A 71,566-nucleotide genomic window follows, 5' to 3' on the forward strand; every position below is an offset into this window, starting at 1 on the left:
CAGCAATTCATCATGCACGACTCGCCATAAATTTCCCAACCTTCTCGCGGTCTTATCATCATCTATGACTGCCTGCCACAACTAATCCCCAAATATACGGCAGTCTGATAACCTATGCACTGCGTGAGGATTCCGAAAAAGTCCTTGAGCATACCCATGAGCTAACAACCCATGAAGCTCTTTCTGCAAATCTATATCCTTAACCTTACGCTTTTATAAAAAGCTAGGAAATAAATCATATGATGCTTGCCTTTCTTTATCCATGTTGAAGATAACAGCGCGCTTCTTGCAGCCCTTGCAGGCTTCCGGCAGCACGTATCAGCCGGGGTCTCTGACGAGGTCCCCAGGGCACGGCACCTTCCCTTTTTCAGCGGTGCTTTTGCCGTCCTCAGCTGCGATAGGACCCGACTCCGTTACGCCACTCGACCGTGGCTACTGTCGAAGAAGAACGTCCAGGGTTGCCATTTGTCGGAAACGGTGGAAGAAATGCCTCACACAATATGCGTGGATGGCAAATCCCAAAGTTTATTGAAAGCTCACACATATTTATATTGGTGTTAATGAAGCTTATACATATTGCAAAAGCTGAGCTCATTATTGGTTAAAGCACACTTAGATCAACCACACCTACTTCTATGCTCTAATGATTATTTTGTTTTTATGTTTGCATTCTTCTAGCTTCTCTACCTAGGATATCTACATTTTCTGGCAAGCAATTTTCTCCCCCATCTCCCGTTTCAGCGAAGGTCACTATGACCTTTGTCAGTGATTGGACACTGGTTACATAATTCCCAGCTTGTTTCCCCTATCCTTATCCAACGGTATCACATCGAAGTGGCCGTTCTCAGCTAGCCAATTATCCAAAAAGCTCTCTACAATTCTCTACGTTTTTGTTGTTTGTAGACTCAGGAATAGCGATGAATCGTGCTATTCCACTCGTCAGGCCTCACTTGCCACCCGAGAGGAACATGGATTCCCTTCTTACACAAGGTAGTTAATATGACTGTCTGGTTTTGGCGTGTGATCCTATGCAATTGGTGTTGGAATTCCCATGCCAGGGCCCAATCTCTTCTCTGTTCTAGATTTTCAACTAGTGACGCTGCTTCTCTGTCAGGGATCTCCCCCTCTCCAGGGATCCTTATAAATTCTTCTAGGGCTCTTAATGGATTTGCTCTTCTCCAATCCCAATCACAAGTAAGACATCATGCACTCCCCACCAAATGTGACTGGAGAATCCACCATTTGTCTTTACAGCCCCCGCAAAAGATTTTTACCCACGCCCAACAAGAAGATTCCCGACATTTAAGACACTCGGTGTAATTCTCACCTCACTTCAGCCACTACTGAAAGTGCAAGTGTCATTTCAGTCCAGGTTTTCCACGGCAGAGGGCACTTGAACTCCTGTTCCAGTTCCTGTAGGGGTTTTCTTACCAAGAGTCTCAATGGGTATAGTTCTCTGTCCCCTAATTCAGTCATTCACGTTACCAGCTGGTGCAGGTTCCTGTGCCTTCCGAAGGGTTAGCCGTAGATCTCCAGGGCGACTGGTCACCTCCCAAGGGGTGTCTGCAGTGATGGGTCCTTTCGCTCGACTGGCATGCGTCCAGCCTTTTTCAGCAGTTCGGATGGCTGTTTCTGTGGTAAACAGGACAACATAGGGACCTTCCCATTGGGGTGTTAGGGATGTCTCTTTCCAAGTCTTAATTAGGACCCTATCTCTGGGTTTAAGCTTATGCGTTATTATATCCAAAGGGGGTCTTTGTACCAATAGCCCTTTTCATTTTAATTCCTCCCTCCATTTCATTAACTGTGGTATGTAACCCTGAATTTGACTGTCTTGGATGCAAGGATGGTTCCCCGGGAGTTCTAAGTCGTAAGGCATTCCATAAAGCATTTCAAAGGGAATGCATTTCTAATGTTTAGCAATGCTATGGGTAAACATCTGACCCAAGACATTTTAGTTTCTACCATGAGCTTGGTGAGTTGCTTCTTGATTTCTCCATTTGCCCTTTCCACCCTCCCAGAGCTTTGAGGGTGCCAAGGGGTGTGATATTGCCATTTAGTGCCTAAGGCCATGGTTACCTCTCTCAGTACTTTGTTTGCAAAATGGGGACCTCTATCAGAGTCTAATATTTCTACTAGTCCATACCTAGGGATTATTTCTTCCAGCAGGGTTTTAATCACCACATTTGCAGTAGCCCGCGATGTAGGATATGCTTCTACAAAGTGGGTTAGATGATCTACCAGTACCAATAAGTACTTGTATCTCCCTACTTTCGGCAGCTCAGTGAAATCTATTTGTACATGTGAAAAAGGTCGGTGTGCTAATTCCCTTCCTCCTGGAATCCTTTCTGGAGCCTGATGTCTGTTAACTCTTTGGCATGTTATACATCCCCTAACTACTTGTTTTGCTATATCGTAAATTCCTATACACATGTACTTAATAGTAAACTGATCTACTAAGGCTTGGGTTCCCCAATGAGTCTGGTCATGCAGCTGCTGCACTATTCTTTGGGCCATAGATTTTGGCAGTACCTCCCTATCGTCTGGCAATTTTCGAATACCCCCATTCTCTTTTATTCCCATTTTTCTAATTTCTCCTTTTCCTGGGCTGTAAAGCTCAGGACTTGAACTTTCTGATCATCTCGTGTTCTCCTTATCCCCTGATCCTGGAATTTTCTGAGAGCAGCTTCCTTTGCCTCTCTGTCTGCTGTGTTGTTTCCTCTGATCAAATGGGAGAGACCCTTTTGATGTCCTTTAACATGTGCTATTGCTGTTTTCTTTGGGCCTCTTAAAGCTTGTAATACCTGAGTAATTAGTTCCTGATGTATTAATTCTCTTCCTCAGGAGTTTATTAACCTTCTTTCTTCCCCAATTTTCCCAAAAGTATGCACCACTCCAAAGGCGTATTTTGAGTCCGTGTAGATGGTCCCAACATTAGCTTCCAAGAATTTTAGAGCCTGCAATACTCATACAGCTCACAGGCCTGGGCTGACCAACTAGGACTCAAAGGTCCAGATTCTATTATTTCCAAATTTTCACCTCCTACAATCGCATATCCAGAGATTCGCTTTCCCTCAACAACTCTAGGGGACCCATCCACAAATAACCTTTCTCCCTCTTCTAGTTCTTCCTCTTCAAGGTCCGGCCTAATTTTTGTTTGTTTTTCTATGCTATGTAAGCAGTCATGAGTTAAATTCTCCTGTGGATCTCCAAACAAGAATTCAGCGAGGTTTTGCAGAGAGATGGTTTCAAGTATCAACCGAGGGGATGACAGTAAAATGCCCTCGTATTTCAAAAGTCTTGAGTCTGTTATCCATTTTTCTGCCTTTTGTTGCAATACTGCCCGTATGTTATGAGGGGTAAAGACTTTCAGTTCTCCTCCATAGGTAATTTTGAGAGCTTCTTCCACTAAGAGGGCTGTTGCCACCATAATCTGCAAACATGTTGGCCATCCTCTACTTACGGGGTCTAGTATTTTAGAAATAAATGCTACTGGTTTTCGACTGCCGGCCCAGTCCTGAGCCAGTACCCCAAATGCTACTCCTGCCTCAGTGTTAACAAACAAATAAAAGGGTCTCCTAACGTCCAGGAGGCTTAGCACCGGGGCATTAGCCAATTCCTCTTTTAATTGTTCTAATGATTCATCATCCTTCTCAGTCCATTTCATCAAAACTTCAGCAGTTAGTTTTTCATACAAAAATTTTACTTTACCACTAAAGTTTTCAATCCATTGTCTGCAGTATCCTACAAGACCCAATAGCTGCCTAATTTGTCTCTTATTTCTTGGGGGAGGAAGGGAGAGGATTCCCTTAACCCTCCCTGGGTCTAGTGTTTTAGTTCTTTACTAAGTCGGTGTCCTAGGTACTTCACTTCTTCTTCTACGAATTGCAATTTACTTTTGGACACCTTCAGCCCCTGGATGCTAAAAAGTTCAGAAGCCTAATGCTTTCTTCTCTAACTGATTCCTCGCTTTTTCCAGCAATTAAAAGGTCATCTACATATTGAACAATGGTTATTCCTTGGTTCGGGGTATAGGATTTCATTATTTGCTCTAGTGCCTGCCCAAACAAATTTGGGGATTCTGTGAATCCCTGTGGGAGCACTGTCCACCTTAGTTGTTGCTTTCGGTGGGTATTGGGATCTTCCCATTCAAATGCAAAATAATGTCTACATTCTTCTTTCAAGGGGCACGCCCAAAAGGCGTCTTTCAAATCTATAACACTATACCAGTGATCATCTGGTTTCAATTGACTGAGCAATGTATGGGGGTTTGCTACTACAGGGAACCGGGCAATGGTTCTCTTATTTATTTCCCTTAGATCATGTACTAATCGGTATTTTCCGTCTGGTTTCTTTACAGGTAAGATGGGGGTGTTGAAGGGAGACATGCAAGGTTCCAAGAGCCCTTGTTGTATTAACCATTCTACCTCTGGTTTTAGTCCCCTTCGCCCCTCATCTGACATCGGATATTGTTTTGTCCTTACTGGGATTTCTGGGTTTTGAATGTTTACTGTGAAGGGCTCTATATTCAATCTTCCTGCTGTATCAGGGGTATGCCAGACTTCTGGGTTGATTTTCTCTTCGTCAGTGACCTGTAAGGGGCATAACCTGACTTTCATCTGTTTTTCTTCAATATTTATATTTATCCCTAATTCCACCATTAAATCTCTTCCTAATAAATTGTAATCAGCTTCAGGGACCAGTAGCAGTGATCCTACCCCTATTTTCTTCTCTGATTCTATTAAGACATCTTTAATTACAGGAACCTTGAAGGGTTCTCCTTTTGCCCCAATAACCTGTACTGTGGAAGGTGAAATCTTACATCCCGGGAGCAAAGACTGAACTGCTATCTCTCAGCCCCTGTATCTACAAGGAAGGTTATGGGGATTTGCTGGGGACCCACCTTAAGTTTTGCTAAGGGCTCCGATTACATTTGGGTCCCCAAGAGATAGAGCCCTTGACCCCCCTAATCCTCTTTGAACATTTTCTCATCCCTAAGCCTCTTTCGACATTCCCTCTTCATGCGTCCTTTTCCACCACAATAGTAGCACACTGTTCCTTCTCTCCCTCCAGTTGGGGCTCCTCCTAAATCCCGGGGACCTCTCCTCATGCCATTTCTTTCTCGTGGTGGAGGGTTGTTTTGCTGTCCCTCCCTGACTGCCGCCACCATCATCTGAACTTGTCTTTTGTGTGCCTCATCCTCCTGTCTAACATATACCTTCTGAGCCTCCCTGAGCAATTCATCAAGTCCTCTGTCCTGCCAATCCTCTAATTTTTCTAATTTCTTTTGAACATCCTCCCATGATTTGGCTACAAACTGTGTTTGAAGGAGTGCTTGCCCCATTGGCGTCTCTGGGTCCACCCCTGAGTATAACTGAAAACTCTTCCTTCATCTTTCCAACCATTCAGTGGGGGTCTCATCTTTTCCTTGGCACTCTTTGAACGCCTTGCTTATATTTTGTCCCCGGGGCACAGCCTCTCGTATACCCTGGATTATGATGGTTCTTAAGTCCTGCATATGACCACGATGGTTGGGGTCCTGATTGTTCCAGTTGGGACTTTGCAAGGGCCATTTCACATCAGCCACAGGACCTTGAACATGTTGGGTGTCCCAAATCCTCATTCCTGCCCTTCTAATCATCCCTCTCTCCTCTGTTGTAAATAGGATGCCTAGAATGGATTGCATCTCTACCCAAGTATATATGTTTGGCCCTAGGAACTGATCCACTCTTTCTGCTACTCCTATAGGGTCTCCTAATAATTTTCCCATCTCTTTCTTAAACTCGTGGACATCTCCCGAGTTCAAGGGGACAGTGACAAACCCCATCCCAGCTTGAGGTCCTCCTAATGCTATTTCCCTGAGACGGAACAACCCACTGCTCTCTCCTTCCTCAATTACTGTCCTCATCTGACTCCAGGTACGCCTTCTGCAATCCGGGGAGTCCATGACCTGCTGTCTATTAGGGGCTGATGCCGGGGGTGCGTTTGGGGGGGGTTCAGGGGGAGCTGGTGGTATATATGGGGGAGGATAAATAGGAACATATTCCTCCAGTCTTTTGAGACTTTTTCTTTTTTTCCTCCTCCCCTTGACTTCCCTTAAGGGGGAACAGCCTAGCTGTTTGCTCATTACTTTCTACCAACCATAATTTAGCATATGCACTCTCCTGCGGGTTCACTGTCTCTTTAGAATTCACATAAATGTTCAGGGCTTGACAGACCCAATCCTTGAAAGATCCGAAAATGGGCCAGTATATACTTCCTGAATCCAGATTCTTGCCTCCGCACACTACCATGCAATAATTTATCATTTTTGCCTTATCCTTCCCCTTTCTGGAGGGAAAGCCATCCCAATACTTAATCATTAATCCTAATGGACTGTCCTTAGGTATTGGGGGTAACTGGGGACCCTCCCCCATGGGATCAGAAGGCTTGCTTTTCTTCTGCCCCATCTTCCAAGGCACCTCCACAGACACACACACACAAAACCCCTCGGTCGTGGCTCGCTCCCTCGTGGGCTACGAGAACTGCACTACTAGAGGGTCCCTCTCACGTCGTCCGCAGGTGGACGTCTCCTTCACCGTGCCCTGGGATCCCAACCCCAACCGAGTGGTTCATCTCGTATACTCACGCGTCCTGCGTCGTCGCTTGGATCTTCGTGCACAAAGTTTACAGGGTTACCAGTGTTTTCCTTGCTTATTCCCGAATTTAGGTTCATCAGTCCAGATGAGGGGTCGGGTGAGAAGGCCAGGGCCACCAGGTGGTGGGGCGCCCCCCCAGGATTCTCTGAACCAACCCCATTTTCTGGATCCGAGTCATGGAACCAAATTGTGATAAACTAATTCACTGGATTTAAGGATCATACAATTTTTTTTGATTATTATTATGCAAGCAAGAATAAGCAAAGTTCAGCGCTGGGCGGCCAGGAGTCTCCGCTCCTCTAGGCTCGCACTGTTCCTATCCCCAAAGTTCGCCTTTTATTGCCTTCTTCTCCCGGGTCCAGGCATGACGGGGTCTGTCTTTTGCGCTTGCTCGTTCAGTTGCTAGCGGGGTCTTTTTCTGCCTTCTGGTGGTGGTGGGATGAAGGCTCCAAGTCTTCCCCTTTTAACCGCTGAGTGAACTGTCCCTTATAAGGCATACCTATACAGTGGAATTTTCAGAACATTATGCGATTCCTGCAAGCCTAAGCTATTCTTGCGAGTTTAGGGATTGTTATTACAACCTTCCTCTGTGACCGCTGGGTGAATTTTTCCTTATAACGTATGTCTTTACCATGGAATTCCCAAAACACTATAGGATTCCTGCAAGCCAAGCAACCATACGTGGCTGCACATTTAAGAATCAAGCTGTTTTAGCTATTTAGTTATTGCTTTTATATTGTATAATTATTTAGCTATTGATTTAATTAATGAACAAAGGTATTGCTACTTGTTACACTGCCGAGCAGCCCAGCTCCCTGCCCCGGTGCCCAGAGTGCTGCACACACTGCTGACCTTGGCCAGGAGTTGCAGGGCAGCCGGCAGAAGAGGAGGAATCCTCAGCCAGCCCAGCGGCCCTCAGCTGCCCTTTGCCTTTCTCTGCTCCTGGGCACACTCCAGACGGCCAATGCCTCCAGGCCGGGCTGTGCCCAGCACGGCTGCGCTTCCCCTTGGCAGCAGCCAGCTGCCACCTGGGCTCTGAGAGCGCAGGATTCGCCCGCTCCCAGGAACAGGCACGCAGGGCCCGGCTGCTGCCTCGCAGCTCCAAGGGCCTCCTTCCAGCCTGCCTCTGCTGGGGCTCAGCCTGCTCCCGCCTCTGCCTGGGCTCTGCTGGGGCTCCAGCCCAGGCAAGGCCGGGCCCGCTCTCGCCTCACAGGCACTCACAGCTCTGCACCACAGGAGACCTTGTCGAGCACCCTCTCTGATCTTTCTGCTTTCTCACTTGAGCAAGGCTCTCCTTCCGCCAAAGACATTGCATTTAGGGATCCAAATGCAAGTGGCAGGAGCCCAAATGCTCTCCAGTCACAGCTGAAGGCATGAATCGTCACAGGATGTTTGGGCTGCCCCATTCTTCCTTTGCTTTTGCCTGCAAATGCCATTGTCCTTTCTGCCTCACCTGGAAGTGTCACAAATGTGCCAAAATGGGACAGTGGGCCGTATTCCAAAAGCAGTGTGGTCTGGAGATGATGAATGAAGAAGAGTCTTCCCCACTTTCAAGGCACACCAAAGAAGCCATAAATGTCACTTTGCAGCTTTAAGAGACAACTGACAGCTCAGAAGGAAGTGCTGAGCTTATTCACAGGGTGAGAAAGAATGGAATCTTCCAGATGAGTTAAAATTTCAGAAACTTTATTGATTTACAATCCTACTCTATAATCCTGCAGGGTCATATTTACAGAAAAAATGGACAGCTACTGAACAAACTAGCCTAACCTACTGGAACTAAAGAACTAGGTCTTGTTTTTAATAAAGCTTAATATCCATCTTTGTGGATAAAAATTCAATGCTGCGAGCAGAAAGAAGCAGCAGAAGAGTTGCTGACAGACAAAGGGGTAGCAAGCCAAATCAAATGACCTTTACAGCATTTACCAATTAGATTAAGAAAAAAAGATGCGTGCTTGCCTCAGGATAAAATAGAGCTACCAATCAAGAGATGCATGGACAAAGCGCAGCAGCCAACCAAACAATGCATTACTCTATAGACCTATAAGATAGGAAGTAAATAGAAACAATGTTTAGAAGCACAATAAATGGCTTCTCCTTGATTCACATTCAATTGTGCAGAGTCCTTTGTCTTTTCTTCACATAATCCTACTCTAAATCCTACACTACAATCCTACTCTACAATCCCACTCTAAGATGCCTATGGAGTAAATAGTGCTGATGTGATGATCACAGTTTTCGCATGTCTATCCTCCTCTTCACTGAGCTGATGAGTGGTGCCAGGGTGTATGCTGGCTTGGCTGATGTTACAAATGGATGCTGTCCACAGGGAAAAAAAATAACAAAAAACAATCATTACTTTCCCAGATCAGTGCTTCACAGGCTCAATCAGGATTGCTCTGGTTCTCAGACAGACCCAGAAAGAGGAGCAATGGGATCATCTCCCAGACGTCATGTGCAGGAGCTTGCCATCACAGGCAAACCTGGCCCAGAATCCCATTCATCCATTTATTCTGGTTTTTTGATCTTGTTGGGATTTTTGCCCTGCCAGTGCTCTAGAAATGGTGCTTTCTGTCCCTGGCGTTTCTCCCTTGCAGGAAACTCCAATGACTCACATAGGTCCCTGCCTTTGCAAGACAGGCACTGTGCTGATTCCCACAGGGAGACAGAGCAGTGTCTGCCTTTCCATGCCCTGCCCCTCGTGTGCTGGATGGCACCTTCCTTCCCAGCAGGGCCAGCCCAGTGGCACTGGGCCCTGCAGTTCCCTCTCTGCCACACAACCTGGCAGTAACCCTGGCACAGTTCCCATCTGCTTGGGCGTGCCAGGCAGCAGATGGGGCTGGGACAAGTCCCTCCCAGCTGTCCCTGTTTGTGTGGCAGAAACCTCTAAGGGTGGGCTGGGGGGCACAAACCAGGGCCCCTCCGAGGCTCCCAGTGAGCCCCCCACAGCCCCTCCTGCCCACAGCCAAATCTCTGACTGCTCAGCTGGGACTGGCTTCCTTGGGTTCCACCACCACCATTTCATGTCTCTGTACGCTGCATTGCTCTGCTTCAATTCTTTTGCTGTTAGATAAAACTGAACACCCACCAAATTACAAAAGAGGGTGACAGAAACGGTCAGAGGACAGAGCAGCTCTCCCCTCAGGAAATGCGGAGGGAGGTGGAGTTATTCAGTTTTGTGAAGGACAGGCCCCAGGGAGACTTTCAAGACTTCAGAGTGGTTTTGAAGAAACTGGGGACATCTTTTTTAACAGGGCCAGTTACAATAGGATGTGGGTGAATATTTTTAAACACAAAGGAGATCTAATCAGAGTAGGTCTAAGGAAGAACTTGTTTACTCGGAGCATGGTGCAACCCTGGCACAGGTCGCCCCAAGAGCTTGTAGGTGCCCCATCCCTGTAACCCTTCCGGCTCCAGTGGGAAAAGATTCTGAGCAACCTGATCTCTTTAAAGATGTCCCTGCTCATTGCAGCACACTTGCACCACAGGACATTTACAGGACCCTGCCAATCCAGCCCAGTCTAGGATTCCTCACCTTTTCATTTGAAGAGCACCAAGAGTGGAGGTGAGGAGGAAGGGGGCTCATCTGATGCCTTGGACTTGAGTGGAGGAGGAGCCCATCCCTCAGAGCCTGTTTCACCTGCAGCCCCTTCACATTTTACCTGCAGGAGCTCCTTGGCAGACCAGCGCTGCTCCTCGTCTCTCTGCAGGCAGCAGCCCAAGAAGTGACGCAGGCAAGGCGAGAATCGGTTGGGCTGCCGCAGCCGTGGGGTCCTTTTTATGGCTATCATGAGTTTAGCCTGGGGAAAAAGGAAACACCAGGTTCCACCAGGTCCTTTCACATCTCTAAGTGCTCTCCCACATCCCTTTGTTTAACCTCTGTTCTTCAGTGGTAGTTTCTGCCCTGGCAGAGACCCAGAGATGATTTTCCTTTTCCAACCAAAAACCCAAACCCCGATGCAGCCACAGCTTTTCCACCATCCCGCAGATCTTGCCTTGGCAGCTGATTTCATTGACTGACCTAGTTAGTGGGAGCTACATCAGCAAAGGCACATTTGCTTCTCTGAGGATTCACACCAGCTTGAGAGGCTTTTTGGAAGAGGGTCTTTGCTATACTAACCAATTCTAAGGATTAGTACATGAAAGGCATCTCTGCAGTGCTTGTTGGTCCCTTAAGCACAGATGCCTGTGGCGGTTTCAGTTCAAAACTGGGCAGAAACACTAATTTTGTCTAGTGGTTTTGGTTCCCCAATTTAAGATTTCCCCAGTTCTTAGTTTTTCCCGGCTAATGTATTCAAGAGTGTGGTGGGTTTGGTGTTGGTCAATTATTAATATACTTACTTCCTGTTGTGAGCTAGGAAGATAGGATTAGGAGAAGGTAAAACAGGCTTAAAACTTTCAAAGAGTAAAAAGAAAATGTTATTAATAGCAACTAAAAGAAAGAGTAATAAGGATCAGAATAAAGCCTTCAGAACATTTCTCCTCTTCCCAGAACCTTTTCTTTCTCACTGATAATGTAAAGAAACAAAACCTAAACTTTCCAGTCCATTGACTACTTTGAAAATAGTCTTTCTTCAGTTTACTTAGGGAGAGAAGTCCCTCTTGTTACCTCTTGTTAATCTTATGGGGACTTCTCTACAAGAAGAAAAAACCAGTTTTCTTGTGGTTCTTAATTTCTTCATCAATAACAGCTGCCTGGGGAACCCTGTTATCATAAAGTTTCTCCCATTTTCTAAAAGCTTTCCCCCAACTTGTTTATGGGCCATGTTGGTCTATGGGGTATTGTTTTAAAGATGAGTTGTTCAAAAGTAAAAGTTTTCATTATCTATTTTTAAAATCATTTTTATCCCTAGGAACAGACAATCTTCTCCTGGCACTACAGGACTATTCTTCTCTCTTTCTCTTGTTTCAACTTCTCATATGATTATAGTTACTTTAATAGCTGCTTACTTTAACGTGGAGGCCTTTGTTCACTATCAATTTGAACTCTTCATCTCCCCATAGTTTCATGTGTTATAAGAAAAAAACCTTTTTCTTCATCATTTCTAAGAGAATTTTAGCTCTAAAATTATTTCCTCATCCCTCCCATCTAGGACTTCTTGCTCACTGATGATAATGTTTTCATATTTATTCCTTCACGTACTTATATCTTGTTCTTTTCTCTCATTCGAGGGAGGATCGAAGCACTAAAAGGATTCGTATTTTACCTCGAGCCTATAAATGGTCAGCCTAACACCAGTCGGACTAGGGGTTGCAAACAGGAGAAACTGGGGCTAGGGGTGCAGCTCAGATCTAATCAACCAGCCCAGGACTCAACAGTGACACCCAGGATAATAGAGAGGAAGTTCCTCCTTCCTTCTGCCCGATGGTTGTGAGTAACTTCTGCGGAGGTCAAATCCCAGCCTGGAGCCGGGGCTACTCCCGGGGCCGGCGAGCACAGCTGGGCCCCGGGCTGGGCGCAGTGTAACAAGTAACCAAATATTACCAAGGCCGGCTCCATCTGGCTGCGCAGCACCCCCCTCTCCCTGCCCAGAAATCGATGTTAGGGGGCCGGCAGGCAGCCTGGGAGAAGCGGGGGCCTAACCCCGCGACAAGACCCGCCGGCCTGGCCCCGTAGCAGGGGCCACCTGGCCGTGTTACCTCCCTCCCAGCCGGAAGGGAAAGAAAACGTTTCTTTCCTCTTTTAACATCTGTTTTTCACAGAGGTGTGTCCCGCTTTCCAGTGGTTAAAAGTTTTATGTCACTTCCCTAAATGTCCCTCATGTAAAACCATAACAATGCCATAGAACAAAACTCATTAAGCTTTTTGTGCTGTTCTTGAAAACAATGGCAATTGGAAGAAAAGAAAGGAAATCCATCAGTTAATCCCCAGAGAAGGAAACAAACATTTACAATCTCATCTTCAACACAGACACATTAAGATGCCTGCACAAATGTACTGGGATGAAAATGCCTGCTTGGCCACACAGGAGCCACCTGCAGCTCTGTCTCTCAGCAGTCTGAAAATTTCAGCTTCTCATTTTTCAGCAAAAGAAAATTGTCATGGTCAGAAGAAGGAGAGGTGGCATCCCTGTGGTCACCCTCTGCTCATTTGGCTACTCAAGTCAATGCATCAATGGTAGGCCCCTCCCCAAAAGTGCCAGGTTTTGGCAGGCTCTCCACATCACCAGGCTCTGGCTTGGTGACGTGGACAACGTGGCTTGGGCTATGAAAGAAACACGGTTACTAAATGTTACTGCGGCCATCTCCACAGAGAAAAGAACTGGAACCACTTATAACCCAAAGGAAAGTGTTGCCTGAGAATGGAGTTTGTTTGCATGTGGTGAGGCTTGAGTTCCCCCACTGATGCAACCAGAACTAGAGCAGATGCTGGTGTATTGCAGGGACATTTTGAGGAGGGGACCTTGGTGGAAGTAGTTCCAGCAGATGGCAATGGGATTTTGTCCAATGGCATGCAGGACATGGGACAGGTGAGAAAGACAGTGGGATCAGTGAGTATTTGCTCCTTACCGTGCCAGAACTTTCGCTCCAGTAAGGAGGTTCTTGTTCTACCATTTCAATCCCCACAATTCCAAAAGACCATACATCCACTTTGGGGCCATATGGTTGATGCATCACCACTTCAGGCGCCATCCACCAAGTAGTCCCGACTACCGAGCACCGTCTGCTCTGCTCAGGGGTGAGCTGAGCAGAGAGGCCAAAATCAGCTGAGGAGAAAGCAAAATACTGGTTTTATTTCAATTCTGTGCAATTAGGAAAGCAAGCAAAAGAATTCCCCAGTAGAAGTTGGAAAATGTGCTGTTGAATCTCCTGGCATTGGCAACTTAAAAAATCCCCCCATTTTTTACACTGCCTCCAGCAGTGGCTTTTGTTCCTTGGAAACTTTAGACTTGTAACTCCCTCCCTCTGGAAGGGACACACACAGAGCAAGGCCACCCTTGACTGCTTGTTCCTTGTCCTACCTCTGTGCACGTTGCAACTGTGCCCTCAGCTCACAGCGGGTGTCCCTGCACTGCCAGCAGCACCATTTTTGGGGAGCTGGCAGTCACTCAAAGCAGCCCCACAGCCACATCCCTGGAATGCTGCACCTGACCAAGAATATACTGACCCAGCTTGACAGAACCGTCGGTTCTGAGAAGGATGTTGTCGCTCTTCACATCTCGATGGATCACATCGTTTGAATGAAGAAAATAAAGTCCTTGCAGGCACTGAGAAAGAAAACAGAAACAGGACGGCAAAAATGAGTGATGGGATTTCATCACACCAGAAAGGAAACAAAGAATCTAAAAGATTCCCTCTCCAGGGGAATGGGGAGTAATGGCAGAACACAGTGCCACTGAGAGGAAGAGCTTGCTGCTCCAACACTTGCAGAGCAGGTCCTTTCTGAGGAAAGGCACGTCAGCTTTTGAAAGAGCAACAGCACCTGCTGTTGTAGGCTGTCCCCTGCAAACCAGCCAGAATGACTGCTGCTGCAGTGCATGTGCTCAGAAGCAAAGAGCATTTGGGCTGCACTCCTGTCCTTTTTAGCTGAGGACTGAGAGAAACAAGTCTCTCTTTTTTCTTTGCTGCTTGTTTCAAATCCTGCCACCAGCACCTTTGCTCTCACAGGCAAGGAATGCAGTGAAGACAGGCAAAAGTTTAGCGAGGCAAGATGGAGAACAGCAAATACAAGAGGCAGAGCGAGAGTACAACAGCAGGAGATAAGAGTACTGGCACTGAATACAGGGAGTGCAGGGGCACTGGCAGGCCTCTCACTTGAGGTGCTTTTACTTGCCCATAGCATAGCAGCCACACAGAAACAAAGCCTGGCACAGGAAATCCCTCCTGATCTGAACCCCCGTTTCTCAGACAATCTTGCCCAAGCCCTCGGAAGCACATCTCTGACCTCCCGACTGATGGCTGCAATGTGGCCTTCAAAGATGTTAGACTCATTGATGACATCTCTCAGAGTGCCTCCGTCCATGTACTCCATAACCAGCCAGAGTTCCTCGCCCAGAAGGTAGCTGAAAGAAGGAAACAAGGGCATGGAGATAAACATGCATGGCTACCTTGATTTTTTGCTTCCAGGTTTCTTGTTTCAGGTCCCTTTGTGACAAGGGCAGAATAAAAGGAATAGAGATCCCCTCTTGGCTGTGCATTGTGCATTTGCAATCTGTGCAGTCCCAAGGAGAAAGGCACAGCTGTGAAAAAGAAGATGTCTTAGATGGCCAGCAAGTGAAAAATGCAGTTTAGTAACAGCCCAGATAAAAAACCTGTCAGGCATGGTGTTTCTGGAAATAAGCACCTCGTCTTCCTGGCATGTACAGCAATGGCAAAGGGGCGACCATCCAAGGGAAATCATCTTTGGAATAATATTCAAATTTGGTGTGCCAGAGAAGACTCATGCAGAAAAAATGCAATCTCTTCTCATCCATTGGAGATGAGTAGAGAAATATGAATAAATAATAATTTACAGCTCTACTTTCTGCCAGTGACCAAGTGGGTTTTTAACCTCTCACGTTTGCTGTGTATAAATGCGCATTCATGGGATAAGACCATGACCACTCACCTGTCTAAATAATTCACAACATTGGGACTCCTGTAGCACTTCATGACTTTGATTTCATTGACAGTTACTTGCTTCCTCTTCAGTCCTTGAAGATTTATTTTCTTTATGGCCACCTAAAATGACATTGAAAATCAGTAACTCGAGAAGTTGGTGGCATGAGACCGAACACACATGGAGCGTGTGATTTTGCAATGACACAGCTGAGCTGTGCCAAACTGCCTTGTGATGAGGCACTGCAGTAATGAGGAACTGACATCCCAACAGCCCATTTCTCTGCTCCCTTGGGGGCCAGTTACAGCACACGTGGGGCCACTGACATTTTGCCTTGACCACTTGGTAACAGTGGTGTCTCAGCTATCACCCACAAACCTCTGACCACACTCTCTGCTGCTTTGGATGGGATTCAGAAGAAGTAATCCATGCCTTAATACTCTGTGGATACATCTTGGCCTATGGGCAGGGCTTCTAGGGACACCTTGCAGATCTCTCCCTCCATGCAGTTCCCAAGTGCAGCACTGCAGCTGGCTAAGGAACTACCAGGAACTTTCAGATGTATTTGCTGGCAGCCAGAAATGAGAATTCAGGACTCTGAAGCTGTAGCCCCAAAGAGCAGTGAGGTGCTCAAAGGCACCACCTTTGTTTTAGCAATGGAGAGCGAGTGAGCGCGTCCTTCTCGGAAAGGAACCGTTGCCCTCCGTGCCTTCCTTCCGGCAGCTGAGGAGGACAAAGTCCCAAATGTATTTTGCAGGCTGGCACCAGTCTGTGCTTCTTGTGCCTTTTCAGCACAGCTCTGCCCAAAGCTCCAGCCCCAGCTCACACCAGAGGGGAAAGCCCCTCAAGAGCAGCAGAGTTTGCAGGGCCTGTTGACATCTACCTCTCTCCCTGTGGCATTGTTGAGTGCTCGGCAAACATCTCCAAAACTCCTAGAAACAAAACAGAAGCAGAGAAAGGAGAAGCCATTTAGATCTTGCAGTGAAAGCCAGCCCACACAGGAGATCTGTGCTGTAAATGTCTAAAACCTGCAGGATGCAGGAGGGCTCTGCCAGAAGGCAGATGATGCATTTTCCTCCCAAGTGCATGGGCACTGGGCCTGTCTCTGAAGTGTTGGGCTTTACTGTCTCAGCTCCTAAAGACAGCTTCTTCTTTCCTCTTGGGTTTCAGTTTCTAAACTGTGCAGTTTCTATCCTGACCACAGAGTATTTCCTTCAGCAAACTCTTGGAATGAAATGTTCCTGAGAACTGTTAGCTCACAGCTTTGATAGGGGGTAGGCTGCTCTTTCAGGCAAGCAAGACTACTTTTTCATTAGTGGGCCAGTATGATTTAGAGACATCCAAAAATGATAAATTGAAACAGAACTGTTCCATACTTGTGTGACAAGGAGACCTTCAAGGTCCTGTTCCTTGATGCAGGCAAGACCTTGGCAGCATGGACCTGTCGCTGACAATGCCTTCTGAGCCCACTCACAAATTCTGCGCAGCACTGAGAGATGGGACAATCTATCCCCAGTGTGTGAACATCTTTGCAGCTGGCCTGACTTCACGCTGGATAGACATTCCACCAGAAAAACACCTGGCCCATGGTTGTGCAGGAGTAACTGCGGTTGGACTCACCCGCTGCCAATATATTCCAGATCAGTGTATTTCTTCACAGGATTTTCAATGGGGTTCACCATTCTCCCTGAGGGAAACAAAATGCAGGATGCTGACTTGAAAGCACAGATCCCAGCTTCCAGGAGGTACAAAAGGAGGTACAGCCCCACTCTCTGGAGCTCTGAGCCCTTTGGAGTTTGCTGGGTAACAACAACAATCACAACAGCAACAGGACAGGCAGCCCTGCAGTACAGATGGCTGGCACAGAGACTGATTTTGTACAGTCCTTTGAAGAGTTCTCTTGACAGGAAAGAAAGCACAGGGAGATGCATTTCCAGGAGAGGAGGACATCTTCTCCACCTTTCAGCAATTTGCCAAAAGAATGCCTTCCCATTTGTAAATCAGAGCAGCTCATGCTAGAGCTAATCCCAACGGGCCTTTCAGCATCAGGACCCTCACCTGTTTATGAGCAGGCTGAGCTCAAAGATGCCCCTCTCCCAGCTAAGGAAGGCTCCAGCCTCTGCAGTCCCTCCAGCCCAGCCCTCAGGGGCAGGGCAGTGACTACAACAAGGCTGGCAAAGCCCAAGCATGAGCACTGACAGGCACTGATGGGAAGAAGCCAGAGTGAGCCTGAGCCCCTTACAAGCTGTTGCCCCATTCAGGACACAACAGGATGGGCTTTGAGATCAGCCCCACCGAGGCACAGATCAGTGCCCTTTTTGTCCCAGCAGGTGATGGTAGACACAGAATCCACCGGGCTCTGGTCTCAGCCCCACCAGGTCTTATCTGAGAGCACAGCACTGGCAGCTGTTCCGGGCAAGAAGCAGATTCATTGGGTGGTGCTGCAGAATCACAAAGGACTTGATGTGTTTTCCTAGGGACTGATCTGAGCAGGGCTTGGGCCAATGGCTAGGATTCTAACAGTCATGGGAAAGAGTGGGAATCAGGTATGGAAAAATACCCATGGATCTAAAGAATATACCATGGCTGGGCTGGAGGCTCTCTCCTGAGAAATTCCTGCATTACACTTTTATCTGATCACACCACTTGGATGTGTCTCTTGGACACATCTTGACAAGCATAAAACTAGAAGATTAAATAAAAGTTGTTCTCAAAGTATTGCTTTTTTCTTTGGGGGCACATGGAAAACACCTCGTGCTCTCTATTTGTCCTGTAACGTGATGTTCTTTCAAAGTAGTTCTCTTTGACAAAAAGATAGCATTCTCATGAAAATAAACTGCAGATGTAGTAATAGTAACATTAAAAGTCATAAAAATGACATCACCAGGACATGTGAGGCAGATGGGCTCCTTCAGGATAGAGAAAAACAAACGCCACCAAAAAAAACCCCACAAACAAAATAAACAAATAAAACCCCACACACAAAAAAAAATAAACCCACAAACAAAAAAAAAAAAGCAACAAGAAAACTGAAAACAAACACCCACAAAAACAAAACCAAACCAAACCAAAACAAAAAAAAAAGCCCAATAAAAAATCCCCAGCCAAAAAGATAATACTCCAAAGCCAGTCCAATTCACCCAGAGGGCTCTCTCGCTGCCTCGGAGCACAGCACTTCCTCTGGGGAGTCCTAAATGGCCCTGTGACACCAAACTCAGGAGGAGCATTTGGTACAGCTCTGCTGACACCTGCACACAACACACTGTCCCTCAGACAAGAAACCCCCCAGACGTACCCAGCATCTCCAGGTACTTCTCCTCAGTCTCCTGGTTTGGAGCAGCCATGCTGCTCTCAGCACTGGAGATGAACAAACTGCCCGAGCTCGAGATCCCAGGTTTGACAACAGAGGTTCCTCGAGGTGATGCTGCTGCGGCAGCAGCTTTAGTGCCAGAGCCCGTGTAGATGTGCTCAACCTGGAGCACTTCTGGTGGGCATTGTTCCTGTGCCTCATGCCGACCTTGGGGCTCTTCATTGCCAGACATTCGCTGGAAGTCTTCGCAGGCTGCCCAGTGAGATGTCAACACTCGCACCTCAAGTCAAACAGAACAAAGCAGTCAGACACTACAGCTTGTCCCTGTCAGCCAGGAGTCATCCACTGTGAGAAAAGGGAAAGAACAGATTGACAGAGGATACAGACAGCTTGTTCCAATCCTCCATCTGGGTCACCACATTCCACTGTAAAAACACCTCAAGAAACAAGGAGAGCAGGAACAGGCCAGCAGGTATCAATTTGGATGACTGCTGGCCAGAAGGCCAAAGGACGAGTTTCACTGTCAAGGGCAGCAGTGGAGATTCAGCACACCAGGAAATGTCCTTCAGAGTGACTGTGATACACACTACAGCAGGACAGCACTCAGAGGCATGGCCCCACTCCCTGCTGCTCTGAGTGGAAAGGCAAGAAGGGCAGAAACCACCAGCTTGGTGACTGCAGTGACTGCATCCCTCTTTCACTCACTTGCTTTTGCAGAGCCTGAGGGAGGGGATTAGCTTTCTCTCTGATGATTTTCATGTCTTCCTCAAGCCTCTTCTCCAATGCCCTGATCCTAGCATCAGTTTTCTGCAGCTCTGCCTGCAGGTAATCCTTGATGTTCTGTAAACAAGGAGGGAGAGGACGCCTTATGACTGGAGTGGCTGCCACTCTTTCCCTCACCTGGTTTTGTTGATCGCCCCTCTGTTGATGGAGATTCTCCTCTTGAATTCTTCCTATGTCTTCCTTGTTCCTCCTCTTCACTGCCATGATGGCACTCTGAGCTTCGGGCAGCTCTGCTTGTGGCTCTGCCTTCATCTTCTGTACACACAAATGCAGAGCAAGTGACTGGGAGCTGCCATCAGGCTCAGCATTTTCCTCTTGCAGCGTTGAAATCACATCTATTCAGCCCCTTCTTTCTGCTTCCCTCCCCACATCTGCTTCCAGTGTAAGCCTCCTGTCCCAGGGCTGATCTCTGCAGATTCCAAGGCTCTGTGCTTCCAGTGCCTGTGGGACTCCTGGCCTCCTCAGTCCCAAGAGCTCTGGTTTATGCCCCTCTTCCTGCCCTTCCCTCTGTCCCCTGGCCAGTCAGGCTTACCTGGCCATTCTCCTGTGGCTCTTCCACCTGCTGCCTGAGCTGCTCTTCCTGCTCTCGCGCTGGGAACAGCTCTCCCTGAGTCTGCCATGGCATCTCTGATGAAGCAATCTGCTCCTGCTCTTTCTCTAGAAGCACCTGAACAGAAAGCAAGAGAAGATGGGTTTCAACTTCCCATATAACCTTTGTGGGCCAAGACTCAAAGACTGCTGGGCTCACACGTTCCCAAAGCACTGTGCTGCTGCTCTGCTGGGTCATTCTCTGTTCGAGGGGAGGCACAGATTCCAAAGTGACCCTGGCCCTACAATCAGGGGCCATCTGGGACTGAAGCTCCAACAGCCTCTCAGGCAGCTGACAGGGAAGGTGTGGCATTTCTCAAGGGTCTGCTGAGGGCCTCCCTCTGCTTCTGCCATGTCCTGTTTGTCTTTCAATAGTGACTGACACCCCACCCTGTCCCACAGCTCCATCCTGGCTCTGCAGGTGGCTTCCTGGGTGAGCTCAGCCCTTGTGAGAGACACTTCTGGAGTTCAAGTTCATTTCAGGCCTGCACCAGCATTCCTGCATACCTGACATCTATACTCTTGTAAGAAATCCTGGTCATTCAGGAGATAAGAATGTGTGCAAGGATCCTCTGATAGATGTCAGAGAAACTCTATGGCCACCTCAGTATATGGAGGAGGACCAAGGTGTTTCTTCTCCCTCTTTTGTCAACTGAGAATTCTGACCAGCATTTTGACCCACGCAGCTCCCCAGCCACAAAGGTGCCAATTTCACTTCAGATACAGCAGGCACCATTGTACGATGGCCTTCCTGTTCTGAGCAACACAAGACAGCAGTCAAGGACTTGCAGCTTCACCCCCACTCCAGGCTCCAAGGCACTTGCCAAAGCTGCAGACTGCACCACAATATGCATCAACAGAAACTGGCCGCTTCTGCTTTTGGCCTCACAAGAAAGCTTCGCAACTCCGCACTTTGTTTCTTTGGCCACATGGGACAAGAATGGCCCCCTACAGCTGCATGGACCACACAATCCTCCCCTTGCAGCTTATCAAAAGCCAAAAGACAGCTGGCCCAAAAGAGACTGTACAAGTGAAGAACTACTCAAGGAAAGTGCCAACCGCTTTCACAAGCCAAACACGCCTTTCCAGAAAGGAAAAACAAACAAACCAAGGCCTGGCACCTCCAGCACTCCCTCCTTTGCCCTTGGCCATAGCACTGCAGAAGCCAAGAGATAGAGCTTCCCTGAGCCAAGCAGCCAGATGCTCTCCCAGAGGCACCAGCCCTTTGCTGCCTCAACATGACAGCTCAAAGGCCAAGTTGTGCGGTCGCTAGCGGGAGGAAATCCCCAGCTCCTGGCAGGACTCCAGCACCCAGCATCCTCAGCCAGCAACAGCAAAGTGCTGCCTGCTCCAAACCTTGCAGCTCTGCCTTGCACTAAAGACAGCACCACACACAACTGGCACTTACAGCTTCAGAATATCCAGGCTCTGGTCTGACCACTGATGGAGGCTGGTGGTCATTCACCTCAGTTTGCTCCTCTTTGGCTTCTTCTCCAGGAGCAGTGGGAGCCAGGGGAGAGACGGCTCTTGCTTCTGTCATCTGTCGCAAGACAGAAGCACGAGGGACAGGCTGTTACCTATCATTTAGAACCTCATGTCTTTTCAGATCTACCACAACATCTTCTAAGGAGAAATCATACATTTTTTTGGCAATGGGATTCTAAGTCACACCAACCTCACCAACCAAATTCAAATGGGCTAATTCAATGGAATTCTATATAGCTATGAATTCAATATTCCTCCCTGTCTGCTATCAGCAAGCAAGGTTGTCTTGGCAAAAGGGAGCTTTTAGTTCTTGAAAGCACTGAAATGGAAAACTAGGAAAGCGACAGCAATGCCTTTGCTACTGCTGCTGCAGACGTGGAAAACTCAGGCTGGATCAGAATGCCATCCAGGGCTGCAAAAGGGCTGGAAACATTGTACAGAAGCATCTTTACTTGCTGCAAAAACAGGAGAATGAACAGGCCTTCTCTTCCTAACAAAACTATGAGCCAACAAACCACCAGATGGAAGTGTCACCCACTCCAGTGTCTAGAGCCCTTGGATGCAGTGAGGGGATGTTTGGCCGTGAACCAGCCCTTGTGCTGAGCACTGTCATGCAGGGAATGATGGAATTTTTCTGAAAGGTCCCTCAAGAGCCTCCCATTGTCCAGGCTAAAGCTCCCTCAGCACCTCCTCACTGGCCTTGTGCTGCACCCCGTTGCCCAGCTCCCCTGTCCTTCTGTGCACGCGCTGCAGCCCCTCAAGGACTTTCTGCTGCCCAGGGGCCCACAAGTGCACCCAGCACTGCAGCTGTGGCCGCAGCGCTGCCCAGCACAGGGCCACGCTCACTGCCCTGCTCCTGCTGCCCCACTGCTGCTGACACAGGCCACCATGCCCTGGGCCTTCTTGGCCACCTGGCCACATGCTGCCTCATCTTCAGTGGCTCAAGGCCAGCAGCAACCCTGGCTCCTTTTGGCCCACGCAGCTCCCCAGCCACAAAGGTGCCCATTTCACTTCAGATACAGCAGGCACCATTGCAAAATAGCCTTCCTGTTCTATAATGACATCTTCTAAATAGATATCATAAATTTTGATAGGAACAGTATTCTAAGGCATTCTGACTAAATTAAAATGGTCTAATTCTACTGTAAAGGAAAGTGATCCTAAGTAAATATTCCACCCTATCTGTTATCAGCAAGCAAGGTTCTCGCTGCAAAAGTAGGTTTCTAGTTCTTCAAAGCTCCGAGATGGAAATTTAAAAATATCCATCTCTGGCTTTGTTATTTTTGTTGCAGGCATGAAAATGGATTTTCATTCAGCCTTCCTAGCTCTACCTTCTATTGCTACTGGCCAAGCTCTCAGCTTGCTCTACAATTCTTAATCACCAGGAACATGAAATGTTCCTTTCTCACTCACCTCAGGATCAGCACCTCTGAATACATGCCTCAGGTGACCTGTAGTGGGCAGGGGAAATGAACCAGATGCTGTCAGAAAACTGCCTGGGCTGCTGAATCCCACAGAACAAGTCAACCCAAACAGAGGTGATTTCCCATTTCATAACATCCCTCCCAGAGACACATTTCATTCACACAGCCAGCAAGAGACCAGGTCAATGTTCTTGGTTGTGCCTACACTTTGGCCTGTTGAACCAGTAAATGGCTACAAACATGACCAAGAGAATGCAATTGTTCTTTAACACTCAATGCTCCTCTTCTAGAAAACACATTAAACTGCTTTTTAAATCCTCTTCTTCGGGTCTTTTTTTTTTTTTAATCAGTTGCATGCACTAATTCTCATTTACTTGCTGGAAACAGTTGCTCAGAAAAGCTTCCCCAAAATTCCCCTGAGCTGTGGTAGATGCTCACTGCTTTGGCATTTGCACTTCCTTGCAAAGGGAATCACTATTTTAGCACTTGGTAAAGGTCAAGTTAGACAGTCAAATCCCTTCATGACAAAATTTAGAAAGAAAGAAGCTTTCCCTGAATTCTGGGAAAAACTGCAGAGTTTTTAGAAGGCATTCCCTGAAGGTCTGCCAGTCTACATTTTCAAAGGTGTCTTGCTTGTCCCAGCAAACTGAGGAAATGACAGACTCTGCTGCCACATACTCTCCCGTGGAGAGAACAGAAGCCCTGCAGGTTGCCTTGCAAATGCTGCCCCTGTGGCTACAGACACCCCCTTTTTAGCTGAACACCTTGACAGGAGCTTTACCAAAGCAGTGGCATCCTAATGCTCTCTGTGTTTCAAAATCAGAAGCTCAGTCACTAAGAAAGAGCAGGAAGACAGACAAAAGCCAGGTCAGGTTACACCCTAAGCTAAGCAGAAGAGGAAACATCTACTTACGTGCGAAGTGTGTAATGAAATATGCACCATAAGTAACGCCATATGTGGCGAAAAGGACGGGTGCAAGTCGCTCAATCATTGTAATAGTGCTCTGCAAGTCTGCAGGCTGTCCTCACTCAGTAGGAAAAACAAGGCTCCTGTCAGTGTGCAAAAGCCCACTGACAAAAGCCTTGCCCAGGAGGATTCTCCTGAACTGAGCAAGCGCTAGGGCTGCTCTGACACTCAGGCCTTCCGTGCACCAAGGCACCCTTCTGATGTCACCACGACAATGTGGCAACCATGCCCTGACATCACAAAGCAAACGCTCCATGTTGCTCTGTGAGTTTTTGCCAAGCACTAACCAACCTTCCCTACAGCAAACACAAAAGAGCCTGGGAAGTTCTCCTCTGTCACAAAGTAGCACAAATTCCCCTCGTGGGCCAAAGCCTGTCGTTCAAGGGATCCAAGAGGAACTCCAAGAGTGCACAAAGCACCTACAGCCTGTAGCCCAACTGAGCACTCAGATGGGACACAAGCAAAGGAAACCAGAGCAAGAAAATGGCCCAAAGCATTGCCCATCTGAGAAACAACACTTCCTTTAACTTTTTAGAGGTTTATTAAACCTTTAGAAAGGACTGAATAAGGAAAGATTGCAGCACTGGGAGTCTCCACGACTAGCAGCCACATGCTCATCTACAAAAGGGATGCTCTGCCTTTCATACCCTTAGCCCCTCCAAAAGTTTTGTCAGTCAACTCTTTCTCTGCTGTCCATTGGTGGAGATTACTTTCTTGCACCTTGATTGGAGGTCAGGTGTTGTTCCACCCCTCCTGCTGGTCACAAGCCAGCGCTCCCCAAAGGCCCTGACTACCAAGGCTATTACAAGGGGGATAAGAAAGAGGACTGTGGGAGGACATATTACAATAACAGCACTTTCCATTTGAACATAATATCTATCCACATAATAGCTATCTCTTAATTGTGAGAGCCAACTACTACATTACTCACCTATAATGCACAGAAGCAGGAGAGAAGGCACTGTTGGCATCACAGCTGAAATCATTCCTTACAAATCTCCCCACATGTTTGCACATTTATTGGACATGGCCAGGACTCCTGTGGATGTACAATTCTGCCTTTCTTCCCCTTTGGAAGCAGTCAACCTGGCAACTTGTGGGGAAACCAAGGCCTTTGTGGGGGCTGCATTGCTCTGCACACACCCAGGCTACACATGGCACAGAGCTTTGGTGCCTAAAAAGATCAACCAGAGGAAAACAGCTGAAAAATATTTCATTTTGACCTTTCTCACCTGCTAACAGAAGTTGCCAAAATGAAAGTTTCCAAGCAGGGCCTGATCCCTGCTGCCAGCTGAGCGTTAGAAAGGAGGCATCACTTTATTTCAGTGCTGGGTGCATAGGGAATCACTTCCCTAAGGCCTGCACAGCCAGCAATCTCACCTACCAGTTTGTATGCATGGAACTAAGACATGTTCAATACTTTGCTGAAACTCACAGGCTAAACATTACACCAGATTTATTGACATATTTCAATCACTTCTCAGAATTTTTTGACATCAGAGTAGGAGTGTCCTGTAGGTCCCTGGTTTTCGTTGCCACAGGTTCAGAAGGAGACCCATTCACAAAAGAACCTAAGACACAACTGAGCTTGCAAAGCAAATTTATTCCATTAGTTGCAGTAGCAAATAATACATACTGACCTCTGGATTCCCAAAAATCTGCTGAGCAGGAGAAGGAGATGGAGCATGGTTCTCGGCACCGGGGAAGGTAGGCAGTGCACTTCCATGACATCCCCTGGATCAAAACAGTGTGCATCTCATCCTTCTCACCCTTCCAGCTCAGAACCAGGCCTTGTATCTCCTGCTCAGGAGTGCCATTTTCCCAGTTACAGCATCAGCTCACACATGGCTGGCTGTGAGATGATGGCTCAGGATGACTCCATGACTCCCTGCCACCAAGGGCTCCATTATGCACTGTTCCCCTTTCAAAGCTTGACTGCTCACTGATTGACCAATAGATTGTTTCTCTTTCAAGGGTCAAGGTCCCACCTGTTAAACAAGACATTTTTCTTCATTGTCTTGTCAACCTGCTCAACCATGGATCAAACATGGCAGGGCCTGGGACACGACTCCAGTTCCTGACACAGTCATTTGGGAAATAATCCCATTGCTCAAACTCTCCTTTGGTGGCCAAGAGCCTCCTAAAAACACTTTTTTCCCTTTGAATGCATTCCAGCTGCCTTTTTAGCAGGACCACTCTCCTTATTCTCAAGGCCAAGATAGCCACTTGCACACAGTAAGCACTGCAGTGGGGGAATACAGGGTTCAGCACTCCTGTTAAAGCTAAAGGAATTCACAAGACTAAGCCCTGTTTGTTACACTTAACGCCTCTCCTTCCTATTCTGGGAATCAAACACAAGCGTTTCATCAATACACCCTGCAAGTGCTCCTGCTGAGTGAAGCCACATTGCTGTGTCAATAAAGCAGGGGGGACTGAGTTTCTTCATGCAGGGAAAGCCAATTCTTTATTCACATAACTCATTTTTATATTGTTTTCACAGACCTCGTGTTCAACTCCAACTGGCTGGTAGTTTCCTTGCCACACAATTGATTGCTTAGAAGGTGTTTTGGTGTGTACATGCTAAGACTTTCTCTTTTTATGACACACTCTTAGTCAGGTGATTACATTTTTCTTTCATGGACGCTTATGGGACTTGTTTATTCCAGATGCAAACAGCTTTCTTAGCACAATAGCTTGTTGTGCTAACTGCACTCATGACTATTCCCATGGGAAGTTAGCTGGCTGCACGTTGAAGACGGAACAGGGAAGCTGGGAATTTCCCATAGCAAGGCCTGATTTTATAAGGACTTTCTTTTCTAATAACCCTACCTGTGTGCAACACATTATGACTTTCTTTCAGAAATTAATGAAGAAAACACAAATTGCCTACTGAAAGGCTTCTGCCCCCTTCCAAATCAGTTCACTCCTCAAGCACAAGCCTCAGGCACATCCCTGACTGCCTCTCTCCCAGCAGCTCAGAGCTGCATTGCACAGCGCTTGCTGTGTGCCAGAGAGCACCAAGCAGGCGGGCCTGGTGGGCCTGAATATTTCTGCCAAACACTCTGCATCTCACACCTTTGCTCTGGCTGAGTGCAGAACTGCAGGATTGCAGGCGCTTCCTGCCAGAGCTGCGTGAGGCGCTGGCTCCTGCAGACGTGCCCTGCCAAGCTGTCCCTGCCTCACGCTGGCCTCGCTTCCCCTGGCAGACGTGCTGGGCCTGAAGGAGGCTGCCCTGTGCTCCAGCCTGCCGAGCAGCCCGGCTCCCTGCCCCGGTGCCCAGAGTGCTGCACACACTGCTGACCTTGGCCAGGAGTTGCAGGGCAGCCGGCAGAAGAGGAGGAATCCTCAGCCAGCCCAGCGGCCCCCGGCTGCCCTTGGCCTTTCTCTGCTCCTGGGCACACTCCAGACGGCCAATGCCTCCAGGCCGGGCTGTGCCCAGTGTTATAAATAAAAAATCTGCCAATTTTTTTTGGGAAAAAAACAAGAGTTGCAAAACCAGTTGGACCGGTTGCCAGCCAAGGTGAAGTTCTACCTATTTGGTATTGTAATCACGGGTCCTTTGAGTTAATTGCTCCTTTTGTATTGGAAAGACCCTGCCTGAGGCTAATTTGATAGTTCTATTCCCCAGACAGTGAGGGGAGGGGACATGGGGTGGAGGCATCAGAGAGAATGCAAAATTACCCATCATGACCAGCATGCCGTGGGAGGCTACCCCACCAAACTTACCGAAAAGACCCCAAAAACAATGAGCCAATATAGAATTAAGAAATTAGAGTGATGTCTGGACGTGAGGAACAGAGAACCAAGCCTGCAGAGATGCTGAAAACCATTAGTGCCCCTCGCCCTAAGAAAAAAGACTTCAACAGAGATGAAGACCCTGGATGGAAAACCCAAAAGTGGGGAAACATGCGGTATGCCCTCTGCTCTCATCAGGGTGGGACACCCAGCTCTGCCTTTTAGGGGACAAAGCAGCACATTTCTCCTCCTCTGAGGCACCCTGGGAGCGGCGACGGCAAACCACGGACCCGTTGAGCTTCCCAACCTTGAGCTGATCACTTTTAATAAAGGCATTAAAGGGAGAGAAAGTCTCCTACCCTGTTTATTTCAGCTGGGGCCTCGTCCAGGATAGCCATGCCCAAAGAGGACACCAGGACTGGCCATCTTGGACCTCCAGGACAGCTGGCTATCAGGAGCAGAGAGATCGGCTCAGGACCAGTGACGCAGAGGAGCACCGGACTGGTGAGAAATCCGGCGGCGGGAGTAGGAGGCGAGTGAATGGAGCGTGAGTGAGACGAGAGCGGGCAGCTCGGACCCTCGCCCTCAGTGTGGAGCCCTCAGTACCGCGGTTGCGAACCCCCACGAGCGGGCCGGCCGGGAACAGAGGGAAGCGAGTGGAATAAGCGTGAGTGAGTCGTCTCCTAAGGGGCAGAGAGGGCCCCCCCTCTGGGCGTGAGGAGGAAATAGTGTATGAGTGGCACACACCCCAAAAGTCCTGGCAGAGGGAAGTCAGGCAGATTGCAAGTCCCAAGAAGGATTCGGGCAAGCTCACAAGCCCTGCAGGCAAATCAAGTCCTGACAAAGGGGTCAGGCACAAATCCCAGTGAAGGAAGCTGGGGTTGGTTTTTAAGTCCTGATATGGTGAGGCCTAACATTTGGAAGGTTAGGCAAACTAGAAATCAGGCAGCTGTTTTTCCTGACAGAGGGGAGTCAGGCACGACTCGGGCTCTTACGCCGGGGTTTCGTGTTTTTAAGTCCTGATAGGTATAAGATCTGATATGAGTAAAGTTGGGCAATCAAGAGATCAGACAGTTGTTTCAGTGTAAAGTCCTGAGCGTCAGGCAAATATATTTTTCATGAGACTACCTGTCAGTAGAGGCACCTTTGGGATTTTTTCTGTTAAAACCTGAAAAATAGGAGAGTGTAATAGTAAGAAGACAGGCAAGAGATTAAGGAATATACCTCCAATTGTCTCTTAGGGGAACTGTTAGAGAAATGGGATTCTGTAGAGGCCATGGAAGGATAAGATAAGGTGAAGATGATCCACTACTCTGTACAAGTCTGGCCAGAATTAGAGGTACCAGGAGGATGGCCTTGGTGTGGGACAAGGGACAAGTGGATGTGTCAACAACTGAGTCATTATCTGACAGCTGGGGAGGATACCAATCCTGAGCAATTATTGTATGTAGCTTGCTGGTTAAAGAGTGCTACTGGGGATGAAGGTGTGCGAATTTGTAAGGTGCAGAAGAAGAAAGAGGGGAATGAAGGAGGGGATGCTAGAATTGGAAAAAAATGGGACCCCTTGGATTATTTGCCTCCTGCTGCCCCTCCACCTTTTAATCCTCTTCCTCAGGCACCTGAAATGGCAGATCCGGTTCTTCCCCCGGCTGCCATCTCACTACCGCCTTCTCAAATTCCTTCTTCTACCTCTTTGGCTTCCCCTATGGTATCTCCCAATATCTGCCCTAGTAACCACTCTCTCACCACCCCCTTCGGCTCCTCCAGTTCCTTCTGCACCACTACAAGTGCCTACTCCACCTGCTGCATTCTCCACCCCTTCTCCAGCTCCACTTAATATGTACTCAAGCTCTTCTCCCCCTCCTGTTGCTGTCCCTTTACCTCCTCCTAGTTGGGACACAAATGCCTCCTTGCCTGCTAAACAGTTACCACCAAATACACCTGCTGATCTGCAGAAAGTTTAGAGTAATCCTCATACCTCTCAAATGAGTAGTTTGGCGTCTGGGCCATACTGTAGTACCAGATCCAGGACCTCCAAGGCAGAGAGACTTTTTCCCCTCAGAGAAGTTCCTATGGGAGGAGTAGTGGGAGGTGTTGGCTTTGTGAATGCTCCTCTAACGGCTTCTGAGGTGAAAGGATTCAAGAAAGAGTTTGGGCATTTAGTTGAGGACCCAGCGGGCATAGCCAACCAAGTGGATCAATACTTAGGTCCAAATATCTACACTTAGGGAGAGAGGAGTTCCATTCTAAATATATTATTTTCCCCAGAAGAGGTCCAGATGATTAGGGTGGCTGGCATAAGAATTTGGGAGAAAGACAACCGTCCGGGACCCCAGGTGCCACCAGGTGAACAAAAATTGCCACTAATGGATCCCAGCTGGAACCCTAATCAGGAGGAAGGGAGGAAGGCCATGATGGAATATAGATCTTTGATAATACGGAGGATCAAAGAGTCAGTTCCCAAAGGAACTACTACCAAATTGGCATTTGAGGGTACACAAGGGAAGGATGAAGCTCCTGCTGCTTGGCTTAATCGCCTAAAGCAGAATTTCCAACTGTACTCTAAAATAGACCCAGACACCAGAGAAGGTCAAGTGCTACTAAAGGTCCAGTTTGTTACCAAATCTTGGCCTGATATAGGGAGAAAACTGGAAAAGACTGAAGATTGGCAAGCAAATGACATTAATGAGCTATTAAGAGAAACATTGAAGGTGTATTTAAGGAAGGAAGAAGAAAAAGCAAAGGCCAAGGCTAGGATCATGGTTGCGGTAGCTAGAAAAAGTGTGGGGTGGGCAGGTCCCCCACCAGAAGGAGGCAAGGATAGGCCTCTTGTACTGTCAGGCACAAGAGGGATGGAGAGACCTCAAGTCCCTTTGAGTGAACAACACTGCTATTATTGTGGAGAAACGGCTAAGTGGAAGGATATCCAATAGCACCAGGACTGCCCAGTAACACCTCAACTCGTAATAAGTGATGTGAAAGTAAAAGGTACCTTACTGTTGTCTTATTTTGTGTGTAATAGTGAGTCACAAACAAAACCAGGCTAGTGTTCCCCAGGCAGGTGGGGCTTTAGCTGAAGGGTGTGTGTGACCTGCACACCAGGCCAGTGTTCCCCCGACGTGTGAGGGGGCCATAGCTGAAGAGCGTGAGTGACACACAGACAGCCTCACAGGGGAACGAGCACCGGAGGCAACCAGAGTCAGAGCCCTTTTCCAAGAGGCCCAGAGATCCTGAGACCTAGAGGCCAAAGCCAAGGTGAGGGGGAGGTCACAGAAATTTACTAGCAATAAGGATCCACTTTGTGTCTTGAGGGTGTGAAGGAATGTGTGAAAGTGAATGAGAAATAAAAGACAGTGAATGTAGACAAATTAAAGTATAGGTAATGTAGATTGTGCATTATAAGTTTTACCACATCTCCTTGGAAGGAGGTGTATCGTGTTGAAAAATAGTGTGAGAAAAAATTTAAGTGTAAGGGGTTGAAAGAAAAGTAGTATTTAAGCTGTTAGTGAAAGTAAGAAACAGAGGCAAGAGATGAATAGATAAGATCTTGAAAATAGAACAGAAAACCAGTAAGTTAAATACACAGAAAAACAGGAGAATAAAAGCACTTTTGGAGTTAAGATAGCTAACAGAAATACAACTCCCTGCAAAATACAGAGTATGCAGAAGTTGATGAGAGAAACATGCAAGCTATAGAAAAAGAGAAATTAGTCAATTATACATAGCATTAACTGAAGAAACTGAGTTTTGATAGAATCATAAAATAGCAGAGCATTAATGCCTATATTTGAAAGCCTGTTTCAGATACTCCTCACTGCTAATTCAACTGTGCAAACCAAAGGAAAAAAGTTGAACCCACATCACCAGATTCCACATCACTCTCACCCCCTGGCATTGGACCAGGATTCAACATCAGTTTGTCCCTCTGGCATTGGACCAGACTCCACATCACTCTCACTCCCTGGCATTGGATCAGGATTCAACATCAGTTTGTCCCTCTGGCATTGGACCAGACTCCATCCCATTCTCCCTCTGGCATTGGGCCAGACTCAACATCAGTTTTTCCCTCTGGCATTGGGCCAGAGTCCACACCACTCTCACCTCCGGGCACTGGACAAGAGTCAACCACATCACAAGTTAATTCACCTGAGTACACCGTTATAAAAGGGCCAAAAGACTTAAAGTTGACTCTCAGAAGGAAGAGTCAAAAGACTGAACTGTACAGGAAAGGGGTTTGGTATCAGAACCATAACATAGCTTAAAATGTTTCAAAACAGTTCTGTGTGTAAAATAAATTTGTAAAAAGTTTAAGACTGTAAATAAGTAATTCTGGTTAAGTTCCCCCAATTTGGTTCAAAATTAATCCAAGTTAATCCTCTACAGAGCACTCCCCTAAGAGAAACCAAACTTAGTAGAGAACAGACCAAGAGAGGTTTAACCAGAGAAGCGGGTAGAAGAGACTCTAAGGAGCTTGGAAGCTTCTTCTCAGTAAAATTCCCCAAGAGGCCAGGCCGGGTGGGCAGGCTGTGCAAGATGACCCATACCGGACTCTTGGGAAGGGTAGTAATGATGGCTCTAATTGCTGGTGGTGCTCTGGGGAGCCCAGGAGAGCCGTGCAGTAAGTGCTACCAACCCCTCTATGAGGAGGAAAAAGGGAGCTCCTTGTCTAGAGTCCACCTCAATTCTAAGCCTAATTGTGTTAACCTCTCCCAATTGGTCCTTTATCAAGAAGATAAGAGAATGTATGGGATAGCTGGAATACTGCCACTTTTAGGCAGCCACTCCTGGGAGAGTGCCCTATAGGAGAAGCCTGGTTGTGCTTTGAATGTGATGCTGCTGAAGCAAGCTCAGTAGATCTAGTCAAAAGAAAAGAAATGGTAAAAACAGTAAGAAAGGTGGTTTGTAACAAGTATTTAGCAGTAAAGAATTTGGCTACCCGGTGGATCCCAAGAGATCCAAATAAATTAGAGTCTGTTGAGAAAAGAAAAGAAAGAGACAAGTGTACCCACCATGAAGTATATGAATGTTATGAGTGTACTGAAAAAGGGATCAACCCCTTTTGGAAAATGAAAGAACGGTGTAGATATTGGGAATGCCCAACAGAAACTAATAACACATTTCAAGAGAGCCTTAAACACCTGGTTTTGATCTCTAGTACTACAGCATACACTAAATTGTCAAGAGACTGGTCTGGCAGCTGCACCGCTAGAATGACAAAACCAGCTTTCTTCTTATTACCCAAAGAAACTGGATCAAGTTTAGGAGTTGCTATACACAATGATTTAAGAAAACCAAACAGAAGAAGCAAAGTGCAATAGAAATTGAGAGAATCCAAAATGCTAAGGGCCAAGTTCAGACCCCAATATCTATGTTAAATAGAATCATCAGACTTCAAGCAGTATTAGAGATAAAGAATGCAATCATTAGAAACATCTCAAACAAAATAAAAAAAAAACTAGCATGTGTAAATAACCAAGAACAAACACCTACACTTGATTCCAGTTGGTAAGATAATCTATAGGTTTTCAAAAAAAGATGTATGGGAAAAAGCAGTTTTCCTCACTGTGTGTATACTTGGAAGATTGCTCCTTTTACTATGCTTATTTCCCTGTTTCATTAAAATAATAGTATTGGCCCTACAGACCAAGCTAAAAATCTCAAAAAATTCTAACCTGAAAAAAAAACCCAAGAAAAGTAACAAAGTTGAATAATCATGATTACCAGAGTGCTCAAGAAATTTATTTAAAAAAAAATTAAAGAAATATGAAGCTCATGAGTCAAGAATTGCAAGTTGATGTGAGCTTAAGTTTAAGCTGGATCAAAGGAAAAGAGGGGGGACTGTTATAAACAAAAATCTGCCAATTTCTTTTGGGAAGAAAAAGAGTTACAAAACCAGTTAGACTAGTTGTTGCCAAGGTGGAATTGTACCTGTTTTGTTATTGTAATCACGGGTTGTTGTAACTAATTGCTCCTTTTGTACTGGTAAAGCCCTGCCTGGGGCTAAACTGTACTTCTGCCCAGACAGTGAGGGGAGGACAGGTGGGGGGGGGGGGCATCAGAGAGAATGCAACATAGCCTGGAGACCAGCATGCCATGGGAACCTCATCAAACTTTCCAAGAAGACCCCAAAAACAATGAGCCAATACAGAATTAAGAAATTAGAGTGATGTCTAGACATGAGGAACAGAGTGCTGAGCCTGCAGAGATGCTGAGAACCTTTGTTGCCCCTCACCCTGAGCGAACCTCATCTGAAACCAAGACCCCGAGCCGGGACTCCCTGGAGAGTTGAAAAACCAGGGATATGCTCTATGGCTCTTGTGAGGATGGGACCCTCAGCTCTGCCCCCAGTGCCCCCTGTGCATTCCTTCTCCTCCAAGGCACCCCGGGATGGATGATGGAGACTGCAGACCCATCAAGCCTCCCAGTCTTAAGCTGATCACTTTTAATAAAGGAATTGAAAGGAGAAAAAGTCTCCTGCCCTGTTTATTTCAGCTTCCTTTCTTAGCCCTGTCCCTTTGGTCTTGCCCTCAGTTTTTATGTGTTCTTTGTGCCTGAGAGGAAATTTCCTATCCCTCGCTTTCACACTGCCAAGGTGGGACCATGGTGCTGAAGTGCTGCCTTGGTGGGATGGAAGCTCAGCTGCAGCAGAGATTTGTGAGAGCTTCATTTGAGGGCTCTGCTAATTAAATCCCATCAAGGAATGGCCCTGCTCCTGGCAGGGAAGAGTTTCCCAATTACCAGGCCCAATAGAGGCCAAGGAAATGAATCTGTAGTCTCTGTGGAGCAACTCCTTAGGTGCCTGTGATCTTCCTGAGCCAGGCCAAGAACCCCTGAGGGCTGGTGCACTAGGAAACCCTAGCCCCAAACAAACACATCTAAATATCCAGAAGAGGAGAAAGGAGAGGTCATGGAGACCCTTAGGAAATAGCATTCCACTGAGGAGCCCTGGTTGATGTGCTCACCTTCCCCTAGGCTGAGGCATTGCTGTCATTGCCCTTTTCAGAAAAGGACTTTCAGCTCCCTTTGCTGCAGCTTTACCACAAAGAATCTTGTTATGCCCAAATTCTTACTAAAGCTGGTGTTTGGTTGATTTTTCTGGTTCTCCTGCCTCTGGTCCTGTCTGTCTGTTCTCCCATTCTTTGTCCAGTTCTTGGAAACATTTCTCACAAGCTTTAAACTTCAACAGTAGAGACGCCTAATTTCTTCCTTCCTCTCCTTTCAAAATGTGCTCAGCTAGAGCAACTTTTGTCCCTCTGGCTGTATCCCCAGTGGCTTATTCCTGACACATCAGGAGGGCCAGGACGCTGCATTATTTCTGCAGTCATTTTGTCATGGCTGCTGGGAATTTTGGCAGAGATGTCGTGTGGCTTAGAGTCTCAGTGCTCCCTGTGCTTGGAGGCTGCATTTGAAGTCTGCTCCTGAAATCAAACTGGGAAGTTATTGATTTGTGACATTTCTTCCTAGGGTCTAGTGTTTTCCCTGTAAACCTAATTTGCATGGAAGGTGCACCTGTCAGAGGTTTGTCTCATGGGTGTCCCTTCTGTGAAGCAGGGAATCTCCTGCCTTCCTCCATCCCCTCCCTGCAGGAAATACCAGATACAAAGTGAAAGGAGTTCATCCCAGGCTCTCATACGATTCATTATCTTGCTGAAAACATTCAGAATGTTTGAGTAAAGCTTGTAAATGATGAGGAATCCTGAAAAGTGAGAAGGAACACGGCATCCTGCCTTTCCAAGGGGAACCTGGGCTGCTGAGAGTCCCTGCCATGGTGTAAGAGCTGTTAGAAGGAATGAGAGTAGAACCCACTCCCCTTTCCCTGGAAGTTGCTCCTGGGATTACAGGTTCTGGCAGCAAGCTGGCTAAAGTATGGTGTGGTAATGCTGCTGGTAGATTTTGGGGAAAAAATGCTTCTTCAACCAGGACCTGGCTCATGAACAAACTGTCTGCATCTTCAAACAGTTTGCTACAGCAGCAAGAGTTCCTTTTACAGCTGTGAACAGCAACCTGAACTGAACAGCCCCTCAGAACTGCAAAGCCCCTCTGTCCATCCCCAGCATCTCTTGTATCACCTTTCTACTGAAATGAGCTTATGTGCACACTGCCCAGGTTGGCGTCCCTCTGCTCCTGGCAGGAAAAGGATACTTCAAACAATCTGCATTAGTTTCACAGAGGAGTTTTGGAAACTCCTTTTCTCACTTAGCAAGAAAAATTCTTGGTTTTGCTTTAAAATAGTAGCTTATTTCAAGCTCCTTTTGGAAGTGACTGGGTTTCTCTTGGTGGATAGAATTTAAACACTGATAAACAGTGAAAATTTTAGATGGTCTGTTTGCCAGAATGCACAGGAAGAATTCAAATTTATCAGGACTAGAAGTATTGGGCTAAAAGCAGTAAAGGGGTGACAACCTTTCTCAAAAGGTTCTCTAAATTCAGTGTCTGATGTGCTGAGACCTCAGCAGCAAGCCTGAGCCAGAGCTGACTTACAAGATGAATCCTGGGGTCATCAAGCCCATCAGTATTTAGCTAAAAATAGACTACAAAGACACTTATGCTAGCTCTGCATAACCTCATGAAGTTATCTGCAAGAAACATATCACTTTAGGAAACTTTCCCAACTGACATGAACACGGGCTTCTGTAGGGTATTTTAGGGGAAACTCCTCCCAGCCCAGCCCTGAGCTCTGGCTGAGGCCTGGCCCTGGCTGGTGGGGAAGTGTGCCATCAGATCCAGCAGTAGGTGTGCTAAGGATGCAATCAGGTCACTTTGCCCTTCTCGCAGCTGTTGCAGCACGGGCACCTCAGGCAGGCCTGCAACACACACACAGAGCTGAGAGGGGCCCTGCGGCTGCTGTGCTTTGGCAGGGCAGTCATTCATCCCCTCAACACAAGGGCAGTGGATTTCAACTGCAAAGCCTCTCTTTGCAATGGGATTGCTTTTGCCCGGCAGCCTCCATGGACAAGGGCTTTGTGGGAGAAGGGCCCATCTCAGCCTGTGTCCTGGAAACAGAGCCAGGAAAATGAGCAGATCCTGCTGCCTTCTGCTACTGCTGATCCTAGCAGCAACTCCCTGTCACTTCCTCCAGGAAACTTCACACAAAGGGCTTCCATCATTTCAGCACTTGTGAGATCTTCTTGATGCCCAGTTCTCCAGCCTCCTTCTGGATTTTGGGGCATCTCAGCACTTGTGTCCATGGCCCTTCCTTCATGCCCAGCCTTTCAGCAGTCACAGTCACTGCTGCCTCCCCCTTGCTGCAGCTCATTTGCCAAAGTGCTGCAAAGGCAGCGGAGCCGGCTCAGGATCCTGCTGGCTTTTGGTCAGGGATGAGCTCCAGAGGGACACTTGGAGCGCTTCCTAAAGAGCTGCCCATGGGATGGGGGGCAGATTTGTCCTCCCCGGGTGGCTCCTGCTTGGATTCTGCGCTCACTGGAGTCCGGGAGTTTTCTCAGCAGGCCTCTGCAGCGAGTTCTGAGCCAACGGGGGGCTCTGCTGCCAGCCCAAATCTGCGCTTCCCTTGCCCAGCCTGAGTGCAGGTGGGGCATGTGCTGGGCATGGCTGGAGATTTGCATGGCCAAAATCCTCCAGCATTTACATCTGCTCATGGCTTTGGGGAGCACAAATCACAGAACACCCATCGCAGCTGACAAATGGCATTTCTTGCAGATTGCCACAGCCGCATTGCTGATCCACAAATACACGAGAATCAATTTCAGTTGAAAAATGTCATTTATTACAAATTGCAATTGCTACACCCACATTGACAATACAGAACAATACAAATCTCAACTTAGGTTGAGAATTCATTAGATTATTCATTAGAATTAGATTCATTAGATTATTACAGCCAGTCTAGTTAAAAATATAAAAATACAACTTCATTTTAAAAAAAAAAAACTTATAGCCAACCTCTACAACAACTCCCTATACACAAAGATCAATTAGGTATTTAACAACTTAATTTATTACAAACGACTACAAGCATACAGCCCATATAGAAATACAAAAATGTGGATTCTCTCTCTAAGTAATCCTGTACCAACAACTCAGAGAATTATACATAGAACCAATAGAATTATACAACTAGAACACTCCATACATGTTGAAACAGAACTAAAACCATATGTAGACACCAATATATATAAATACATATATAACAATCTACAGATGCAAATATGGATTAAATATTACAGATAACATACAACATGTATTTAAACAGATATATAAGACAAACCTATCTATAAATACAAAAAATTGTGCCAAGCTAAATATCCATACAAATGCATCAATACAAATATACAGCTGTACATCTCAATATATATGTAAATATAATTACATATATCAATAGGTCAATATACATATAAAAATATAAAAATAGACATATATACCAACACAAATAGGAATATCCCTCTTTAAAAAGACATATGCCAAAAACTCCATCAATATGAATAGATACCTACACAACTGTATACAAATGGAAATCTAAACACAGATATTACAACATACATAAGAAGCTAGATACACCTACACACAAATATGTAACTGCAAACGTGTATGTATGTATTTGTACATATATACATAGTACATTAATAAATATAATAAGTATTGTGTTTCTAGAAATATAGTTAGTATCATATATGTAGAAATGTACCAATACAAATAGCAAGATATGTACAGATTGATGTAATTACCACTGCCTGTGTGCAAGTCCATAGAAGTCCAAGCAGAGGGATCCCAGCTGCCCCATCTTCAAAGCCTCTCCCTCGGTCTCCTCCTCCCGTGCAGAGCGGCTCTCCTGGACAGGAACGGCAGATGGGACATCTGGCAAGGAAAGGGAACACTGACTGAGTATGGGGACGTTTCCCTTGGCAGCAGCTGCACTTTGATGTGTCAGGGCCTCCCCAGGGGGGTCAGAAAGAGAAAGCAGCCGAGCGGGCCAGGCTGTGGTGAGCACAGCCGCGGCAGGACTGTCCCGCAGCCCCGGCAGCCCGGCAGAGCTGGCACAGCTCCCGGGCCCTGCTGGCACAGCTGCCTTGCCCAAGGACAGCCCCTGTGCCAGCCGGGGCAGCTGCGCTGAGCAGCCCCAGCACAGGCAGGGCCCGCTCCTGCCCCGCCGGGCAGTGCCCACGGCCACAGCCCACGCCAGCCTCAGCCCCAGCCTGCCTCCCCGGGCCTGTGGCCTCAGCCGGGCTCTCTCCAGGCTGGCAGCAGCAGGTCCCCGTTCACTGCTCTTGCTGCCGGCCTTCAGCTCCTCCCTGCTGGCTCCCGTCAGTCTCCGGCTGTCCTCAAGGTCTTCCTTGCAGATGTGGCCAAAGTGGAGGCTCTGGAATTGCTTCCAAGGCCTGGCACAGCTGCAGTCCCAGACTTCTCTGTGCTCCCTGCTGGTCCCCTCCGTCCCCTCAGCCCCGCCATGCTCTCGGTGAAGCCCCAGCCCCCTTCAGTTTCTTCAGCCCCTCACAGTCCTCTCATCCCCCTCAGTTCCTTCTGAGCCATCCCGTCCCCTGAGACCCGCCAACCCCGCAGCCTGTGCCACTTCCCTGTCACCTCAGTGCCACCATGGCCCTCGGCTGCCCCACAGCCCTCAGCCCCAGCAGCAGCTCAGGGTCACCGTCCCTTTGGCGCCACCGCCCTCAGCACCCTCAGCCCCCTCAGCCCCCTCACCGTCCTTCAGCAGCTCCTCAGGGGACAGTGCCTGGGGCCAGCGGCAGCTCCCACCGCTCCAGGGACAGCCGGAGCTGGAAGTGCTGCTCTGCCCGGCCCGGCCACCAGCTGGGACCCAGCACAGGGACAGGGGACACAGGGGGCACCAGGGGAAAAGCAAGAGGTGAAAAAGGCAGCCGAGGGGGGAAAGAGGTAAAAATGCACCCCAGGCCTACACAGCTCAATCTATGCATCTAAAATTCCACATACCTCTAAAGAAATAACTACACACATTTCTAAATCTATATCTAAGCATCGAAATGTAATGGTCTAAATGTAGGCATCAAAATGCAACTCTATAAATATATAAATGTAAATCTCAAAATCTAGAAATGTAACTAATTCTATCCCATCTATAACAATATAGATCAATTTACGGTATAGATGGATATATATATGCACATATAAACACACCTCTATAAATCTATAAATTTAACCATATGCATATAGAAATACAATTGTAGAAATCTATAAATCTATGTATACACCAAGGGATTCCACCTGCCTGATGGTCACAGGCTCCCCCTCTGATTCTTCTTCCCACGCAGGATAGCCCTCCTGGCAAGGCAGATCAGGTGGAAATCTGGGAAGCAAAGGGAACACTGGGTCAATATTGGCCTCTGTGCATCTTTCCCTTTGGAAGTAACTGTCCTTCTATCAAAGTCTGTAAAAGATAGCCAGAAAGGCAGACTCTCGCTTGGCAGTTTAAAGCCTGCTCTTCAAAGAGCCAGACTCCTTCCAAGTGTTTACAACTTTTGAAGTTTTGAAGTATCCCAATACACTGAAAGCCCTCACAGTGCAAAGGGCCCCCACGAGAACTTGAAACACAGACAGTGCCAGCTGCCACAAAGAAGCCCAGCCTGGTTCTTTCTCTGTGCTGACAGAGAGACCTCAGTCCTCACTGAAATGGCTGAAGCTGAAGGTGCTGGGAGCTGAGTTATGAACCAGCACCGTTCCCTGCCATCTACAGCCTGCCCTCTGCAGTGAGCAGCAGCTCCTCCAAAACAACCAGCAGCTCTGGGTCATCCCAGAGGGAAAGAGCTCCCTACCAGGCCTGCAGGCTGCACCAGCTTTGCTCAAGAATGCAGATCCAAAGTGCTCTCTCTCTCCTTTAGTTCTCGCTAATTTAAAGGGGTAATTTCAGTTTTTCCTTGAGCTACTGGACTTGTGACTAATGATTTCCTTGGCCTCAGAGTTTCTGCTCCTTGTATTTTTAATGTATCTCACTACACCTATCAGCAGACTGGTGGTATTACATTGATTTAATGCTTGGAGACAAAAACCTCAGCCTTCTACACTGGCTTTTTGCTGGGCTTTTCCTCTCTTGCTTCAAGAGTCACTCAGTGTTGCCTCCAGAGCACTGACACCCTGCAGCAAACTTATCCATGGACATCAGCACAAAACTGGGACACCCGAGTTGGTGACACAAGTCCCACAAGGTCAGGTTTATTCCCTGCTCTCTTGCCCCAGCAGAGGACTCGGTGTCAGAGCCTCTGGAGAAGTGTGGAGGGCAGGGCTCAGGCAGGTTGTGCCCGTGCAGGATTTGAACTCAAGGCACCAGGAAGCACCAAGCCTGCAGACAGGAACTCAACTCTTCTCATCTCCCTTGCTGCCAGAGGCAGGCTCAGAGCAGCCATCTCACACCTCTCTAAACCACTGGGGGCTCTGTCCTTACCAAGCTCCTCGGGCTCCTGGGAATTGTTCCTGCAGCTCTCGGTGCCAGCCAAAGCTCCCTCTGCTGCAGCTCTGTCCACAGGCTCCCCTCCTGAAGACTCAGGGCCAACATTAATATTCCCCTTGAAAGAGAAACAGAAAGGAAGAAACCCTTCTCACCACTTACATGAAATACCTGGTCCAATGGCTCACACACTTAATCCCTTGTTCCTAACAAGAACTCTGGGCCCCAAAGGCCTTCAACAGTCAAAAAGATGTGACTTCTCAAACACAGTCCAAAAGCTGTCAAAGCTGACAGGGTTGAACATGGGGGTGACACTGAACACATGAAATGGCTGCGAAGGAAGGAGTCCTGCCAGCTCCTGGCACAGGGATGTGCTCCTCCCTCCACAGCCCTGAGCACAGCAGTCTCATCCAGGCTGCAGCTTGGCAGAGACAGCATGGGAACACACATCTCTTCCCACAGAGATGCCCAAGAGCAAGGGGACTGAGCTCTGCAACATGGACAGCAAGACTGGCCAGTTTGCCCAGCTGAGGATTTCCCAGATGGAAACTGGACTGCAGGCAGCAACTTCCTGAGAGGACAAGAAAGTGCAGCTCCAGCCCAGCCCCAGCCACGGCTCTGGGAGCGCCTACACGCACGGCAGGGCTCACACAGCAGTAGCAGCTGCAGCCCAGCCCTTGCTTTGTCTTGGCCTTCCCAGCCAAAAGAGGCACAGCCCACATCTGCTGCTGCAACAGAGGCACCTCTGGCATGCCCCTCCCTGCACGGGACACTTGGCCTTCAGTGCCCCTTCTCCAAACACTCTTCTCTTCTTTCCCATCAAACAAAGCCTCTTAGAACCTACAAAGCTTCCATTTCCTCACCACAAATGCCCCTGCACCAGGGATTCTTCCCAGCAAAACAAGCACCCAAACGTGGCCAACACAGGCTCACACCTTTTCATCCTTACTCAGGGATGACATTTTCATTCCCTCTTCTTTAGGAAGTCTTGCTTTACCAAGCAAAGCCTTCCCGGTCCATTCAGAGCTGAACTCAAGAAGCTTTTCCTTCTCAGCCAAGCAACAACATTCACAAGCTCTCAGTCCAGCCCCTTTCCCTTTCTTCCCTGCCCAATGCAGTTACCTGAGCATAGGGAGAAAACATCTCCTCCAGCATCTCAAGCACCATGTCCAGATCCAGGGGTGGCAATTCCTCTTCCCCAGGAGTATTGCACAGCCAGCAGGGGGCTGTCCATGCTGCAGAACCTGCACTGCCACCTGGAGTGCTGGGGGCTGAAGTGTCTGGCCTGGCTGCAAGAATCCAAACACATTGGTCAGGTTCCACGATGTGTCTTTGGGATGCAGAGCTCTAGTGCTGCCTTGCATCAAACATCACAGGAAGCACACAGCAACCTCTGTTCCAGAAATGTATTCAGACTTCCCAGGGGATTGGAGGAGTCAGTTCTTCCTCTTAAAAATATTTATCCTAATTGACATGTTACATAGATTAAAGCATGGATTTTAAATCTGATATAGACACACACACACACACACACACACACACACACACACACACACACACACAATCATTTTATAATCACAGCCTTTTGCATTTTCCCAGCACCTTTGGGATTTGGCTACATTTGGTTTCTCATTAAAAAAGACCACAGAAAATGGATTCACCCAGGAACAGCCAAGACCTGCAGACATGCGTGCTAAACTTCCGCTGTGAGTTCATTCTAAAAACAACCTTGAGGGTGAGGCCATATTCTGCAGCTGCAGCTGTTGTGGGGCACACAGAGCTCATTTCAATGGCACGCCTTGATTTGCAGGGCAGGCAGTCTTAAACATCTGCAATATTCTATCAGAGTCCTAGTCTGGCTTCATTCAAAGAAAGAGGAGAGTGCACCTTACACTGACCACTTGTTAGGCAATATCTTTCACCTTGCCCTTGTACCCCTACAGAGAGGCTCTCTGGAAAATGCCCAGAACACCCTCCAAATCTGCAGCAAGGACAGGAAAAGCAGGCAGAGAATCTTTCTGTTTTCAAGGTCCCCCTTCCTAGGCGACTTGACACCTTCTACCTGATTCGCACTTGAGATCTACCCATGATAGAGCACTGCAGGAAAACACTTTAAAGGGTCATTAACCAGGACCTGCTTGGAAAGCAAGGGTAGAAGCTCTTTCCCTCACTGATGGGCTGAGGGCTGGCAACTGCTGCTCTGAAGATGTGTAGCTGCTCCTCTCTGGAGAGACCATGGAAGGGCTGTGATTGTCTACGGGAATCAGTAGGAACGATGAGCTCAGGCTGGCATTTAAGCTTCATGGGAACAAGCAGAATGAAGAGCTCACAGTGGAGATGAAATTTGCCTGTTCCTGGTTCCTCCAATGAAACCCCAAGAAGTCCAGAGGAAGCAAACACCTCCTCCCAAGAAGCTAGGAAAACCTCAGAGTCCTGAGCACCTGCACTTAGCCTGGAAGGGCCTGGAGGCAGCTCTGAATCCTCAGGGGAGGCAGCACTGAGGTGCTGGTATGAGAGCGCTGTGTAGCAGTGAGGGAAGGAAAAGGGAAGCAAAGGGAAGGCTGGGTCACTCTTGGTCTTTGGGTGTGTTTCCCTTGGCAGCAACTGTACTTCTGTCAGGGAAAACAAAAGCTCCCTGAATTGTTAAAACTGAAAATCAGGGACAAAGACTCTCTAACTAGTCAAAGTTACAAAGTGGTATGTTCATTACGCCGGCGGGCGGCACAGGGGAGGGTCATTCCCAAAATGCGTGACCGCTGGCTGCGCTCAGCACAGCATGGCATGGCACAGAAGGTTCCAGCAGGACAGGGAAGGGCAAGGCAGGCAGGGATGGGCAGGGCAGAGCACTGGGAGCAGTGACAGGCTCTGTCCCCACGCTGCATCCCGTGCCTGGGTAACCATCGGGGACAGAGAGGAAGGACATTGCTCTGGCTTGGCTGCGGAAAGGATGAAAAGGGGGGGTTAGAAAACATTCATTTGGACTCCTTTTCAGCACACTAGCTGGTGTTATCTCAGCATGTCTGCCTGTCTTTGCCAGAGTTGGCACATTTCTCGTGATTTGGAGTCAGCTACAGCAGCAGGAAGGGGCAGCAATTTTGTCAGCTTTGATATCAAAGCCAAAGTGCTGCCCCATGGATGGATGTTGCTTTCTTCCAGGGATTTCTGGCCTAGAGTTGTAGTGAACTCATGCTGGTGTCTTCCCAAACAGCGTTGCCTTTTTCTTTCCTCAGGAATCTCCTCTTCTTTTTCTTTCCCCATCTGGGGAGAGCTCCAATGCAAATGCCTCCTGCAGCCAACTCTTGTCACTGCAGACTGACAAAGGAGATCTTGCAGTGGAGAGAGACTCCCTAGAGCTGCTGTGGAGAGCTGAAGGGGGAAGCTTTGTCCCTTAATCTTGAAGTCTTCTTGGGGAGCTGCTTGTGCTCTGGGGGACGGACACCAGTGATGTTTATCCAAGCCTTGCAGGTTCATTCCTGAGCTTCCTGACACACCACAGAGACTTTGGGGTTGTCGTCTTGGCAAACAAATTTCAGTCTGGGCACTTCTTGAAATACTTCAATTATTCTTTTTTTTTGCTTTCCTCCAGAAATATTGTCATAATCTAATGCTTCCAGAGAATATTTTCCTACTTCTTGGGGAATTCCTTTTGCTGCCCTCCCAGATCAGGCCATTTCCCCAGGCTCCTTCCCAAAGTGAGGTGTAGCCCATGGCCTCCACTCTCCAGCTGGAACAGAAGGAAGCACAGAGTTTGCTGTTGTGGGAGGGGAGCTTCTCTTTCCTGCCTGCTTTCCCTTTGGGACAGGTTGGTGTGTGCCCATGTGATAAAGGCAGCTTTAAACTCTGAAGCAGTTGTGTTTCAAACTGCTCCCTCCTCAAGCTCTTCTGTGGGTATCCTTGGACAAAAGGCCTCCTGGTGGGAGCTCCCTGTGGGCAGGTTAAGGAAGGAGGTTGATATTTCAGTGTTGTGACTTCTGAAAGCAGCTGGTTTCTGGAGGTGTTCAGAACTGGGAGTGGCTCCTTTTCTCACCTGCCTGCAGAAAAGGAAGTTGCAAAGTGGGAATTTCATTGGTGGAGATGGCCACCAGGGGTGTTTGCCAAGAGATGGGCTGGCAGAGAGGCAGGTCTCATGCTAAATTGGCTGTGTGTTTGTTTTGATGGTGGAGAGGGTCAGAGATGCAGACGCAGACACCAGCTGAAGGAACGGTGTAATTTACTGTAATGCAGAAGTGCAAGAAAGAGTCAGGAAAGGATAAGCTAAGCAATGCACCTCAGCATTATTACAAAAGGGTGCCTCTGGTGATTAAGATACATCACCAGGTACCCCAATGCAAGCCCTCAGCTCAGAATTGAGCATTACACCCACTGCTCCTCCAGCTCAGAGCAAGAATGAAGAAGCTGCTGCCTCTTTGGGGGGGTTAGGTTGCAGAAAAAAGGACAGTTGCACTCAGAGTTACAAAGCTGTTGATAACAGAAGCGAAACATGCTGTAAGTTAAAAGGATAAGGAAGGAGACGTATTATGAATGGTGCTTCTATCAAAGAGGATTTAAAATCTTTAGTAGACAGTTTGCAAAAATTGGTAATTCAACAAAAGGATTCAGTTGTCCCCAAAAGAGACTATTCTTTTGAGAAAATGGACTTGCCAATGATAGTAGGTTCAGACAGACACCCAGGGAAGCGCTTACCACCCTTTCATTTTGTCTCTGAGCCAGCATTTGAGCCGGTTAAACAAAATCCTCCCTCTCACGCTGTAAAGAATGTGGAACTAGAGTTGGAATGTGACCCTGAAATAGAAGCAGCTCGGAAATGAAAGTAGAAAAAACTTCTTCCAGAAGCTATTGTAGAAGGGACTTTTCTCTCAAATGATGTAGAAGCTTTTCCTGCAGTAACTAATGCTGCAAGTAGAGTTTGAGAACCTTTCGATTGGAAGATTTTAGAAAAGTTGAGAGCTGCAATTTCACAATTTGGTGGAAAATCCCAACTTCTGCACAGTCACTTCTGCAGTATATTTTTCCATCTAACACATTAATTCCAGCTGATATGCGTACCCTAATAAAACTTAGAATGCCACCCCACCAGCAGGTGATGTTTCATAAAAGCTGGGAGGAAAAGTGTGCTCAAGAAGCAGCAAGACCTAGAGTGCAGGGTGATCCTCTGTATAGTTTAACAGCACAACAGTTACTTGGCTAAGGGCCCTGGGCTACTGCCACTGCCCAGCCTAAGAGCATTGGTCTTACAGATGAGCCAACAACTAGCATATAATGCTACCCTTGCACTTCCAGAAAAATTACACACCATGTCTTCTACACAGATTTGCCAAGGAAGGAATGAGGACTTTGATAAATTTGTAGACAGATTGCATGAAGCTATCTATGATCATCCTGATTTGGATTCAGACACAAAGTTACAATTGTTTAATATGTTTGCTTTTGACAATGCCAATGATAAAACTCGTCAGATTTTGGGAACACTAAAGAAGAGAGCTGATGTTCCAGAAATGCTGGAACTTATGGCTAGAACTACAGAAAGACAAAAAGCCGCCTATGTAGCTGCTGCAGTACAGGATGCAGTAAAGCCATTGATTTCTAAACTGCAAAAGAGAGCCGAAGGAAACAACATTAGGTGCTTTGGATGTGGTAAAATCAGACATGTTAGGAGTCAGTGTCGCTCATCAACAATGAAACTATGAAAAAAAATTTGTTCTATCTGCAGAAAATATTACCACAATACTAAAGAATGTTGGTTCCAGGGAAACGGGCCTTGGAACGCGCCATCTCCACATGTGCCAAGAAAAAAAAAGAGAGCTGCCCGGATAGCTCAGCCTCCCACGGAGGAGGAGGAGAACTTTGCTCACTCAGATCGTCAACTTCTAAAAGCGCCAGAGTGGACATGGAAACCGCAGTAGATGTTGCCATCATGGACTCTGCTGTACACCTGATAGATACTACTGTAAAAAGACCCTTGGGGGATGGGCTTAGTGGTTTTCTGTTAGGGAGATCATCTGCCAGTAAAAAGGAATTGGATGTAATTCCTGGGGTTATTGATGCAGACTATCAAGGGGTTGTTAAAATTATGGTTAGAACATTTTTCCCTCCTGTATCTATTCCCAAAGGTTCACAAATTGCTCAGCTTATTCCTTTTAAGTCTTGTGTCCCCTGTACAGACTACAAGGAACGGGGAACAGGAAGCTTTGGTTCCACAGGTAAACAAGAAATATATTGAGCCATAGACATCACAAGACGTAAACCAGACAAATAGGCAACCTTGACACATCCTAATGGTGATTCTATTACAAAGAAACTCATCATTGACACTGAAGCAGATGTAACCATCATTTCAAACACAATATGGCCAAAACATTAGGCATTGGTCAATTCTGCCTTAGGCATTGCAGGTATTGGAGGGACTCAGGCAATTCAGATGAGCAGGGAAGTAATTACTTTTACTTTCCCAGATGGAGTGAAGGTATCTACAAGGCCTTATGTCATGCAAACTCCTGGTAGGTTATTAGGTTTGCTTGGAAGGGATCTGTTAGGCCACTTAAAAGCCACCATTGTTACACAGCCGCAGCGGCCACTGGAAGGCAGCCGATCCTCAAAATCAGCTAGACCACTGATAGCCCTGTGTGGATTGATCAGTGGCCTCTGTCAAAGGAAAAGCTGCCCATAATCCAACCATTAGTGCAAGAAGAGCTGGAGGAAGGGCACATAAAGGCATCCATTAGCCCTTGGAACACTCCAATTTTTGCCATCCCGAACAAGAGTGGGAAATGGAGGTTGCTCCATGACTTACGTTCTGTTAATGCAGTCATGCTAAGTACGGCTGCCTCGTAACCTGGTCTTCCATCTCCTCCTATGATACCTGAGTCATAGAATCTATTGATCATTGATCTCAAAGACTGTTTTTTCACCATTCCCTTGCATCCAGAAGACACTAGTCAATGTTACATTTTCTGTTCCATCTATCAAGAAGGCAGGATACTACAAAAAGTATGAAGAACTTTGTTTTCCCCAAAGCACGCAAAATTCCCCTACGATGTGCCAAATTTATGTGGCTTGGGCATTAGAAGCTGTTGGGCAGCAATTCCCTGAGTATATCATCTATCATTACTTGGATGATATGTTAGTAGCTGCAAAACAAACTCTGTAACTATTCTAAAAACCATGACAGTTTTGCTAGAAGAAAGGAGTATAAGAATTGCTCCTTCTAAAGTGCAATCTTTTGCTCCTTAGAAATATCTCAAGTAGCAGATTGATCAGTCTGTAACAAAGCCACAAAAACTCACCATTAGCACTGCAATGTAAAACTGTACCTGATGTCCAGAAGTTAGTAGAAGATATTCAATAGATAAGACCTATTTGTGGGATAACTAATGAAGAACTTGGATCACTAATACAGTTACTAAGTACTTCGTCTCGAGCAGATGAATGCCAGACCCAAGATAAAAAACAACAGCAAGCCTTAGATCACATTGCCACAAAGGTTGCTACCTCACATGCACATCCTCTGATTGAAGATGTTCCAGTTCAACTGATGATCATCACCCAGAACAAAGAAGATGACAATTATGCCAAGCATCCTTTCACCTTGATTTATCAATAGGTTAAAACTCAAGCTAATCCTTTCGTTATTATAGAATGAGTATTTTTACCTGTCAAACAATCTAGAAATATTACCACTCAACTAGAACTTTTTGCTCATTTGACTATGAAGGGTAGTGAGAGAATATTAGAAATCTAGAGACATGAACCATATTCAATTGCTGTAGCATTAGCTAACTAATATCTTAAATCGAGAATTAAGCATTATGTTTCTTTACAGATAGCTTTTGCTGGATATGACGGTAAAGTTCACTATACTTTTGCATTTTCTGTTCCATCTATCAAGAAGGCAGAACCCTACAAAAGGTATTAATGGATTTCTTTGCCCCAAAGCACGCAAAGTTCCCCTACAATGTGCCAAATTTATGTGGCTTGGGCATTAAAACCTGTTGGGCAGCAATTCCCTGAGTATATCATCTATCACTACATGGATGATGTATCAGTGGCTGGAAAACAATTAGACTCTGTAACTGTTCTAAAAGCCATGACAATTATGCTTGAGGAAAGGGGTTTGAAAATTACTCCTGATAAGGTGCAATCTTTTGCTCCTCAGAAATATCTCGGGCGGCAGATTGATCAGTCTGTAGTGAAGCCACAGGAACTCACCATTACAACTGAGATGAAAACTGTACATGATGTCCAGAAGTTAGTGGGGCATATTCAATGGATTAGACCTATCTGTGGGATAACTAACGAAGAACTTGCACCATGAATACAGTTACCAGGCACTTCGTCTCGGACAGATGAACGCCGGAGCCTGGATAAGAGACAACAGCAGGCCTTGGATCACATTGCCGCAAAGGTTGCTACATGGCATGCACATCCTCTGATCGAGCATGTTCCATTTCAATTGATGATCATCAATCAGAGCAAGGAGGGTGACCATTATGCCAAGCATCCTTTTGCCTTGATTTGTCCATGGGTTAAAAGTCAGGCTAATCCTTTCGTTCTTTTGGAATGGGTATTTTTACCTGTAAAACAATCTAGAATTATTACCACTTGACTGGAGCTTTTTGCTCATTTGATTTTGAAGGGCAGAGGGAGAATATTGGAAACCTGGGGACATGAACCATATTCAATGGCTAACTGGTCTCTTGAATGGGGAATTAGACATTCTGTTTCTTTACAGATAGCTTTGGCTGGAGATGACGGTGAAGTTCACAATACTTATCCACGGCACCGGGTGTTATCTTTAGTGGAGCATCAGCGTCTGGAGGACAGACCCTGGAGATTTGACTGTCTGGTGTCTGGGCAGGCAGTATTTACAGATGCAGGTAAAAGGTCCAAAAGGGCTGCCTGCACTTGGCAGCAAGACAAAGTGTGGAAAAAGCATGTCATTTTTGGAGAGGTAAAAGATACGTTGCAGACAACAGAATTGAAAGCTGTGATTTGGGCTTTTGAAAATCGGAATAATGAGGTCATTAACATTGTTTCTGATTCGCTTTATGTAGTTGGCTGTGTCCAATGCCTTGAAAGAGCAGTACTTAAGGAGGTGACTAATAAGCATTTGTATTCCCTTTTTATGCCCATTGCTTAAAACCCTAAATCATTGACAGCAAGAATACTTGATTACTCATGTTCGTAGTCATCAAGCTCTCCCTGGTCTGTCTGAAGGTAACGCTCGAGCTGATCGGTTAGTAGCCACTGTCTGGCCAATGCCAAACTCTGATAAATTTCAGCAAGCCAAAACTCCCCATGCATTTCTTCATCAAGCTGAAAAAATGTTAGGTAAACAATTTGCTATTCCCCTTACTGATGCTTCTGGTATTGTGCGATCCTCTCCTGACTTGTCAACAAGATAACATTAGTTTAAGCACTAGTGTTAACCCTAGGAGTACTCAACCCTTGCAATTATAGCAAATGGATGTAACTCATGTAGCAGAATTTGGTCAGAAAAAATTTGTCCATGTTTGCATTGATACCTATTCTTGAGTTATATGAGCTACTCCCTTAACAGGTGAGACGTCATGTTGAGAAACATTTGTACAATTGCTTTGCCATATTAGGTATCCCCTTAGCAATTAAGACTGACAATAGTCCTGCGTACTGTTCCTTAAGATTCCAATGTTTCTGTAATTTGTGGGGTATTCGACGTGACACTGGTATTCCTCACAATCCTTCTGGACAGGCAATTATTGAGCGTGCCCATCAGACATTCAAGGACATGCTGGGAAAACAAAAAGGGGGAACTCCAGGCTTATCCCCTGAGGAAAAAACAGCTAAAGCCATTTTTGTGCTTAATTCCCTTAGAACAACAGGAGAGGGAAGATCCACCTATTCTTGTGCATCATGCCCTCACACGTAATCCAAGTGAGGAATTGCCTGATGGCATTCAGGTCATGTTCAAAAGTCCAGAAACAGGGGTGTGGGAAGGACCAGCTACAGTCAAATTAAGAGGAAGAGCTTCTATGTGCTTACTTACAGATAAAGGCATTCGTTGGATTCCAGCCACGGGGGTGAATCCCTATCTGAAAGCACCGTCCTCAACCCATGTTGTGCCCAGAGGCGGAGAGTCGGCAAAAGCACTGACTCCAGACAGCCCTGAATCCAATTCTTCGACAGCTGACCGCTGAACAATGGTTAGAATATCTACCAAATTTGCTGGACTATGCAGAGGAAGTACTAGCAACTCCACATAAGCTTAATACACACAGGTTAGATGTAGACAGACTTCTTTTACTTTCACTTCCATCACAAGCTGTAAATCAGATAGAAAATGCTTGATATCTGCATGGTGTGCATGTAAGCCATGGCTTAATGTTCGTTGTGTAAAGCGTAACAAGTTTTTACTTGGCGACAAGTTTGTCAAGAACATCATTTAGCAGTGGTCCGAGGGAAAAAGCAAAAATTTAAGCCTATTAACCTAATATGCAATAACTGCTCTTACACACTTAACACTATTACCCTGAGAATGGCATGAGCTAAATCTTTAAGGCATAACTCAAGAAGATATCAGAGTTTTCTCCAAGATGTATCTTTGATAGAAATACATAAGCAAAGATTGTTACTGTGGTTGCAGTTTAAACTTGCTTTAATTGCTGTAGTAAACCAAATTGTACTAGAGAGCAAGATAATAGCTGAATGGAGAGTAAGAATAGCAATACCACAAATACGTCACTTTAGAGATTTTGAGTGAGAACAAGCTAAAGCAATTTGGGCAAAGTGCAGGCGTGATGGATGACAAGGGCAACAATGGCACCAGCCTGGCAAATATTAACAATGTTGCTTAGTGGAGTGATTAAGGAAACGCAGGGAGTATACAATATAGAGCAGCGAGCTAACATGAGGGTTACACAGGCTACCAGAAGAGGGCAAGAATCTTTCTGCTTATCACTAGCTACACCTTCGCATCCATTTTGCACCTGTTTAATTGGAATTCCTTTAGACTCAGTGGAAGAATTCGGAAATTGGACCAGAGCTCACATTTATGGCAACTTAAGTAAGGCCTGGTCCAATTGGTGTACTAATCAAAATGGGATGATCACAGAAAATTGCTGTGAAAAACAAAGGATCCCTAGAAATCCTTTAGGAGTTCAGGCATTTACAATCGCTCAAGGTTTAAATACTACAAGCCAGTGACCGCAGGAATTGGATATTTTGGGATCGGTGCCAGGAAATTATTGTTTGTTCTTTGAGTACCACAAGGGTAAAGAGCTGATTAGGGAGAAATTAGGAAAACCCAGCGACGACAGCACTTGGATATCTCCTCTTTCTTCCTGGTATTACAATACCACGGCATACTCTGCCAATTGGACATGGTCTGTATCCCTGAAACAAAAATCTGCAAGGATGTTACCTCCTGGAGTTTTTCTCATTTGTGGAGATAAAGCTGAGCCTGCGATTCCTCAGAAAGCATTAGGAGGACTGTGCTATTTTGGGAAATTGACATTGTTTGCCCCTAGCATTCAACAGATGCTTGACATCAGGCACAAATTCCCTGCAAAATATCTTCAACAACAGGGCTCCACTCCCTGGCCGGGAACAGCCCGGTTTTGCTGCCCTGAGCGCAGGCAGGAGCTCAGGCACGTGCAGAGGCAGCGGGCAGCTCATGTTTGGAGGGGCCCGGGGCTGCACGCCTGGAGCGACGCATCGAAACAGCCTCGGGGGAAGGAAGATGTGCTCCAGCTGGAGTGCCTGTGCTGCAAGGAGCACAAGCAATTCAGCCTTGCCAGGGTTTCTTAAGTGTTGAGAATATTTTGCAGGTTGAGGAATTTTTGCAAGACAATGGCCATATTCAGCCAATGCACAATCCAGCCTGCTTGTAATAATGGACAATGAACACGTTCACAAAGAATGAATTATGGACATATTCAGAAATGGGCTCGGTATATCCTTGAAAAAGATACAAGAAGAGTCATCAGGACTCAGCAAGTTTGTCAGCAAGCTTGGGAAAGTGAGCCATGGGTGGGCCAGACAACCACAGCAAGATGCATAAAAAATTAGATGATCCAATCAGCATTCTATTTTAGATGCATGAACAGCTAGGATTAACCAATCATGTATTAGCTAGAGACACGTGGACAGTGGAAATTTATTATAAATATAGTCTTTTTAGGGATAATAAATTTGGCTTTGCTGGATCATATTGGTCATGGTGTGATGTCCACGAACTTCCACACCCCGCACTTAAGAGTGTGTTGGTGTTGCCCAGGAAATGTACAAATTTGGGGAAGTGCCCTTGGAAGAGAGGGGCTTGATTCCCAAGGAAACTGCTTCTCCAGGAGCCCCCAGTGAGATAGGTGCAAGTGTCTCCATTTGACTCCCTGTGTTTCCTTCAGTAGTTGAGGCCCCTTGCACTTGGCAGAGGGGCAGGGGAAGGATGTGAAGAGCAGCTTTGGCATCTGCCTGGGCCTGCAGAGACCAAGCCAAGCACCTGCAGCAGGGTTTGTTGCCCACCTTTGAGCACAGGTCTGAGCCGGATCGTGTTTGTCCAGCCGAGTGCCCCAAAGCTCTCTTGGGGAGCTGTGAATTCAAAGGCCTTGATGCACACATTCATGCCATCTCCCCTATCTGGTGTGCCTTAACTCTTGGCAAGATGCATTTGCCCTGTGCTTGCTGGAAGCTGCTCTGCTCCAGAGCCAGCAGCGAGCTGGGCTGTGCTGGCCAGGCACCACGGAGAGTCCTTTCCTGAGCACTTGGCTGGGCTTGGTGTGTCTTAGACACTTGGGGCAATGGATTTCTTCCAATCAGAGGCATTTTGGGCAGGGTGGGGGTGGCCCCAGAGCACTTGGCAGCGTGTCCAAGGGCCCTTGCTGACACGGCGCAGCATGGTTACCATGGAACGGAATGGAACAGGACCCTTTGTGACACGTGGTGACATGGGTGCTGGCGGTGATGAGGCAACGCCACAGTGCTTGGTGGATGTGACGAGACAGGACGTGCCAGAGCTGTGCTGTGAGGAGCCCCACACAGCCGGCTCTTTCGTCGCTGACCCACAGCTTTTCCAAGGCGTTACTCCTGTGGCTGGCCTGGTGGCCAGACTGCAGGACTTCCTGACTCGGAGCTTTTCCCAGGCATCTGCCATCCCTGTGGCGGTGCCCTCGTGGCCAGGCCATAGGACTCAGTGACCTCCATTGCTCACAAGGAGCCTCCTGTTATTGTGGCAGGAGGCCTCGAGACCAGAGTGCAGGACGCGCTGTCCTGTAGCCTTCCTGAGGCCTCTCTGTTGCAGGCACCTGCAAGGCGCTCACTGATTCAGACCTTTGCCCAGGCATCTGGCTCAAAGGTGTCCTCAAGGTCAGAAAGCGGGATGGCAGGCAGAATGCTCAGCCTCTTCAAGGTGCTTCGGGGGAAGAAAAGGAAAGGCCCTGCAGCCTTCCCAGTGCAGCAGCCTGCAGAGCCGGAGCAGTTGCAGCCACTGCAGGACGGTGAGTGGCAGAGCTGGGCCACAGGGCTGGTGCCTGTGGCCGTCCCGGCCCCTGTGGACGAGCCCGCAGACAGGACGGAAGAGGGGCTGGGGCTGCCCCCCAGCAGCCGTGCGCCATCCCCTGGCCACCGGGGGGCTGTCCCTGCCAGGGCTGGGCCGTGTTCTCGGGCCTCTCCCGCAGCCCCTCAGCTCTGGCTGCACTCATTCTTTGCCAGATGCGGGCAAGGATCGGACACGAGAGCAGGACCCCACTCGCGGCCGCTTCCACAGAGCAGCGCAGGTACCTGCGGCCATCCCCACCTGGGCCGGGCCTGCTGGCACTGCTCGGCCCAGTGCCGCACTTGGAGCAGGCCACGGAACATCCCTCTCTTCCTGCCCTTCCTTCTGCTGCAGATACTGCGGAGGTTCCTGTGCTTTCGGTGCAGAAACACCAGCGCCACAGCAACCGAGGGCACGGCCAAGCTGCGGGCAGAGCTTGATGTCAGCTCAGCCTCCCCTGAGCAGGCAGCAGACTCTGTCAGGGCAATGGCTGAGGGCAGGCCAGAGGCTGTCACGGCCCTGAGTGAGGACGCAAGGACTCAAAGCACGTGGGCCCTCTCAAAGACCAACACCAGGCCCACTTGCACTGCGGTTCCTGCTCCCACTCAGGATTTCTTTTCATCTCAGCAGCAGGTAAGCAGCCTGGGGCCAGGGCTGAAGGCCTCCCAGGATCCTGTGGCCCCTCAAGCTACGTCTGCTAGGCCCCCTCAGCCATTGAAGCCAGCAAAGTGGGATGGGAAGGCAAGCACTTCTTGGGGGAAGCTGGGCAAGTTGCCCCCTTGCACAGCACTCCATGCATTCCCCATGCCTCCTCTAGGTGCCAGCCATGGTGAGGGACATTCACCAGACACTCGTGTCCCGTCTCACTGTGGACGCTGGGCTGCAAAGGGACATTCTGAGCCTGGCCCAAGAGCACCCTGCTAATGTGGTGATGAGCCTCCTGCGCTGTGCCCCAACCTGTGACAGGTACAGAGCACAACTGCCTCGAGAGCTTGGTGCTCAGTGGCCCCTAGGGCCCTCCCCCCGTCCAGCCTGTCCAGTGGGGTCTGCCAGACAGGGGGACAGCTCCAGGACTCTGGGGCCCCTCTGTTTCCTGAGCCTGCTGCTATGCCCCCCCCGCCCCTCAGGGCACCGGGGCTCTGTCACCTGGCCCCACCCAGCCGCACGGGGCACGGTACTGACGTGCAGCCCTGGTCCCACAGAGCTGCTGCATTGATGTGGAGAACCATCGGCTCCTCGGGATCCGCAGTGCAGAAGGTGCTTCCAGCACTCCTGTCTGTGACAGAGGACCGGCCGCATTACAGCATGTTCTTCTACAGTGGGGATGACGAAGCCATCTTTGCCCTGGCTGTGAGTTTCTAGAACTGGCCTTTGCTCACCCTCCAGGTCACCTCTCCAGCAGCTCTCCCTGCTCTCTCCCTGTCCTGCAGCTCCCTGCCTCAGGCGCTGGGCCGAAAGCTGGGCTAGGGGCAGACTCAGGGGGAGCAGGCTGGCTGCTCCCACTGCATCTCCCCTTGGGCCCTGCAACATGGACACCTGGGCACTGACTGCTGCCTCGGGGTGCTTTCTCCTTTGCAGGCAACTGTGGTGCTGTGGAAGACTATCCACATGCCCGAGTGGCACGAGGCACTAGTCCTTCATTCTGCCCGCCTGTTTGTGGCTCTGCTCTTCCAAGTTTTTGTCACCACAGAGCAGATGCCAGAGGAGGTTGAGAACTTCTGGAGAGCGTGCCGGGAGGAACACTGCCTTCCCACAAAGCCCAACAGGTCTCAGTCGCCCTGTCCTTCCCATGCCCTTGTGGCCAGGGCCAGTGCTCCCAGCGTCACCTCGCCTTTGCTCTGTACACAGGTTTGCAGTGCAGGCCATGAAGGCTCTGCTCTGCCTGCTGGACTTTGAGAAGAAGCTGGTGGCTCTGGAGCGCAAGCGCCTCTGGGACACCCTGCTCTGTGCCGACACCCGGCACCATGCAGTCGGTCTGCTGGCCAGGTGAGACCCCCTTCTCCTACCGCCGCCAGCGTTTGTACCCCGTGCCCGGAGTGCCCCACGCAGTCCCCGTGGTTGTGGGCAAGAGGGCCTTGTCAGCGACAGGCGACCAAGCAGACCGGAATAGGCTGGGAGAGGAGGGTGCCCAGGAGCAGCTGTCTCCCAAAGCACCCACGTCTCCTTGCACGGTGCTGGAGAAAGATCACACCTCTGGGAGTCAGTCCTAGCAGAGGTTTGCCTGCCTGGCTCAGGGCTTTTCTGCCTTTTTTCCCCTGCCAGGGAGATGCGCCATAGCTTGACCCCCTTGTGTTCCCGCATTGCCTTGCACCTGCTCAACCTGCTCATTGGGAAGCAGCCCTGCTGGGATCTGCCTGCCCTGGCCTTCTTTGTGGAGGTGAGCCTGATGGCCAGCACTGCCTGGCTGAGCTGCCTCCCAGCTCTCTGGCCTCTCGTAGCTGCAGCCGCCTGGGACGCTGCCCGCGCCTGCTGCTGCTGCCTGGGCCCGGCCCTGTGCGCTTCTGGGCTCCTGCTGGCCGGCTCCCCTGTCACTGCCCTGTGCCTTTCAGGTCCTGCAGTGTCTGGACTTGACCAAGCACGGTGCCAGTGCCCTGTCGGTTGTGTCCAGGCACCTGCCGAGCGAGTGCAGGGACAGGCTGCGCCTGGAGCTCAGAGGCCTCGTGGTGCTCAGCAAGGAGCCCTCGCTGGTGAGAAGGGGCAGTGGCTGAAGCTGCGCTGGTGGGGCTGGCCAAGGCAGACCTTTGGCCTTGGCTGGCCTTTGGCAGCAGAGGCAGCTGCTCCCAGCTCTCCTGCCTCCCACTTCAGCTGCCCAAGTGCCCCGAGCTGCTGCTGGTGCTGTGGCTGTCCTTGGCTTCACAGCACGGCCTGCTCTTGCACACAGGGCGGAGGAATACGCGGCCTCTATCAACACCTGCTGGAGCAGCTGGCGGATCCTGATGCAGAGATGGTCGGCATGATCCTCTCTGTGCTCACACACATGCTCCAGGAGAAAGACCTCAAGATACCCAGCGCCACTGCCCTGAAGCTGGCTGAGCCACTCCTGCCACACTTGGAGAATGTAAGGCTCTGTGTCCCCAGCCAGCCCCCAGCACTGGACGCTGCCCAGAAATATTGTGCCTCGTGCACTTTTGGGCCTCTGCCCTGATGGGCCTGGAGTAGTTGGTGCTGAGGTCTTTTCCTTTCCTCCAGGACAACAGCCACGTGCAGCTGCTCTCCATTCAGCTCTTCTGCAAAGTGATGGAGCTGGTAGTGGAAGAGGGGGAAAAGCCTCTCACGAGAATTGTGAGCCGGAGCCTGCTCCCTCTCTTCCTGCACTGGCACAATGAGAACCGGAGTGTGGCAAAGGTCAGCTTTTGTGGGATGCTGCTGCATCCCTGGCAAGGAGCTGGGCTGCCTCCTACCCTGGCAGCTCGCAGGCTCCAGCCTTCCCTGGCCTTGGCACAGGCATGTGGGTCCTGTGCCCTGGGCTCTGGTGCCACCTGTGGCTCTCCGCTGCTCTCCAGGCCTCTTTCCAAGCCCTGCTTTGTGCGGCCCGCTTCCGGAGGAGGAGGGACCTGGAGGAGCTGCTGACGAAGCAGCAGCGCATGAAGTTCGCCGAGCGCCTGGTAAGGACAGCCCGGGAGCCCCAGCCGCAGGCTGGAGAAGCCCCCCCTGCCCCCCGTGCTGGGGCTGGCAGCTGTGCCCCTGCCCGGCGCCAGCCTGCGCCCCACACGCCGCTCCCTGCCCTGGGCCGTGCAGGCCGGCTCGGCCGCTGCTGGGCGCAGGGAGCGCCCGGCCGAGGGGCAGAGCCCGCGCCGAGCCTTCCCTGTCGGTGCTCCCCGCAGCTGCTGGAGGACGAGAGCCGAGCGGCCGAGCACCTGCGCTGGGCCCTGCCCTTCCTGCAGAGCCCACAGAAGCGCCTGCGACAGGCGGCCGTCAGGCTGATCGGTGAGCCAGCAGCCCCGCGCCTCTCCCTGCCCCCGGCCCGGCTGCTGCCCCGGCTACAGTGCGAGCCGTGCCCAGGCCGCTGCAGCCCCGCCCGCCCTCGGCGCTGCCGCCGCCCTCCCGCAGCCGCCGCCCTCCCGCCGCCCTCCCGCAGCCGTGCCCTCGGGGCAGGAGGGCGTGCGGCCGCAGGGCTGCCAGCGCCCGTGTCGGGCAGCTGTGCCGCCTGGCGCCGCCACGGGCTCTGTCTTGCCAGGGGTCGCCGGAGTGCTCATGATGGGGCAGAAGGAGGAGCTCCAGGTCCTCAGTCAGGGTGAGTGGGGGCAGCCGCGGGGGTGCCAGTGGGGGCCGCCGGGGGCAGCTGCAAATCCCAGCTCCGGAGCTACAATCCCTGCCCGGGCTGCCGAGGGCTCTGCTCCCTGTGCGGACGGACGAGGGCCGGCGGGTCAGAGCCCGGAGAGCTTTCAGGCACACGTGGGGGAGCCGAGGCCACAACCTTCCGGCCCAAGCCCTTGTCTCCGGCTCCCTTCTGGCCATAGCAGGAGCCAGCTGGGATGGCCCTGGCAGGAGTGTTTCCCTGGATTCCTACAGTCCGACCTCTAACTGTGGCTCTGTGCTTCTTTTTTCCAGCCCTTCAAGCCCTGAGGGAATACGAGTGCCCCTCCTTCATCAACCAATTTATCCAGCTGAAGTTCGAGGCAAGAGCTGCCGAACTTGGTCTGCAGGATCAGAAGAACCCGTGTCCTTCGGCAACCCCCAGTTCCCAAAGAAGATGAGACCACCTGCAGAGCACAGGGTTCCAACTGGAACTCCAGGCACAGCTCTTGTTGGTCACAGCTGAGCCTGTGGGAAGCTCCAGGAGCTCCTGTCATCTCCCTCCCTGTTGGCAGCTCCCTCCCTCCCTCCCTCTCTCCAGGCCCCACGCCCTGTCCATCCCCTTTTTTGCCTCCCAGTTCACCCCTTTGCTTTGCCTTCCCTTAATAAACAGTTTGGCTTTGTCACTTTACCCACGTGTCCGTGGAGCTGAAGCGGCACAAATCCTGAGCCCGGGGACACGCGGGACCCCGCTGCCGTTCTCTTCCATGCTGTGTTCTGTGCACGGGCAGAAAGGAACAAGGGCCGCTCAGGCTGCAAAGGTCCCTGTCCTGCTGCTTCAGTTGCACAGCACCATGGAGTTGAAGGTCGTGCTGAGCACGCTGAAGAGAACAAGCACCCTGGGTTTTAGAAAAGCCAGCTTGAGGATGCTCTGAAGCCATCTCTGAGGGATTCCACAGCATGCATCTATGGAGGGCACAGGAGCTTGCAATGCTGGAAGTTTTTCCCAGAGAGCTTCCTGAAAGCACAGCAATGCTCCATCTCTACACAGGGACAGGAAGAAGGCAGAAGCAGAGACCGTCGTGGCCTAACAGTGAGCTTGGGGTGTGCCTAAAAGCGGCAGCAGCAGCAGCAGCAGGGAGTGGCTGAGCCCCAGAGGCGCGACCGTCCCAGTGGCCGCAGCACTGTCAGGCAGTGCCTGCAGGCTCGGTGTGGTTCTGCAGCTCTGGTGTCCCCACAAGTGAGGAATGGCAGCCCCTGCCTCAGGCCCAGTCAGAAATGACGCCAGCTGGGGGTTTATTTACAGATGCGAACAGGATGGGGCTGCTGGGAAAGTGCCTCGAGCTGTTTATTTTTTCAGTATCAGTCTTGTCACATGATTGTGACAATGGGAAGATGCTAACAGCTCACAATGAAAACTTAATGTTACAACTTACTTTATAAGCTTCTCGACCAATCAGACAAAGCAAAAGCATACTGAGAGTAGTTCTATCCAATCACCATTAGCACACATGCCTTTGGTTAAAACAATGCTTGCTTATTTCGAATACAATACCCGTTTGTACGACACAACGCACAGAGCTCCATTATTAAGCTTTAACCTTCCTAATATTTTGTTAGATAAACTTTCTGCAACTTAGAAAGCTATTCAGACAAGCATTAATACATAGGCTTATTGTTCTATTTGCCCTTGCCTTTTCTACAGTTTAAATAATTTTTCTGCTGATCTATCTCATGAATGTTGCTTTAGCACTGTTCACAGTTCTGCTGTATCTGAGGCCTGCCTTTTGCAGCTTTCCTAAAACCCTCTAATTTTATGGATTCCCACAATTCCTCCTCTCTGTTCACTTAAAAAGAAACTTTCACAATCTTGTCATTTATTACTTGCGTTTCGTAGCTTTACTATAATATTTTTGCTTATTATCTCCTTAAAGCATGTTCTTGTTGGCACTAAGCATTGCTATATTACAAAACAGCAATTTAATGTTGTGAAGGTCCAGTCAGTGGAAAGGGCATAAATTACGTCTGACAATAGTTACAAGTCATTGTTCAAAAAACTCTTGTAGATTCCAGGGTCTTAACTCAAAACCTTCTTCTATTTCTATACCTTCATCTACCATCTCTTTGAGATTTTGAGCACTTTCTGTGAATCTACTTCCTACTTCTCTCTCTTGTATGATAAAAACTTCTTTGACAGTTTGTTCATCATTCGTCACACACACTGGAGTATACAGGGTATTACTATTAATATCACTACCAAAACACCCAGTACATAGAGACCTATCTTGCAAAGTTCCTTTAGCCAAGGTGCAAAGCTCCATTCTTGGAACAAATCATTTAACTAGGAGCCACCATCATCTTTAATTTGGGCTGTCAAATCTTTCAGTTTTTGTATGCTTTTGTGGATGGATTCAGAATGATCTGACAGGTTCATACAGCACATTCTTTCAAATTCTTCACAACCACGTCCTTGTGCCAATACAAGAAAATCAATTGCTGCTCTATTTTGAAGGGTAGCATGTCTAACACTATCAACATCGGTCAACACGTCACTGATTGCAGTGGATGTGGCATTAGTTTGTTTACTCAGCCAACATCCAACCTGATCTAATTGTTTCAATGCCATTGCTGAAGCCAGTTGGGGTAAAAACAAACCTGCTGAAACTCTTTTTGCAGCCTTCTAAGGCATGAAATCACTTTTACAGTTCTCATGATAATGACGAGCAGATTTTGTTTCCCTTTGTTTCTTTTTCATGACTGCTTTGGCAGTGGGCGCAATTACAGCGAGCATCCCAATGCTACATGGGCCGCCTTCAAGGTGTGATGGAATGCCCTGCCAAGCCCTATCTCCACAAATGAACCAATATTCCTTTAGCAATTGTCATGGATATTGGTCAGCCTCAGAAAGCACATCTTAACTGTTTGAAAAATTACACTAAAAACTTAAGTTTCTGTATGCAAAATAATGGGGAGTAACATTGTATTTTGGAGGATCACCTTCTTGCCAACCACTAGCTGTAAAGGTAAAGCAAAAATCTTTTGTTAAAGAACCAAGGATTTCCAATTCTTGGGGTATCCCAGAGATACTGCTCTGGGAAGTTCTTTCGCCCAAACGTTCCAATTCAATGCAGGACTGTTCTCATTGTTAATTTCACCTGACTTACCATTGGATTGCTTTTTGACCAAAGGCAAATCTTTTACTGGCTCACCAACCACCAGATGGGTTGAGAAAGGTTTTTCGGGTTCTGAATTACACAAACATATGGTATCCGAGCCTGCTGCCTTGGCTAAGGCCACCCAAACATTTGTTTTTGGTTGTTCTACAGGCAAATTTGCATGACAAAAAACAATTAAAACCTACCAACACCAACATACAATTTGATTTTGCTCTATCTTGTTCATGAGCTAAGTTTTGGCAAAATCCTTACATATATATCAATTTGAAAATTTTGCTTTTGACCTTAAGATAAGATTTCACCTTGAAGATCCAATAGAAGGGATCTATAACCTAATAAAAACAAAAGCCTACACTTTTGCCAAAAATCAGCTCTACAAAACAAACAATTGACACACAATTGACACATTTATAAATAACATTAACACAAAATCAGAGTTTGCAGGTTCTACTGATGCACAAGGAACGTCAGGAGTGACCCAGGATCCCTCTTTTTGGCTCACATCGGCATACTTGCTTCTTCGGTTTTGGACTCGTCAACACGTTCTGCGGTGCAATATGGTTTGACGTTTTTGGCTGGGACCCACTTAATTCCTGCACCTGTAGAGACAGAAGCATACTCTTTGCCTCAGGTGATTAATCGGAAAGGACCTTCAATTTGTCCAGTCTCAGGGTTTCTAATTAAAACAGGAGGATTTTCTTTCAGGTTTGCTGTGTGTTATTTGAAAAATGCCTAAAAATCAGTGGATCAGGTTCTGCAACCAAACTGTTTAAGAAATTAAAAACATACAAAGCTTTGTTCAACCTCATCTGTGGTGTTACCTCTGCTCCCCCTCTCTGTTGATCTAGAATGTGCTTTAATGTCTGATGTGCCTTCTCAATAATTACTTGGCTTGTGGGAGAGTGAGGAATACTAAAGATGTGACGAACACCCAATTCTTTTAGAAATATGGCCAATTTTTGAGATATATATGCGGGACTATTGTCAGTTTTTATTTCTTGGGGCACAGCCAATAAAGCAAAAGCTTGCAAAAAATGATGACAAGCAGGATTACTAGTTTCACCTGTGTGAAGAGAAGCAAAAATTGCACTAGAGAACGTGTCTACTGAAACATGAATATTTTTAAATTTACCAAAAGAAGGGTATTTAGTGATATCCATTTGCCGTAACTGCAGGCTTTGCAAACCTCGTGGGTTGATCGTTCCTGTAGAAACAGGAGGCTGCACAAGCTGACAGTCAGGGCAAGTACTGATGATAGCCTTAGCTTGACTTTTGGAAATTTGAAACATTCGCACAAGTGCTTGTGCGTTTTGGTGAAAAAAGACATGACTCAATTTTGCTTGTTCCAAAATGTTTGGCAAAGCGTTTGAAATAGCCATTGCCAGTTTGTCCGCTGTTGCATTTCTTTCTACTAAAAATCTAGGAAGTGAAGAATGAGCCCTGATGTGAGAAACAAACTATGGATTAGTTCTAAATTGCAAAGTTGTATAAAGACATGAAAGCCAATGATATAAAGTGTCATTACTAACATCCTTTAAAATTGACCCTTCTAATCTCTTAACTACATTAGCAACATAAGCAGAATCTGTGATTAAACGAAAAGGTCGTGGAAAGAGCTGAAAAGCTTGAACTACAGCAGCAAGCTCAACAATCTGAGGAGACTCTTCTACTATTTGAATGTCTGACTCTCAAGCATTAGTGTTTTGGTTCAACCAAGTTACAACTGATTTGTGACTTTTGCCAGGGCCATCAGTGAAGAGAATTACTGCATTGAAAGGTTCTTCACTTAATTTAGGTTTCTCTTTTAAAGTCAGTTTTGCTTGTAATAATTTGTGAGCTGGGTAATGAAGAGGACAAACACATAGGAAGTCTAATAATACATATTGCAAATTATCAGAATTTTGCATTGCCCAATTAAGATAATCTTTTTTCAATGGTAAATAGATAACTGCAAATTCTTGACCTGCTAAAGTTAGCAATCTGGTTTTGGCTTTAATTACAATTTCTGCTATCACCTCTAAAACTGTGAAAATAGTTTTTGGAAACCTGTAGGGAAGAAAAATCTATTGTATTATCAACAAAGGATCTGTCTCAGTAGGGTTTCACTGAAAAATGAGACTACAAAGTTGCATTTTTTCTCTTAAAATCGCAAAAAATAAAGGCTTTTCTGGAATACAGCGATGAGCTTGTTGTCTTTGGAGAGCTTCTATGACCTTATTAAGGGCTGCATGAGCTTCAGGTGTTAAGGTTCTTGGAGAACTGATGTCACAGTTTCTTCTCAGTAAATTGAAAAGTGGACCTAGTTCATCGTTGGTGATTCTCAGAACAGGTCTGACTTAATTGATTTCTCCTAGAAGCTGTTGTAAGTCTTGCAGATTGCTGACACTGGTCTGGAGCTCTATCTCCTGCAGTGTTATTGTTTTCTCAGTCATCTTTCATCTCAGATACTTCTAGGGTGGAACTTCTTGGATTTTTGTTGCAGAAATTTCAAGTCCAGCATTTTGAATTTCAGTAACAACACTAGCACGGGTTCACTCCATCTCTGCCTGCGCTGGAGCTGCGATGAGCAAACCATCCATGTAGTGCAGAATCATGGATCTGGGAAACTTCCATTGAACTGGAGACAAAGCTTAGGCAACAAAATACTGACAAATTATAGGCAATTTCTTCATTCTTTGGGGCAATGATTTCCAGTGCTATCTCTTCATGGGTTCTCTTCGATTGATGACGGGAACTGAAAAGGCAAATCTTGGAGCATCATCAGGATGAAGAAAATGTGTAAAAACCAGTCCTTTAAATCAATGACAATGAGAGACCAGTGTTTTGGGATCATTGATAAAGAAGGGAGTCTAGGTTGAAGAGGTCTCATGTCTTCAAACACTTAATTGATCTTCTTCAGGTCATGAAACAACTTCTGGGAGTCTGATGTCTTCTTGTGGATGACGAATACTGGTGAATTCCAGGGACTATTTGTGGGGATGATGTGATTTTGCTGTAATTATTCTTTTACCAATTTTTTAAGGATATTTAATTTTTGCTCTGTTAAAGGCCATTGATCAATCTATATAGGAAGACCAGTTTTCCAGGTCAGCTTTAAAGTGGCAGGTTTTGATGTGGTTTCCATCACAGTCTCACCTCCAGTTTTGCTCCCCATTGGGGCAGGACATCTCTCTCCTAGACGGTGAGAGGCTTCTGAACAACAAAAGGATGCACCGTTGCTGTCTTTCTTTCAGGACCTGTAATAGTAATCATGGATGCACTTTGAAAACACACAGTAGCACCTCCAATCCCTGTGTGGGAACCTGAAGCAGCCACCAAATCCCAATCATTGGGCCAGAACATGTGAGAAATTACAGTGACATCTGCACCAGTATCCAGCATGCCTGTAACATAAATTGTTTTACCACAGTGAATTAGGCTACAAGTCAGTTGCGGTCAGTCACGGTTCAAACATTGCACTCAAAAGACCTCTGGACCTGAGGTACTAGATGGCACAGACACAATTGAATTCTTTGGAAAGTTGTTTTGCGTGGGTGTATTAATGGGTAACAGAACTGCAATAGCAATAGGTGTTTTTGGTGGAATTACTATAGGAACATCAAGTGCAAGAGCTAAAATCACTAGCTCTTCATTAGAATTTACTGAAACAACAGAAGGAAGGATTGAGAGTCCAAGAATTTTGTTGTTGGCTTTGCTTAGAATCAAAAAATCGTGTTTTTGTTGAAAAAGATTGACAATTTCAGTAGGAATACTCACACAACACAAATTATTTCATAGATGAATCAGTTTTGAGGAGGCTAATTTGAACCTTGATACTTGAGGGTATTGAGTTGGAACCATTTGAGGATTGGTTGATTGAGGGATAAATGACTGAGGTACTAACCCCACTTGACTGGGTAACTGGATGCCAGGGGGTACCACTACTTGTATCTGAGCACGGTGGTAATCTGCGCTGTTTTTTAAGTTTAACAACAAAGGTCTGCCATCGATGTCAAACTGAGAGTGACAGTACTTAGCAAGACACTTCCCTTTTCGACATCGAGGGCAAATAGAAAGTTGTTTTGGTTGGAATGTTTTCATATGACAATCCTTTTTAATGTAACTTGGTTTACAAGCAAAGCAACAAGTCTTTTTATCAGAGTCTAACTGTACAGTGCTAACAGAGTTTCCCCAAATTTTTTCTTGTTTTTTTAGGAGCTTTTATCTATATATTTATAAATTTATCTATTCATTATGTCAGATTATCTTCCAATGTTTTTCCTAAAGCACTGACCTGTATATTAGCAAGATGTGGAGCAGTAAGCTTACTGCAAGCTGTTAGCATCTGTGTAACAGTTGGAGGCTGATCAGGCAAAGTTAAAATAATTTTTCTACATTCTTCATTAGCATTTACAAAAGCAAGGTTTTGAACAATACAGGAGCAAGCTTGTTCATCTGGACATTGTTTTTCAACTGCTTGGGTTAATCTATCTAAAAAAGAACCATAGGATTCTGTTTCACTTTGTCTGATAGTAGTATAAGCATTTACATGGGTACTAGCTGGCTCAACTGAAAACAAAGCAGCATCTTTAATATCTGTTAATACAGGCCGAGGCAATTCTACTGCTTGATTTTCCGGTCTGTGGTAAGGTGGGTCACTTGCTAATTGGCTAACATCTGTATCTTCATAAGCAGTATTTGCATATCTTTCAACCAATTTATTAAGAAGTTTTTTCTATTGTAATTATCATAAAAGATATTGTGAATTGGTTAAAATCAGGGCAGCTACATTTTGACAATCAGCAGGGATTAAGTCATAAGAATTAAAAATACTTTTCAATCTATTATTAAAATAAGGAGAACTCACTTTCTTTTAAAGCCTAACACAGTTCTTTTATATCATGGTGAGAAAGACTTTCAAATCGTGGATTTACATCATTACAACCATGTCTTACAGGTAATGTAAGGAGTTGTTTCTTTGAATCTAAATCTTTTTTTAAATTTTGATTAATATTTGACTAATTAGGTAATCGCAATGGAGGGTCAACCTCTAATTTAGATTGTTTTTTATCTTTCTCACTGCTCTTTTGTCTGACTCAGGGGAGCAGGTAGCATGGTCACTGACATCAGCTGTTCTGGGAATCTGCTAAGCTCGAAGTTCTTGGCAGGGGTGTTGCCACAGCAACAAACTTTTCTGGGAGCGTTGCCTGTATGGGCGGGGGAAGAGAACTCTGAAATCTTGGCAACAGTGCCACCTGAACAACACGCTTCTTTGGGATCGCTGCTAGGAAGGGCAGAGGAAGAGACTTTCATGTTCTCAGCAAACTTCATAATGGAGTTATCGGCTAAGGACTGGTTGTATTAGTGCCAGGAAAAAAGCCAGAGCTTGGTTTTTGCTCTTGAACTGCAGATGCTGAATTTGTATTTGTGACACTTTCTAATGCACTGTTACAGGTTCTACACCGCAGCTCTGCCTGCAGGGAATCAGCTGGAAAATTGCCAGCATCAAGCTGCGACCTTAACATGCTATTTTTCCCCTCAGCAGCGAATGAAACAGATTTCAAGGCTTCTAAGCAATCTGTCTGTGTTTCTACAGAAACTTTTCTGAGTTCCCTTGCTTCTGCCCCAGGCATCTCTCTGGGCAGAGCTATCTTGTTCTGGCTCGGCCTCTGGCTGCTGCCTGCTGCTTCTGTCTTCTTTCCTGCCCGGTCTTCTGAAGGCAAAGCTAAATCTAAAGCTCCCTTACTGCCTGTATCTGGAGGCTGGGGAACTAAAGAAAACTCTGGGAGAGACTTGGGGGAGGAATTTACACAAAAAGAATTCTCAGAATTGCAAAGCAATCTGCCTGCTTGAACCAGATCTGAGGGGGTGTCTTCTTGAGGAGGGGAAGCAGTGGCAGGAGTGACTCTCACAGCCTTTCGGCTAGGCAGAGCAGACTCAGAGCCCTCCCCGGCAGTCTCTGCCTGCACAATTTCAGAACAAGCAGCTACTGTATTGCAAAGCCTCTTCAAATTCTCGTCTCTTGGGTCCGCGCGACTTCTACCTTCTCTTGAACGCAATCTCTGAACTCCTACATTCCTGGAACGCAACGAAAATCCTGAATGCTTTTCTGGGCATGGCAGGAGTGGCTGCTTTTGCGGAAGGATGGGAGGACGGCTCGTCACAGCAGCAGGGACGCAGGGAATCTTGGAAGGAACGGAGGGCACGACTGAAGCTGAAAGCTGATCCGATTCCTATTTCCTGGGGATCGGGGTGCTGCCCACACTGCCTGGAGAAATCTCAGACACCCCAGAAGGGAAGGAACTCTGAACAGAAGTAGAAATCTTCACAGAAGAGGATGACAGCTCAGCATCACTTGGAATTAACGTCTCAGAATGACATGTTCTGTTTTGGCATTTGAGAAAGTCGCTGTTATGATCATTTTGTTTCAAGCTCTCCATTAAAGCTCAGGAGACAGGCATTAGTCTGCTTACAGTCTCTTCCTTTTTGAGAGAGAATAGATGATAAATTTTCTAGTTTATCTGATCTCAAAAATCAAAGGTAAAAGCAGACTGCAAGTCTGTATTTTGAGTATTCGCATTTACCCAGATTAATAAATCTTTCAGTTCATTTTTTGAGATATCTGAATGTCTTTTATCTTGTAAAATTTTCTCATTTCCCATTCTCTTTTAGATAAATGATTTCCCATGGCATAGCTCAAGAGCCCCTTAATAAAGTTACTTACACGGACATCAGGTGCAGTTGGTGAAGGGGATGGTTTTTTCCTCCTTTTTAACAACTTGGGCTTCTGGCGACTGAATTTGCTACGATTTTCTGTATTCTAGTCTAATGTAACTCCTCACAGAGGAAGCACCATTTGATGCCGGCCAGGGGCTATTTACAGACACGAACGAGATGGGGCTGCTGCTGAAAGCGCCTCGAGCTGTTTTATTTTTCAGCATCAGTCTCACTGCATGATTATGACAATGGAAAGATGCCAGCAGCTCACATTCCAGGCAGCAAGCCTGAAAACTTAATGTTACAACTTACTTTATAAGCTTCTTGACCAATCAGACAAAGCAAAAGCATACTGACAGTAGTTCTATCCAATCACCATAAGCACACGTACCTTTGGTTAAAACAATGCTTGCTTATTTGGAATACAATACCTACTTGTAAGCCTTAAAACACAACGCACAGAGCTCCATTATTAAGCTTTAACCTTCCTAATATCTTGCTAGATAAACTTTCTGCAGCTTAGAGAGCTATTCAGACAAGCATTAATACACAAGCCATTGTTGTATTTGCCCTTGCTTTTCTACAGTTTAAATAATTTTTCTGCTGACCTAACTCATGACTGCTGCATAGCTCTATTCACAGTTCTGCTGTATCTGAAGCCTGCATCTTGCAGCTTTCCCAAAACCCTCTGATTTTGTAAATCCCCACAGGAAGATGGCAACATGCAGCCAGAAGTTTAGGATAAAAGGAGGCTACATCCTCCAAAATTTCAAGAGAGACCCCATGGGGTAATGTCTAGTGAACTCTCTCCCTTTACTTGAAAAAAGTTGCAGGACTGCTCTCTCTTTCATGGACACTGGCTTTTCAGAGTGTGGTCTTCCGCACACTTTCAACACAGGAAAGAGCTTCCGACTGCTCCTCATTGTAGAGTGGCAAGAGTTAACTGCTATTTTACTTGAATGAAGTGGTCTGGTTGTTCCCTTGATGATACAGGGTGTGTGGAGGCAGTACAAGTTGCTTTAAGTCCTGCAAAAAAGCAGAATTTTGACCCTTGTGATAAGCAGATGTTGCATCCCAGGACACAGAGGGAGATGTGAAGGCAGGGATGCCTTGGAAGGAGACACCCCTTTAGGTCAGAGTGAGACCAAAAGATGCTCTCTCACAGTTCACTGCCATTATATGTTGATGACCCAAGTCACATCATCTCTCTTCTCCTCCCCAGTTCTACAATGTTCCACGCTCCTGCTTTTCCTATTGGTCCCCATTCCTTACAGCTCCTCCCCTGAATTCCAGTTTGTTGTCCCTTTGCAAGCCCACCTTTGTACTGCCTCTCTTCCCTCTACCCATTGGCCCACAGATCTGACGCTCTGCCTCCCTTGTCCCATATAAAACCCTAAACCCTCCTTTGCTCTTGGTTCTTTTGTCCCTGAACCTCTTCAGAGTGTTGGCCAATAAACCACCACTGGAACTCCAAAGAAAGAGCCCCTCCCACCTGTTTCTTAGCCATTGACCTTCAAGATACAACATGTAGTGCGAGTGTCTGGTGTCTATCCCTTTCCTAGAGGAGATGCTCTTGGCAAGGCGGTGGTCTTGGCAGCTTCTGCCGCACGGCCACAAGCAGATCTTTAAAAAGCCAGAGAACACCAGCTGTGTGGGGTTGAAAAAGTCCTTCAGAGCTTTGTACTTGGAAGAAGCTGCATATGGTAATAATAAGGCTCACACAACCTTCTCCATAGTTGGCAGTCGCTGGTTTTAGACACAGAGCATGGCTGTAATACCAATAGTCACAGAATATTCAATACAACTTGTAAGAACACCTTTGCTGAGAGTGCTTCATTTCCAGAAGTACATTTGCCGACACAGCTCACCCACATCAAAGCTTCAGGTCTGCCTGTCTTAGATGCTCCACAAAAGTAGAGGTGGAGCATTTGCCTTGCAATTTTTGCATATCAGACATTCCTTCTTCCTGTGCATCTTCTTTGTGATGCCCACTGGCAAATAAAGGGTAGCACCTGCTTCATTCTTTTTTAGAGGTATCCATACTTTTGCTTTGGCTATTGGCATTAGTAGGCTTAGAGTTCTTGTCCCATTGTATAAAAAAATACCATTCTGTAGAACATAACTGTGTAGACAGAAATGGTTGGTTTGATTTTGAGAGCATGGAGGAGATCTCCCTGATCAAGGAATGCCCCAAGGAGGGCAATATTCACCCAGTAGGGCTAATAGAGGATTGCTGAGTGATGAGGGCACATAAGCACCAATTTGCGACACAGTACAGATTTTGGGAGGATCTGAATTATCCTCTCTCTTTTCTCAGAAACCAGTGGCTCCCTACCTAAGACAACAAATGCTTAAATCAATTTGGTGTCCAACCTGTTCTGGGCAGATCTGTTGTTATCTCAACCTCTAGTACTGCATACTGGGTATCAATTAAGACTGTGTAGTTTACAAATGGTGCTCTCCAATTTAGTACTCCCACTAAAAACACCACCACGTCACCTCCACATCCCCTGCCCCCTCCAGCTGAATGCACAAAAAGTAAAGATCACAGGTCAAGATAAGGACAGTTTACAGGAAACAGCAATGAGGTAAGAAAATTACCAGTAATAGCACTGATATTATAATAAAAAGTATAAGAAAAGAAATTAATTACACAGGCATGCCCTGACAATAAACACATGCCAGACTGCTCTGTGCACCACATTTTCTCAACCAGAAGGGACTCCCTTCCCCCAGAAGAGAGAGAGTCATGTCCCCCACCTCTGGCAAAGACATGAGGTGGTCCTGAAAGTGAGCTGTTACTGACCAACATCTGAGATCCAAGCAAGCCCCCTCCTGGATGCTGCAAAAATTAACCCTCTCCTGGCTGAAACCAGGACCTGTCCTTCAGCCACACAAGTGTCTTCAACAACATCCTCTCAAGTGCCTCTGTCCACATTTTGCATCACCAGACAGAGATCTTCATCAACAAGAGAGGTGAAAGAAGAAAAGAGTGGCCTAGAGAAGAATGTGCACAGCTGAATTACCTTATGGAAAAAACTACAGTTGAATTTTGCTTCCAGGTCACTTGCAATTGAAGACAATATAGTGGAGAGACATTCCTTTTCAGCTAAATA

General features: G+C 47.4%; 1 protein-coding gene across 1 annotated transcript; it reads right to left on the reverse strand.

The window, feature by feature from the left end:
- Nucleotides 1–8,867: 8,867 nt before the first annotated feature.
- On the reverse strand, nt 8,868–21,398 carry LOC136569481 (serine/threonine-protein kinase PAK 3-like). The gene is made up of 9 exons (XM_066569874.1): nt 21,267–21,398; nt 19,803–19,937; nt 19,193–19,525; nt 15,187–15,299; nt 14,524–14,641; nt 13,747–13,846; nt 13,149–13,345; nt 10,301–10,438; nt 8,868–8,957 (listed from the first exon to the last, which is right to left on the reverse strand). The coding sequence occupies exons 1-9, from the start codon at nt 21,396–21,398 to the stop codon at nt 8,868–8,870; spliced, it is 1,356 nt and encodes a 451-aa protein (XP_066425971.1).
- Nucleotides 21,399–71,566: the final 50,168 nt, after the last annotated feature.

The sequence above is a fragment of the Molothrus aeneus genome (assembly GCF_037042795.1).
Source record: "Molothrus aeneus isolate 106 chromosome Z unlocalized genomic scaffold, BPBGC_Maene_1.0 scaffold_33, whole genome shotgun sequence".
NCBI classification, from domain to species: Eukaryota; Metazoa; Chordata; class Aves; order Passeriformes; family Icteridae; genus Molothrus; species Molothrus aeneus.

Coding starts and splice junctions, on each gene's coding strand:
- LOC136569481 (XM_066569874.1), bottom strand. CDS start 21,398: ATGACAGAAGCAAGAGCCGTCTCTCCCCTGGCTCCCACTGCTCCTGGA. Junction 13,847..14,523: donor TTGCAGCCATCAGTCGGGAG/GTCAGAGATGTG, acceptor TTTCTTTCTCAG/TGCCTGCAAGGACTTTATTT. Junction 8,958..10,300: donor CTGCCAAGGAGCTCCTGCAG/GTAAAATGTGAA, acceptor CCCTGTGGACAG/CATCCATTTGTAACATCAGC.